At 46.1% G+C, this 62,246-nt stretch overlaps 3 protein-coding genes and 1 long non-coding RNA gene across 5 annotated transcripts; 2 read left to right on the forward strand and 2 right to left on the reverse strand.

Annotated features, from left to right (window-relative positions):
• Window positions 1-5,450: 5,450 nt before the first annotated feature.
• On the reverse strand, window positions 5,451-6,242 carry LOC114510641 (NADH dehydrogenase [ubiquinone] flavoprotein 2, mitochondrial-like). Its single transcript, XM_028529181.2, has one exon. The coding sequence runs from the start codon at window positions 6,240-6,242 to the stop codon at window positions 5,502-5,504; it is 741 nt and encodes a 246-aa protein (XP_028384982.1). The 3' UTR covers window positions 5,451-5,501.
• Window positions 6,243-6,637: 395 nt separating this feature from the next.
• On the forward strand, window positions 6,638-8,980 carry LOC114510642 (vomeronasal type-1 receptor 4-like). The gene has a single exon (XM_028529182.2). The coding sequence runs from the start codon at window positions 6,683-6,685 to the stop codon at window positions 7,622-7,624; it is 942 nt and encodes a 313-aa protein (XP_028384983.1). The 5' UTR covers window positions 6,638-6,682; the 3' UTR covers window positions 7,625-8,980.
• Window positions 8,981-18,891: 9,911 nt separating this feature from the next.
• Window positions 18,892-47,372, forward strand: PPP2R1A (protein phosphatase 2 scaffold subunit Aalpha). Of its 2 annotated transcripts, none has more exons than XM_028529777.2 (15): window positions 18,892-19,105; window positions 25,263-25,353; window positions 29,003-29,103; window positions 33,137-33,369; window positions 34,365-34,512; window positions 34,631-34,786; window positions 36,992-37,106; window positions 37,222-37,292; window positions 37,736-37,870; window positions 40,114-40,287; window positions 40,581-40,641; window positions 41,378-41,532; window positions 43,149-43,291; window positions 45,517-45,608; window positions 45,761-46,220. In XM_028529777.2, the coding sequence occupies exons 1-15, from the start codon at window positions 19,028-19,030 to the stop codon at window positions 45,775-45,777; spliced, it is 1,770 nt and encodes a 589-aa protein (XP_028385578.1). In that variant the 5' UTR covers window positions 18,892-19,027; the 3' UTR covers window positions 45,778-46,220. The 2 variants fall into 2 exon arrangements, with proteins under 2 accessions (XP_028385578.1, XP_028385577.1); XM_028529776.2 differs by lacking the exon at window positions 45,761-46,220 and adding an exon at window positions 46,981-47,372 and having other exon boundaries at window positions 18,938-19,105.
• LOC118497760 lies at window positions 46,186-46,706 on the reverse strand. Its single transcript, XR_004900295.1, has 2 exons — window positions 46,431-46,706; window positions 46,186-46,393 (listed from the first exon to the last, which is right to left on the reverse strand). It is a non-coding gene; the product is annotated as an uncharacterized LOC118497760 (long non-coding RNA).
• Window positions 47,373-62,246: the final 14,874 nt, after the last annotated feature.

Genomic DNA, 62,246 nt, shown 5'->3' on the forward strand with positions numbered 1-62,246 from the left:
ATATCCCATCTTCAAAGACAAATAACATGAAATTCCTGTCATGATACAGATCTATCCTCTTCTATAGTATCTAATTGTCTTTTTTCCCCTGCTCTTATAATATGTGGGATCCATCAAATCATTGAGGACAGTCTGCCCATTTGAAGTGAAGCTGATTAGTAACATTAATTTTAACTCCAAAAGTCCTATACCATGTCACATAACATGACCACTGAACTTAAGTCACACTCATGGTTGGAAATTGGCCTATAGTATTATGAGAACAGTAAATCTGTTGCAATGAAAAATGTTATTTTTATTCTATAAAACTATAACCACAGTTTAATTCTTGTGATGATTTTTATATAAAAAGACCAAGGGGCACTATGTGCTTAAAATTTTTAGTTGTTTTATTATGGTTTTTATGCTAAAGTTTACCAATCTAAGAACAGAAGAGCACACCGAGGTAAAAATTAAGTGTTATATTCTAGAAATTCCACAATAAAAGAAGATGTTTTCATCATGTCACCCTTGGGACATAAAAATCCTTGTGGTACTAAAGTGTTTCAGTACATAATCAAGCCTTTAAAAGGGATGGACTGATACCATTTTCCAACTCTGAACACTGGGTGGTAGTCAGCAGTCTCTCTTGTCAGACCCTCTGTGTTTGACCCTGTGCACAATACCCTAAAAAAAAAAGGAAAAATACTGTTGAGTGTTGTTCAACCCAAGTTTTATCTGCTGTTCTTTACTGTTGATTCAACTTTTTAAACAATTTGTTGATTTTTACAGAAAAAGAAGAAACAGGGGAGGAGAGAGGGAAGGAGAGTGATAGAGAGTAAAAAAGAATGATGCTTTGTTTTACTCATTTATGCATTCATTGGTTGACCAGGATGAAACATGCAACCTTGGTGGATCAAGATGGCACTCTAACCAACTGAGCTACCCACACAGTGCATACTGTCTATTCATTTCAAAAGGTATATACTGGCATGTTATCTGAGCATGATTTTTAAAACCATAGGAAATGAAACACATTATTAAACAGGTGTGTGTACCTCTTTGTTCACTGAAGCATTATTTATAAGAGTCAAATATGGTAACAACCTAAGTGTCTCAAAACATTAATAGGTAAAGAAGATGTGAGATACATAATGGATCATTTTTCACTCATGAAAAAGAAGGAAATTCTGCCATTTGTAACATCATAGATGGACCTTGATTGAGGTCATTGTGCTAATTGAGATAAGTTGGATAGAGAAGGACAGATCCTGTCTGATGTCACTTATATGTGGAATCTGAAATAGCCAGATCATAAAAATAGCAAGTAAAATGCTGGTTATCATAGGAATGGAGTTTGCAGAATAAAACATATTGTTTAACTTGCAACTTCTAGACAAATAGGTTCTGGAGTTTTAATGCACACTATACTGAATATCGACACCAATATTGTACTATCATCATCAAACTTGCTAAGGGTCTATATTCTAATTCCAACTACAAAAAATAATACTATGTGGTTTTATAGCGGGGTTATCACTGCAATAGTAATCATATTACAGTTTTTAAATGTGTCAAATCAACATTTTGTATACCTTAAATTTATGCAACAAATCAAATATATTTCAGTTAAAATTGACCATGCATGACTTGTGATTTCTTCATAAATGAGATAGATTAATGGGGGATTCTGTCAGTGGCCTCCAGTGTGCTCTCTGCCACCTCCATCACTCCAGTCCCGTCCACCTCAATTTTCTCTGATACATCCTCATCTGTTCACTCTCTGACCTTCAGACATCTACTAAAATTCTACCTGCTCTCTGATATTCAGCTAACCTTTAAAAATTTCAATATTGCACTCTACACCTTTGCCTTGTGACCTTTTTCACATTCAACCCTACATGACCACTATTCTAAGGACCTCAGTCTAACTCTACTCAACTTTTGTCACCTCTGCAAAGTCCATTGTCCATGACCTTCTTTCTCTTGCCTTCTACCTATGCCCCATTCCAATATCTCATCCCATGGCCTGTGTCTTCTATGCCCCATCCCTCAGCTTTCAGACATCATTAAGGCCCCCAGGAACACAAACCACACCCTGCACCCATTACATCCAGTTCTATAATCTCACACTCCTACTCCTGGGCTCACTCATGCCCACTGTGCCCTTCAGTTCCCTCATTGTATTGTGCCCATTTTGCCTTCTTGTCCGTGCCTGTTATCATTCCCAGTTCCACCTGTTTTCCAACACTCTATCTGACTTGGACTGTTATCTTCTACTAAGAACTACCTACCCCATCTGAACTCCCTCTTTACACAGTATGTTTTTTTTTTTAAGATTTACATATTTTTATTTTTTAAGATTTCTTTACTTATTCTCAGAGAGAGGGGAAGGAAGGGAGAAAAAGAGGGAAAGAAACATTGATCTATTGCTTCTCAAACTCCCCTAATTGGGACAACATGTGTCCTGAGTGGGAATCAAACCAGTGACCTTTTAGTTCGCAGCATGACACCCAACCCACTGAGACACACCAGTGAGGGCCATTCCATGGTCATTGCACAATTGACCTTTTCTCACTGTAGCCCATTAACTTCCCATTCCCATTAGAACTTTTATTTCCATGACTCTCTGCCCCATGATCTCCTCTGATCCCAGTATCTTTCCTACCTTAACTCCCTCCACACACTGTCCACTTGCAATTTTCTCCCCATCATTGCACTGTAATATTGAACCAACATTAAACACATTTGCTTTTTATCTTTCTTCTTTGCCTGCACTCTCTGTAACCGTATACCTCCTCCCTTGCTCTCTTTAACAGCATTTTTTTATCCCTGTTTTCTCCTTTCTTTATGGCCTAATCTTACTCTGACCTGTCACATATCCACACACTGAAACTGTCTTCCAAAGTCCCAGTTTCAGAACATTCATCTTGATATGTTTGCAATGTTCATAGCACATTTTAAGTGCTGTGCATTATAACAAATACTGTCCTTGTGATTATTGCAGGGTTAAAAAAAACTCTAAAGAGTAGGAAGAATGCCACCTCTACTTAGGCAGCTAGAAGTCTTGAGCTATAACAATTTTTCTGTATGAGATCATGTTATTGAGATAAACATGTGCACCATGACTGTGATTTTATGCAAGAGGGTAATTATGAGTGTAGGCAAGTATGTATTTTTGAATATTTATAGATATAGATGTACATTTTCATCTGTTTGGTGTGTGCATTAATAATTGCACATGTGCACTTGAAATTGTGTGGGTTCATGACTGTGTATATGTATAGGTATTTGAATGTGCAACTATATTTGAGTAAATATGCATTCATGTGAGTTTGTATCTGTGTGTAAGTGATTTGTGTGTGTGTGTGTGTGTGTGTGTGTGTAGAATGGGTTGTCCACCATAATGGCTCTAACAACTGACTCAATAATGAGGGCAACTGCATAATGAACTTGGATCAAAGAGTTCATTTGTATGTAGAAAAACCTAAAAAATTAATTCAACTCATAATTTATATTTACCATCTTGGTTCATGAGAAATATATTTAATGGAAAAAACAATCAAAATTTTCCTGAAAATTTTGTAAAAAAGTAAGTGCAAAGGACTGTGTTGACCATTTGATGGTTTTGAATTTAGTAAGTAGCACTGGCTTTTCAGATATTTACAAAAATGAAAGAATCTACCTGTGAAACTGTGTGACCCTAATGCTCTATTTGAAAGGGATATTTTTTAGAAGCTTCTGCCTTTTTTTCTATGATGTTGTTCTGCCTCTGCTTCAGATCACTATTGAAGGTCAATATGGATAGTGCATATTTTCCTACAAAATTCCTATATAAGTGGACATTGACTTGAGCAAGTGAGAACAATGATATCCAATGTTCCTTAGTGACACTATGTTTTCCTTGTTACTTGTTTCTCTTATTAAATCTTTCTCAGATAGTTTGACTCAGTTCATTTCTCTGTTCCAAATATCAACAATGCTGCTGTTCATTTATAAGAAGATTAGGCAAGAACTCACTTTGGGTAGAACTTCCCAATGGAGAAGAATGTTCAGTGAGACACGCATACTTGCCCTTACCCCTCAGGGGTCAGACCTCAACACCTCCTGCTCTCTGTCCCCCACAGAGATCCTGTCTGCTCCTGGGATTATGGAAAGAAAGAGCCTCTCACAAACACTCCAATAGTCTCCTAAGAGATGCTAGTGAAAACTTGGGGTCATTCTTGGTAATTAGCAACTAGAAAGAAACTTTTCATAAATATACTCAGCTCCCAAGCCTGTCAGTGCCAGGGCTGCTACAGGTGAAGTGATAATTGCAGTTCAGAGGGGAGGTGAGGTCACCGAATCACAACCCATATCTCAGGGTCTGGATGCCTTCCTGTTTGTACTGACAATGCTGACTTCACAATGAGCCAGTGTCCAGGCAGCAGGAAGAAGTCAGTGGGTTTTCTCTGTATCAATCTGAAATGTAGAGACTGTAAGGGAAGGTGTTGCATCAGAAGTCTGGGTAAGTAAACATACTGCACAAAAGGATCTTATGTGAGTGAACTTGGTCCAGCATCAAAGCCACAAAGACAAAGGAAAAAATACCTGAGGTTTTAGTTGAGCAGTTAAAAAGAGATGGGTCCTGGACCTGCTCTAATCCCTGATGGCTTCTGATGTGATATAGTGCGGTTCTCACTCACAGTCATGGTTGTGTTCAATATAACAATCATGATCCCTGATTTTTAATGTACTTAAGAGCTGGAGTTCAAAGTCATTTTCTATTCAGAGGAACTTCCAGAAAACACAGACATAATTATCAGATTTCTAAAGGGGCTCTCTAATACCTCCATGCTTTTCAATCTATAGGAATCATCTGACCATGTGCAGAAAGTGTGTCTCAGAGCATTTGCTGCAGTAGAAACTTTTCGCTAACTCTGGGTGTATATTGGGCTTAATAGATTTCATCCTTGTGTCTCTATTGATTATGAAGAGACTATTGTGACTTAAAGTTAAGGAAGCAGTATTTTTAAAATGTTTATAAATTTCAGTCATTATCTTCAGGCTCAGATGTATCTTGTGACATTTCTGCTTCTTTAAATATAATACCAATCCAGAAAAAGCATGTCATTAAAAATGAACGTCTTACCATTCATTTTTCATGTGTCTTGTATTTTTGTATTTTGAACACAAATGTAGAATTACTGTTATTTTAGTTAACTTAGATCTTAATAAATAGGTATATGATCTAAAAATACTAATATTTTGATTGTACCACACACTGTTTACCAAATATCAAAGCCTCCTGTCCCATAGTTTTTGAGATTCATATAATTGTACTTTTGTTCCTGGAATATAATCTAATGAGTTTTCTGAGGCCATCTAATATTTAGCTGGCCTTGTGAACTTGTAAGGGATAAAGAAGTTGTTTCATGTGTGGTTTTGATAGCAGTGACTCATATTTTGAAAGCATTCTTTTTTTTTTTTTTTAGAAGATTCATATTTTATTTTCAAGTGACATATTTACAATCCAATATAAATTAAAGGCCTCCTTGCACACCAAACCCAGGTCCTTTGGGTGGTTCAGTCAAAGAGGTGAGACCCCCAGCTGGCTCACAAGAAAACCGTCCACTCCTTGGCCCAGGTTTTGGAGTTTTGCCAGCCTTGAGCTCATCAATAATTTCTTCAATATCCTTAGGTGTCAGATCCTCATAGTAGTTGTCATTTATTTGAACCATTGGTGCATTTACACAAGCCCCTAAACATTCCACCTCTATAACAGTGAAAAGTTTGTCAGGTGTAGTCTCCCCAACCTTTATTCCAAGCTTTTTCTGAATGGCTTCCAGTATGCTGTCTGAGTTTCGAAGCATGCAAGGTGTAGTAGTGCAGACCTGAATGTGATACTTTCCAACTGGCTTTCGATTATACATTGTATAAAAAGTTGCCACTTCATAGACTCTCATTGGAGGTACTTGTAAAACTTCTGCAACCTTGTTCATAGCAGAGATGGGCAGCCATCCATTCTGCCTTTGGGCTAAATCCAGGACTGGAAGCACAGATGCTGCTTTATGCCCTTCCGGATAGTTTTTTACAATTGCTTCTATTCTCTTATAGTTTTCTGGTGTGAAATCAAATGGAGTATCTGGGTTATTCTCAGGAGTATCTCTGTGCACAAATAAGGCTCCTCCAGCTCCATTTCGCACAGCTGTCTTATGCAAATTCCTTGTATGTCTTCCCCACTGGGCGGTGAGGCCAGCCGCCCGGCCCGGAGTCGAAAGCATTCTTGAATGGCTACACATTCAACTCTTAGAAGCCAGCAAAACAAAGTGTAAAAAAAAAAAGTCACTAAATGGCAAAGAAATTTTGTCAATATTTCATTAAAAACTGTTGATAAGTGAGCCCTGGCTGGCATAGCTCAGTGGATTGAGTGCAGGCAGTGAACCAAAGGGTCACCAGTTCAATTCCCAGTCAGGGCACATGCCTGGGTTGCGGACCAAGTCCCCAGTGGGGGTCACATGAGAGGCAACCACACGTTGATGTTTCTATCTCTTCCCTCCTCTCTTCCTCTCTCTAAAAATAAATAAATAAAATCTTTAAAGAAACTGTTGATAAGTGGAGAATATTGGAGTTCAGCTGGCATGATACATGTGACTTATGCCTCATTCTCGTGCAGGATTCTCTTCATGTCAGAAGAAAATATTGGTCACTGAGAAGTGATGAGATGACCACCAGGGCCTTGGCAGCTGGAATGATGCTTTTACTACAGACTACAGTTGGAGTCTTGGGGAATTTAGCTCTGCTTTACCATTATCTCTTCCATTATTTCACTGGGTACAGGCTTAGGCCAACATATTTGATTGTCAACAACCTGATGGTGGCCAACACCTTGGTTCTGCTCTCTGGTGGAATCCAGTTTACAATATCATGTTTTGTGTGGACTCACCATCTCAGTGATTTTGGATGTAAAATTTTTCCCTATTCATATGCAGTGGGCAGAGGTGTCTCCATTGGTACCACCTGCCTCCTGAGCATCATCCAGGCCATCACCATCAGCCCCATGAAATTCAGGTGGGCAGGGCTTAAGGTGAAAATTTCAAAGCACATTGTTCCTACAATTTTTTTGTACTGGATCCTGCAAATGTCGGTAAATGCTGTTTTTCCTATGTTTATATTTAGCAATTTGAGCAACAAAAACATCACAAATACAAAACATTTTGGATTCTGTTCAGCTGTTCGTCATGATAAAACAAGGGACTCATTATATGCAGCATTGTTAACATTCCCTGATGTTGTATGTCTCCTGCTCATGCTCTGGGCCAGCAGTTCCATGGTCTTCATCCTGCACAGACATAAGCAGAGGGTCCAACACATTCACAGAACCCACATCACCTCCCAATTCTCCCCTGAGTCCAGAGCTACCAAGACCATCCTTCTCCTGGTGAGCACCTTTGTCTTTTTGAATACCCTTTCCTCCATCTTTCATATTATTTTAAGTATTTTTAATAATCTGAACTGGGTCATCTTGAACATCAGTTCATTACTCTCTCTGTGTTTCCCAACTGTCAGTCCCTTCCTGGTCATGAGTGGTGACTCCAATGTCTCCAGACTCAGCTTTGCTTGGATAAGGAATGCAAAGTTCTCTTATCTTAGGAGAAATACGTAAATTGTATGTACATGCACAGTGTTCATTTGGTAATTCACTCATCCTCTTCAGCATCCTAAGTACCATTAGGAATGCCTTACAAGGGACTAGTGCACAGGACATGGTGAGCATCTTCAAAGTCAACAATGTTATAATAGTAAATATAATGACATATTATAACTGTCTTGTAAATACTTCCTTGATTGAAGTTTCCCCATGTTTGCCATGGAGGATTTCAGAATGGATGCAATATAAGCATTAGGTCCTGAAACCCTCTAGATGTTATGGAGAAGTCTTCGAGTGTGTAATTTGAGTCTATCAAACTACATTTTCAAGAAAGAGCAAGGCAGGGAATTGTAAGAAAAGGTACATGAAGATGGAACAGCAGGTCGCAGGTGCCTGCTGAAGCTGAAGCCATTGGTACTCGAGCAAAATTCAGATCCCGAGGAGAGCTTATGGGAGCCTGACAGCACTGGAGAGGTGGTGGGCATTTGAAATATGATGTTATGAAGGAATGGCTTGCTCACACATATTCAGGTAGATATGGCCAGATTTAACTGGAGGGGTGAAAGGAGGGCAAAAGATTACTTACATTTTAGCTGATGTTGAAACTACATTAGATGAGTGCGACAATTTCAAAAGATGTGTATTGCATGGAGTGGGACTTGCAGAAGGCAGATGTTTTGTGTGTGTGAAGAGAATCTGGGCACTTGGTTGATCTGGAGGTGCACACTCCTGTCTCTAAAGTGATGACACTAATTCATGGTGGGGACTTCCATGAACTCGAGAGGAGTGTATGCAAAGCCACTAGTAAGGAAAGACAAGAATGTATTCCATGTATGTGGAATTTGTGGGCCTTTGATTTTCAAGAAATAAAGTGGTTATTTCCTCAATCTTAGAAGAGGTTTTTAGATAGTATTCTCTGTATGTGCATTTTGAAGCCGATATAAAGTTTTGGAATTCAAGATATTGAAAAAGAAATTATTTTGACATAATAGATACATTTATTGAAATTCGTACCACAATTTTAAAAAACCCAAATGTTTAGCTTATGTGAAACACTGCAATACATACCTCAAAGAAGAACAAGTTTTATAGAGATATACACATACTTATTGTGTGTATGTACATGTGTCTATGCCTGTGTGTGTGTATATATATGTATATATGCACATATAAAGTCATTCAACATATTGGAAATTTGTACATCAACAAAAATTTAAAATTGTTCTCATTACAATGACAATTCATAAAGCATTTGTAGCTCAATGTGTATATTGCCATTCTAGTCATTTAATTTTTGAAATTGCATAAACATTTAATTCTATTAGTCAGCCATATCCCTTGAAAATATATATATATGACCATAGTAAAAAATGTTTTTTAAAGGAGTAATTTGTCTATTTAATATGTTTTATATATTTTGGTATTAATAGATAATATTTTCTTAAAATATCTACATTAATTTCTTTTTTATTAGTTATAAAATATAATTACATATTTTAACTCTACATTATAATTCTAAATGATAACACCTTTTCTTTGAAAGTTGCATACTCATTATTTGTTAGTTTCTAACTAGTGGAGGGGCTGAGAAAAAAGGAGAAAGAATTGAGGGACATGGACAACAGTGTGGTGATTGCTGCAGGGAGGGGGAGTCTAAGGGGACTAAAGGGTAATAGAAAAATACAATAAAGATTGAATTAAAAAAATAAAAAGCTAATTACACAGTGTCATTTCCTTTAATCCTATTAAATGCCAACTTTACAATATGAGGACATTACAACACTAATATATTCACCAAATCCCATCCCTAATATTTGTGATACATATTTTAAAAATTTAAAGAATCACACACAAGTCATACGTGAGAGCTGAACAACATTTCACAGAATGAACTGGCCTGAGTACCTGGGCATCCTTTCCAGAGGAAAACGTAATGCCCAGGTTGCAATTTGGTCCCCAGTTGGGGTCACATGTGAGGGGAGAGACCAGGGATCAATTGATGTCTCTCTCTCTCAAATTGATGTTTCTCTCCCCACTGTTTTTCCCACCCTTCCCCTCTCTAAAAATAAATAAAATCTAAAAAATATATAGAATATTGTCAGACCCCCAAGCATCCTCTGTACCCTGTCACTCCTCCCCAGGATAAGCAATGTCATAGCATGTGTCATTTCCTGTTTTGCACTTCATACAAAGGCAATCGTAGAGCACTAACTCTTTTATATTTAGTGTCTGTCATAATTTATATTGTTGATGTATTGATTGCTGCATGTTGGTATTGATCATTCCATTGCATTGTTCTATAGGATTCTATTTTGTAAATATTAAAAAATAATTTTTCTATTCATTGGCTTACAGGTGGTTTTCAGTTTGGGACTATTAGGAATAATGCTGGTATATAAATTAGGGACATGTTTTGGTAACACAGTAACATTTCTGTAGGCAATATATGTGATCGATAATTGTTGGGTGACAGTTATATCTCTCAGCTCTATGAGGTAATGCCAGAGAGGTTTGGAAAGTGTTTGTATCAGCTTCTACATCAAACAGCAGTGTAAGATATTTTTGGTTATTTATATCCTGGTTAACACTTCTAATTTTACATCATTTTCATTTTAGACTTCTGTTTTGTTTGTGCAGATACCAAGTAGTGCTTTTAATTGCATTTTTTGATTATTATAAAATTTGAACTTACTTCACATACTTATCAGACACTCAGCAACATCATTCTGAAGTACTTGTTAGTTTACTTTGTCCATTAATTGTTTTGTCTTTCTCTTTTTGATTTATAGTTCTATATATCTACTGACATGATTTTTTTCCTGGTACTCTCATGCTTTTCCTTTCTCTGCACACATGTCTGTGTTTGTGTCTCTTTGTGTGTTGATGAAAAAAATTTTAACTTTAGCATAAGTTGATATATCCTTTTCAAGAAAATAATGATTCTGTTTAAGAATTATTTTCTGCTCTGACTGGTGTGGTTCAGTGAGTTAGGCATCGTCCCACAAACTGGTTACTGGCCAGGTCCCTGGATGGTGGCATGGGAGAGGCAACTGATAGATGTTTCCCTCATACATTGATGTTTTTCTCCCTCTCTTCCTCCCTTCCTTCCTCAATCTCTAAAAATAAAGAAATAAAATCTATTTTAAAAAAGAATGGTTTTCTTACTGTAAGACTACAGAAATATTCCCCCTTTGAAAAAAAAACTGTAGAGCCTTAAAATTGACATCAGCAATCCATCCGGAATTGATTTATTGTATCTGTGGATAGAGAATTCTTTTTTTCCTAATAAGCTATCAAATTTCAATGCATGAACAATATGCAGTATATTCTATCCCTTTTTGCGGGGGGGGGGGGGTTGTAGAAAACAAATACACAACTTGGAATGGATTTGACGCAAATTGTGCCATAAGCATATTTTCTTTTAGTGGCTCAACAAAGTTTAAAAAGCAAGTAACAATAAAAGAAAATATTTCTGATATGGGACCAGCAGTACAAAAAATAGTGTACAAGTATCTGAATAGTTTGCTCATTTTGCAACAGTGCAAATATTAAGTACATATTGTTGTCTATCCATAGTCCACACAGAGTCACAACTTCACACTTCAACAACAACATGCTAACACTTCCCTAAACAAAACTACTTCAGAAAATGCATAACCAAAGGGAACCCTAGAGCACTGTTGGTGGGAATGCAGACTGGTGCAGCCACTGTGGAAAACTGTATAGAATTTCTTCAAAAAAGTTAAAAATGGAACTGCCTTTTGACCCAGTGATGGTTGTTTTGAAACACCAATTCAAAAGAACATATGTACCCCATGTTCAAAGCAGTGCTATTTACAATAGCCAAGTGCTAGAAACAGCCTAGGTGTCCATCAGTAGATGAGTGGATCAAAAAATGGTGGTACATTTACACAATGGAATATTATGCAGCAGAAAGAAGGAACTCCTACATTTATTTTGTGACAGCATGGATGGAATTGGAGAATATTATGCTAAGTGAAATAAGCCAGCCAGTGAAAGACAAATACCATATGTATCTTACTTATTAGAGGAATCTAATTAACAAAATAAACTAATGAGCAAAATAGAACCACAGACATAGAAATATGGAACAGACTGACAGTGGCCAAAGGGGAGGGGAAAAAGGGGGAATGGAATCAAGAAGGTGAAGGGAATAGTCAAAGAACAAGTATGAATGAACCATGGACATGGACAACAGTGTGGGGACTGACTGTGGGAGTGGGGGATTGGTTGAGCAGAGGAGGGCAAAGGGACAAAAATTGGGACAACTATAATAGAATGACAATAAAAGAAGAAAAAAGAAAATGCATAACTGGCCCTGGCTGGTGTGGCTTAGATTGAGTGTTGGCTTGCAAACCAAACGGTCACTGGTTTGATTCCTAGTTAGGGCACATGCCTGAGTTGGGGCCAGGTCTCTGGTTGGGGGCATGTGAGAAACAGTTGATCAATGTTTCTCTCCTCTTTTTCTCCCTCTCTTCCACTCTCTCTAAAAATAAATAAATAAAATTTTAGAAAAAAACTTAAAAAAACGAAAGGCATAACTGAATGTTCCCTCAGTTTGACCAATTCCATCTCAGTTTACATGTGTATAAAAGGGTTTAGATATGCCCAGAGTAAGTCACATGCAACATGTTACTTGATCAATTTTGTGAAATAAGATTTCAGGACAATGACAGTAAGATAAGGAAGAAAACACTGAGAATGAAGTCCTAATTATTATATGTGCATATTTTTTGACAAAGGGGGAAACCTTTTACAGATAACTTACAAAGAAAAGGTAAATTATTTTTGTACAAAAATACTTAACACATTCTATACAGTGTCTTCACTTTGTTGTCATCATTTCTAAAACCTCTTCATAGTTTACTTGACCATCACCATCAATATCTGCTTCCTTGATAATTTCATCAGCCTCTTCTTAATCTGGAATGTTCTCTCTTATGCTCTCGCTTTCATTGCTTATTTAGGTTAGTATTCCCTCCCCTTGGATCTGTCTTTCCTGTGAAGTATACTGGTCAATCTGCACCCTTCTTGCTTCTTTCAGTCTCTAACAATCCCCCAGCACCACACAACCAATGGCAGTGTTGGCATCAAAAATCTTCAGTGGATCTTTCTACTCAATTATCTCAAATAGTAAAGGGAAAGGTGCACCCCATTGAAACACATTTCTTCGTGAGTCTCATTTTTTTTTTACCTCTTGTATCACCTTCTGTTGCAGACGATTGGGCAAGGATTTTTGTATGAATAGCCTTGGAATATGTAATAGTGTCTGACTTGGACAAGAGCAGATGAATTTCCTGATCACTATAATAAAGATAATGAGTGTCTGTGAAACAAAGGTTGGGCAGGTGTACTTGGAACCCACTGAAAGAATCGGGGTTTCTTAGGCTTTATGTTCTCTAGCTGTGACACAAGCCTATTGTGTGTGCAGCACCTACCTGGACCTCTTTACATGTACCCCTGGGGCTGGGGGAGCCATGGGAACAGATGTGAACACAAAGCTCTTGCTTCCTGTTGTGTTGTGAATAATAATAATGTCTTTGTCTTAGTCCCAGGAGTTTCATGTCTTATTCAGCATCCCTGAAACAGGCAGGCTACCTTGTTGGTTTGCAAATGAGGTAAATTATTGACCTCTTCCTTCTCTGACAGTCTTGTCACTGAGGATGGATGGGGACTGAGCCCTGTATGAATAGCCTTTGTGTGTCTCCTTATAACAGAGGGAATTGGACTCAGTGAGACAAATGGGGCCTATTGATATAGGCCCCTGTTCAGCCTGCTGTAATACAATTCCACAGATAAGAGTGCCTGATAGCATGGATGTAACTGGAGAGCATTATGCTAAGTAAAATAGGCCAGGCGGTGAAAGATAATACCATATGATCGCATCTTTAAGTGGAACCTAATCAGAACAAACAAGCAAAATATATCCAGAAAATATAACATCGAAATTAAGAACAATCTGCCCTGGCCTGTGTGGCTCAGTGGATAGAGCTCTGGCCTGCAAACCACAGGGTCGTTGATTCAATTCCTGGTCAGGGCACATACCTGGGTTGCGGGCCAGGTCCCCAGTTGTGAGGGCTTTCACAAGAGGCAACCACACATTAATGTTTCTCTCCCTCTCTTTCTCCCTCCCTTCCTCTCTAAAAGTAAATAAATAAAATCTTAAAAGAGCAATCTGACAGTAATCAGAGGGGATGTGGGAGGGGATAATGGGGGGAAAGGGGGAAACATTTTTCAGGAACTGTAAAGGACACATAGACAAAACCAAGCAGGGGTAGAATCAGGGGAGGGAGGTGGGGATGTCTGGGGTGGGGGCGGGGGCAGTGGGGAGTAAATGTAGACAACTGTACTTGAACAATAAAATATTTTTTTTTTAAAAAAGAGTGCCTGATAAACAATTTCTATCTCGAAATTCTGGAGGCTGTAAGTCTGAGTTCAGGATATAGCACAGTTGGGTGAGAAATCTCCCCAGGGTGAAAAATTTGACCTTGTGTAACGGGAAAAGACACCGGCGTTCGGGCTGGCTGTCACTACCAAATCCAATAAGCAATGACAGTGATTGAATCTTTTATAGGCACTTTATGCAGATGGCCGGCCATCCGAGAAGATGGCGGGTTCATACCCTAACAAACCATCTTGCTCTCTCTTTCCCAGCCAGATCTTTTATAAGGGGGTTGGGGGAGGGCAAACAAGGTGTCAGCAAAAGCCTTTGAAATTCAACAGTTGCGTCCAAGGGGGAAGGGTAATTGCTTGCTTCTTCCTGATACAGACGTCTCCAAGAGGCCATCTGCTTATTCTTAGGCGCCAAGATAGGCCTTATCTGTAGTTACTGAAACAAAAACTTGCTAGATTTATGACTATTTACCTTAAGCTAAATTTTCCCAAGTCTTAAACCCCTATCACTTGTATCTTTGCAAAAGAGAAGGGATTAAGGGTGCTCTCTTTTTTTTTCTTTTTAAAACCACCGAATTTTTTTTATCCTCAAAAACATTTTTTATTGCTTTTAGAGAATAAGGGAGTGAAACACTGATGTAAGAGAGAAGCATAGACTGGTTGCCTCCCATACACACCCGGACCGGGGATCATATGGGTCTGGATTGGGGATTAAACCTGAAACCTTTCAGCTACAGGATGACACTCCAACGGAGCCACAGGCCAGGGCTCTCAATTAGGCCTCTTACTGAATGATGTCAATCTCATCCATAACTGCCCTCATGACCTAATCACCTCCCAGAGTCTCCACCTCCTAATACCATGACCTTGGTGGTCAGATGTCAGTATGTGAATTTTGTGGGACTCACACAGATCATAGCAGGACCGCTTGGGAAAAGGTAACATTCTTTTGTTTCTACATCAGTATAGGGATTACATGTGACATGCCTGTGCTTCCCCAGCCCCCTTAGTGCCAGAGATTATCCTAGTCAGTGAGGTCAGGTAGTGGAGACAAACTACCATCAACTGTCACCAGAGTGTGGCTTGAGTTTTTAGATCAAGTGCCACTTCTGATATAGTTTGTATTGTATGAATGATATTCTCTCTGTTGGCAGGTTGGAGTCCTGTATACACAGCCCTAATGGGCTATCACCTCTCTGCCAGTGAGTGAGGCTGATGTACCCTGATCATATTCAGAGTCCCAGTGACATTACAGTTGATTGGGACCCTATGAGCAGATGTACTATGCTCAGTCCTCCCAGCAGGGAAGAAATGTCTGTTGTCGCTCTGGCTCCCCACCATCTACAGGAGGCCAAGCCTTACATGAGATGGAAGGTGGCACATGTCTGTGAGTGTTGATTTTGTCATTTGGAGCCTCTAGCAAAGGCAGCAGGTCTCCTTAGAGAAGAGGGCACATTTGGTGATACCCTGACACAGCTAATAGGTACGCTTTATTTATTTTTTGACAGAGGGGAAGGGAGGGAGAAAGAGAAGAGAAAACATCAATGTGTAGTTGCCTCTCACACGGACCCTACTGGGGACCTGGCCTGTAACTAAGGCATGTGCCCTGACTGGGAATCGAACCGGTGACCCTTTAGTTCACAGGCCAGCACTCAGTCCACTGAGCCATACCTGCCAAGGCTAATAGGTACACTTTTGAAGGCAGTAATTAGCTTACTAATTGGGCCGTTTCAAAACTGAAGTATGATTTTTAGGAACATGTGAAACTCCGGCTTGATAAATAAGAAAAATTCAAACAAGTAATTCTAAAGATCAAAGTGGCTTTATTCAATGATTCATTAATCTAGCAACATCCCATCTAGCAAATAGATAGGAGCTCCAAAGGAGTACAGAAAAGGAAATATTTTTAAAGGTGGAAAAAGAGGAATCAGAAGAAGGAAATTTTTAGCAAAATTGCAGTTTTCAGCAAGAGGGAGGGATTGCCTTGTAAGGGGAATGGAAGGTGACAAATTTTACCTCACTGGTGCTGCCCAGGTAATTCCAGGTGGAGTGACCAAAGGTCAAATTCCAAGAGCCCTTGAAACTGCCATTAGATTAGGTATTGTGTCTTGTTTTGCTGATGTGGGGTTTCCTGCAAGTGACTCCACTTTGGACATGCTGTCTCCTTTTTAACAGGTTTGATATTACAAGTTTGGAATGACTTGACTTGGACTCCACTACTCACAAAATAGGAGGGGTCCAAAAATTCCTGCATTTCCTGCCAAGTGCACATTCAAGAAGGAAGCTAGTCTGGCCCAGCAGCACCTTGGCTTTACAGGAACAAGTGGTACCTGTCCTTTACAGAGGAAATTTTAAGTATCACACTGCAGCCAAAGCCACTGGCACTAGGAACCCCCATCCTCTGAGATTCCCCTAATTGAAGGGCCCTGGGTTACTGGTGATTTTTTTTTTTAAAGAATGCTCCAACATCTTTTATTAGATATATTAGGCTGAGCAATTCATTCATGTTGTAAAACAGTTTAGGTCTTATTTTTTTTTTTAATCATTGTTCAAATACAGTTTTCTCCTTTTTACTCCCAATCCAGTCCCCTCTCCCACTTCCCTCCCATTACCACCCTCCCCTTAGTTCATGACCATGTGTCCTTTAAGTTTGTTCCTGTGAACCCTTCCCACTGTCCCCTTAAATTCCTTCTACTCTCCCCTGTGGTCACTGTCAGCCTGTCCTCTATTTCAGTGTCTTTGGTTACATTTTGTTTGTTTGTTTTGTTATTTAGGTTCCTGTTAAAGGTGAGATCATATGGTATTTGTCTTTCACTGCCCAGCTTGTTTCACTTAGCATAATGTTTTCCAGCTCCATCCACTCTGTTGCATAGGGTAGGAGCTCCTTCTTTCTTTCTGCTGCATAGAATTCCATTGTGTAAATGTACCATAGTTTTTTGATCCATTCATTTACTGATGGGCATCTTGGTTGCTTCCAGCATCTAGCTATTGTAAATTGTGCTGCTGTGAACATTGGGATGCATAGGTTCTTTTGAATTGGTGTTTTAGTATTCTTAGGATAGAATCCCAGCAGTGGAATTGCAGAGTCAAAAGGCAGATCCATTTTTAGTTTTCTAACTGGTGATTTAAGCTGAAACCTAATGGTGCCCCGTGGGCTCAGTAGCTATTTTGTCTCACTGCCAGCTGTGCAGAACTGAAATCAGATATGGAGGTTCCCTTCACTGGTCAGCTCCCGGGTAGCTGGACTGTTGCCAGTGGTCCAGACATTTAGTTTGCCAATTGGAAAACTACAGATTGGCAGGTTAAGGACACCCTACTTTTGGGTTGTGAACTGTGGAAACTAATTGCAATGCTAAAATAATTATCTGGATTACTCATTTAGATGGTGATGGTAAGGTCTGTTCTTGGAGAGTGACCAGAATCAAGCTGCTGATTACGCCTGTTTCTGATGCTTAGGCTACCTCTTTACCTTTTTTGTTTGTTTTATTGTGATATAGTTGACAAATATAATTTTAAGATATAAAGTGCACCCTTAGCTAAGAACCAGTCTTACTGAGCTGGTGGGGTGGGGGGAAATCCTAAGAATATAGAGGTCAAGGTGTGAATTATGCAAGCACCCCACCCCCATCCCATTAATGGGTTTCCTAAGTAGATTGGGTAGGGGTTCTTTGGAAAAGATGGTTGGGCTATTCAGACCTATCCAGGAATCCTACTCAGGTTTACCCTTCAAGTGAGAGAATAAAGGGGGAAGGAGCATTTCAGGCCTCCCCATCCCTCAACTCCCTCAGAGTGTTCTTAAGACTGCAGGTGCTGGGGGCTGTGCTGGGTGAGGTAGGAACAGAGTACAGTCGGTCCGTCCCTGCTCCTGCCTCCAAGGCACAATCACAGCCCCAGCCACGGGCATTTTGAGACAATGACAGAGAGAAGGAAGAGGGATTATTTGGCTCTGGGGGCTTGAGGGCCAAGCCTGAAGTGAGGGAGGGAGAGGGTAGATAATTATGGTGTAAAGATCTGAAAATTGAGTAGGAAAAACTCTCCCAAGTAGGAGGTACGGTTTGGGCACGAAAAAGCGATGCGCCTGCTGCTCAGAGGGCCGTAATTTTCCGGCGCCCTCAAGTGGGAGGTAGAGGGTGTGTCTAGAGAGGATTCAGAAACTGGAGGCACAAGGGTATTGAAGACCAGCCCGTGTGGCTTGTCCTAGTTTTATATTTGTTTTTCAATTCTCACCCAAGGACATTTTTCATTCCCTTTTTTTAGAAAGGGGGAAAGGAAGGGAGAGACAGAGAAATACGCTGGGTCTGGGATCGAATACGCAAAATTTCCGTTACCAGAAAACGCTCCAACAAGTGGGCCACACTAGCCAGGGCCCACAAGGGGCTTGTCTTTTAATCCAAACATTAAAGCAAATCACCACCCTCCTCTTGGGTCTCAACGTAATACGGCGGACTAAATTAAAAACTCACTCTTCTCCTCGGGCACAGAGCGCGGAGAGTGCTCGCGCAACCAACCGAGCCTTGACCTCACAAGCCTCAACTAGCGTATGGTTTTGGCTCCCCCAACACAGCATTCCTAGGACGCATGCGCAGAAGCTTTCTGCAGGACTCGCGGGTGCACAGGCTTCGACTCCTCCCAAACATGCTCTTCATTGGCTAGAAACAGCTGCTCATCTTGGCCGTTGCTAGTAGCGACGTAGCCGGGTGTAATGCGGCTTTCTGAGCTACCACGTACTTCCATTTCCTACCCACCGCCCCGCCTTGGCCGCCGCAGGCTTCACCACTGTCCTCCGACCAATAGCAAATGGGCTGGTGGGCGGGACTTTATTAGTCCGGCCCAAACAAATGCGGGCTCGTCCCACGTAGGGCGGCCAATAACCGAGGGGCAGCCCCTGTAAAGTGGCTCGGGTGTCCCCACTATCGGCTTTTCCTCCTCCGGGCTGTGCCCCTCCCCAGCCCGAAATCAGCAGGGCGCGGGCCGCAGTCTGACAGAAACCGGGACGGAGCTAAGATGGCGGCGGCCGACGGCGACGACTCCCTCTACCCTATCGCGGTGCTCATAGACGAGCTCCGCAACGAGGATGTTCAGGTCCGGAGACCACTGGGGTCTTTGGGAAGGAGGGAAAGGGGACCAGGGAGCACTGGCGGCCCTCGCGGTAAAGGCTCGGTGTTCCCTGGGAGTGGCGGAAGGGGTGGCGGCCAATCAGCGTCCAGCTCTCTTCTCTCCGATCCCTGGACTCGAGGAGACGGCGCCCTGGATTGGGTGTCGGCCCAGCTGAGGGCGGGAGGGAGGGCGAACCTCGAGGGTCCCCGGGCCTGCCCAGTGCGCGCGGGCGGTTCGGGGCTTGGAAGGCCGAGGCGGGATGGAAAGTCGGCCGCCAGGGTTCGAGAGAGGGGAGGGCTCGGCGATTGGCAGCGGCCTCTGAATGGGCCCTTGGGGTTAGATGCGAGTGGGGGAGGGGCCGCCTGATTGGTCGAACCCGAGTGGGATTTTCTGTTTTTCTGGGTTTCGAATACTAAGCCTCAGCGCCGCGGGGTCAATTCCCGAAATGGGGACTGAGAGGTGAAAGCTGCCTTCCCAATACCTGCCCTCCCTTCCGGTTCGGGAGATCTTGCTAAATTTAGGAAAGAGTTGAGAGGTGGAGCCCGGCCCAGCTTCTGGGACCCTCCCATTGTCCCGGTTGCGGATGCTTGACTAAACCGGCTGACACATTCTGGTGAGTGGGATGGGCAAGGTTCATGTCCCTGAACCCGGCTGGCGTGGGATTGAGAAGAGTTAGGTTCCACCGTTTGCCCACCCAGTTTCACCTGCCACCCGCCGGGTGATCTTGGGCAGATTACTTCAATGCTCTGGACCTCTGCTTTCCACGAAATGTAGGCTAGTAGTAATAGTCGCGGCCTCTTTGGGTAGTGGTGAGGGACTGAACGAGTTAATAATACAAGTGTCATAGAACGGTGTGTGGCCTCTTTTTTTTTTTTTTTTTTTTAATTTTACTTATTTATTTTTAGAGAGGGAAGAGAGGGAGATAGAGAGAGAGAGAGAGAAACATCAATGTGCGGTTACTGGAGGCCATGGCCTGCAACCCAGGCATGCACCCCGACTGGGAATCGAACCCGTGACACTCTGGTTCGCAGCCCACGCTCAATCCACTGAGCCACGCCAGCCAGGGCGGTGTGTGGTCTCTTGTAAGAGCCCAATAAATGTTAGCTCTGATTATCGGGAGAGGTAGCTGAAGAGGTCCCATCCGCCCTTTGGGCCTCCATTTCCCTGTTTCTAAAAGACAGCCGGTCGCCCTGGGCCCAGCCACTGAGGTTCCGGCCGGGTACCTTGCTGGTTCTGGAGTGACACAGGCTGCGGCTGTATGGCCAGCTCTTATACTTGCTGATTTACACGGGCAGGTTAGTTCAGCTCACTGAGCCTTCAGTGGCTCAGGGAGCTTTCCTCTTCTCTCCAGTGGAGGTAATTATCTAGTTCATAGGGCTGCTGTATGAACTCATTTGTTCACTGAATACCTGCCACTTGTCAGGTACACTGTTGATATAGTGGTGACATCGGTTGTTATATGAGACAGATGTGAAACAGAGCTGAATACTTGAGTAGCTTGTGTGACATGCTGAGGGAAAGAAACGGCAGGATGTTGTGATAGTAACCCAGTAAATATTTGTCAGGGCCTGTACTCTGTGTGGGGCACAGATGCACAGCAGAGAACCAGACAGAAACCCCTGACGAGCTTATCTTGTAGTGAGGGGAAACAGACCATAAGCAAGACAGTCAATAAAATGTGTTGTCTGTTAGATGGGGATAGTGCTAAGAAGAAAAATGAAGAGGGGTGGGGGGTGAAGTTTTCAAGAGTGTTCAAGGAAAGCCTTGTCAAGAAGGTGATGTTGGAACAAAGACTTAAAGGAGCAGCAAGAGAAGGAGCCAGGAGGCTGTCTGGGCAGAGCACTCAGCAGGCATGAGGTGGGCCAGTCAGGGAAGGGATCTCTAAGGATGCAGAGTTTAAAATGGGACCAGAAGGACCTAGTCCCTGGAAGAAGCTGGGGAAGCGCTTTCCAGGAAGAGAGCAGGCAGGTAATGGCAGTTTTGCCCACTGGGGGACATTTATTTGATAATGTCTGGAGACATTGTGGGTTGTCAAAACTGAGGTGTTAACTGGTATCTAGTGCATAGAGGTCAGGAGAGCTGCAGAATTTACTGCAATTTGCAGGACAGGCCCCACATCAATGAATTATCTGCCCAAAATGTCCACAGTGATGAGATTGAGAGTCACAAGTTTCCCAGGGATCTCACTGGGCTAAAATCAAGGTGTTGGCAGAACTGCTTCCCTTGTGGAGTCTCCAGGGGAGAATCTGTCCCCTTGCCTTTTCCAGCTTCCAGAGGCTGCCTGTATTTCTTGGCTTTTGGCCCCCTGCTCCATCCCCAAAGGAAATTCTAGGACTGGAGGTGATGCATAGGAGGCAGTGCCACGCGAGAAGGTAGACCAGGGTCTGGCCACCCTACGAGTTACTCAACCCTTCTGGGCCTTGATTTTCTTGTGAAGAGGAAGAAAAGGTAGAAGACATACTTGGCCAGGGTACTGTTTAAGACTTTGTGGACCCCTGGCTGGCGTAACTCAGTGGATTGAGCGAGGGCTGGGAACCAAAGTGTCCCAGGTTTGATTCCCAGCCAGGGTACATTCCTGGGTTGCAGGCCATAACCCCCAGCAACCACACATTGATGTTCCTCTCTCTCTCTCTCTCTCTCCCTCTCTCTCTCTCCCTCCCTCCCTCCCTTCCCTCTCTAAAAATAAATAAATAAAATCTTTTTAAAAAAAAGACTTTGTGGAAACATACCTGTGTCCACATCTTAGAAATAGGATGTGACAGGCTCCGACCCCTTTTTGTACAGTGCCTGGGGATTTGGTGAAGCAGAACTTAGAAATAAGGTTGCCATCTGAGAGTATAAACCAAAAAAGAAGTTGGTTGGATAGTGCTAAGGAACATGGGTTCAAGTTCCAGGCCCCATCGCAAATTCACTGGGTAACCTGCATTTCCCTCTCAGTGCCTTAGTTTCCTTGTCTGTAAAATAAACACAAAGGTGGTATCTGCCTCATGGGTTTGTTACAAGATTTACAAGAGCCCTGGCTGCTGTGGCTCTGTGGGTTGCAGGCTGGGTCCCCAGTTGGGGGTGTGTAAGAGGCAACCAATCGATGTATCTTTCACATATCAATGAATCTCTCCCTCTTTTTCTCTTCCTCTTCCCCTCTCTAAAAATAAATAAAATATTTTTTTAAAAAGAATCACAAGAGAGAACATATGTAAAGTCTTGAGCTTTATACACAGTAAGCACTCTTGACATGGGACGATTTCTTAACTGATACTAATAGCTGTTGTATCAGAAATGTTACAGAGAACCCAACAAGTAGTTGTTTAAAGAAGTGAAGGGCTCATTTTCTCTTTATTACAAATAAGAATTATAGAATTTGGGTCAGATTGTGTCCTTTTCACCCGCTTCCTGCGGTCACAAGCTTGCTGCCTCATCGGCTCTCATTAAGTCTTTGCTAGAAGCAGGGGCTGTTCTAGGACAGAGGTTTTTCTTGTCCTTTTGCCAAGGAGGAACATCTTCCCTGGGAGCTCTTCAGCTGACTTGCTCTTGTGTCTGTCCAGAACTAGGTCATGTGCTGTTAGTTGGGATTAGGTTTAGCTGTAATAGGAAAACTCTAAATAAATGAGCTTGAAGTTTATTTCTGACTCAAGATCAGAAAATCTGGTGGTAGTAAAAGTTTATGTGGCACTGTGTGGTGTTAGGGTCCCCTGCTTGCCTGTTGCCCATCTGTCCTTATCCCCCAGGTTACCTCAAGGTCCCATGATGGCCGCTCAAGCCTCAGACATCATAGCCCCATTCCAGACAGGAGAGGAAAAAGCTATGACCTGACCTGACCCGCTCTCCCCATAAGGACACACTCCCTATAAGTCACACACAGCATTCCCACTTAGATTTCATTGACCACACATTAGACTCATGGTAAAATCCAGATGAAAAAGTGATTAGGAAATGTCTTTTCTTGGTGGGGTGGGGGTCATGTGCACAGCTGAAAACCAAGGGTTAAGGAGCAACAGTTAGCCGATGCAGCTCTTAACCTGAGGTCCATCTATATTTTAGGGCAGGTCCGTCAATTTGGATGAGAAGAATAACATCTTTATTTTCTCTAACCTTTAAATCAAATTTAACTTCCCCTTCTATTATGAACTCTAGTATCACAAGAGCATATTGTAAGTAGCCTTAGTAAAACCTGTGACTCTGTCACCAATGGAAATCATGACTGTTCCTTTCTCATTTCAGCCATTACAGATACTTATAGTGCTGTTGGTGCTCATCTCTGTTTCAAAATTGTGGTCGCTATTAGACCTGATAAAGAGGTCCATGGCTCCCCTTCCCCCCACCTCCCAATAAAAAAACAAATGCAGGTTGTTGGTGGTTACAGGTTAAGAGCTAGCTGGCTGGAGTTCAGATCCCGCTTCTGGCACCTACAAGTGCATGAGGTTTCTTCACCTCCCTTAGCCTTTCCTTTCTCTGCTGTGAGGTGATCCTGTATTTACCTTATGAGATTGGTATAAAGACCAAATAAGTTAAAACATGAACATAGCAAGAATAGTGCCTGGCATATAGTAAGTACCGTGGATATATTTGCTTTCTTTATTCTTTCACTGTGGGAGTGGGGAAAGAGACCTTGGTGGACAGCTAACCAGCTGCCTCATGCACTTTTTGGTACCCAGACAACACCAGGACCCTGTCAGCAGGGTGAGGTGGTCGTACTGCCATTATTGATCTACCTCTGATGCTAGGGTATTCCCAGTATTGTGTCACTTGGTACTCATAGCAACCTTCTGAGAGTAGATATTATAATCCCATTTCACAGATAAGAAAATTGAGGCTTGGAAAGGTGCAAAGTATGGCCCCAGATCCCACAGCTAATATGTAAAGCAGCTTCTTAGCCTTGAACACAGGCAGTGTGGCTCCAAAGCACTACCCCATGCTGCCTTTCATAAGCCTTTATGGTGCTGTCTACTGAAGAAACCAGCAGATACTTCTTTAACAAAAGATTTTATTTATTTATTTTTAGACTGAGGGGAGGGGAAGGAGAAAGAAAGGGAGAGAAACATTGATGTGTGGTTGCCTTTCGCATACCCCCTACTGGGGACCTGGCCCACAACCCAGGCATGTACCCTGACTGGGAATCGAACTGGTGACCCTTGGTTCACAGGCCCATGCTCAGTCTGCTGAGCCACACCAGCCAGGGCCCAGCAGATACTCTTAACAATACCCAACCCAGAATCTCCAAGGATGCCAGTGGAAGGGTAGGCTCTCCACCACAGCAGAGATGACCTGATTCTCATGGGTCCACCCCTTGGGCATCTTCCCTAAGTGACAGCATGATGTTCAGATTAAGGGTCAGGGCACCTAGCTTCTGGTCCTGGCTCTTCTTCTTTCCAGCAAGTGACCTTCTATGTGCCTTAGCATCCTTGCCTGTAAAGGGAGGATTCCAGTAACAATATCTACCTTAGAGCAGAGTTTAAGGATTGAATATGTTCATTATCCATGTTGAGCCCTTGAATGTTGCCAAGCACATGGTAAGCATCCTCTAAACATTAGCTGCTATTGTTCCTGGCATCATCACGATGATATTCTCTGCCGCATCTCACTGTCCTCAGGGCAGCTGCTTGCCTGTTATGGATCTGGCCCAGGTGTACATTTCCCCATAGCCCACATGTCAGAAGAACCCAGAGACCCAGTTTGAAGGTGACAAAAAGGGAAGAGATAGGCAACTAAGTCACTGCTTTCCCTGAAGTTTTATTATAGAAGACCTCAAACATACAGAACATTGAAAGACTAGTACCGGAGCCGGCACAGAGGAAATACTCTGTGACATGGCTGCCGCTGTTAGAGTGTGATGTGTAGTGTGTCCCACAATGCGGGGGCGGGGGCGGGGCGAGGGCATGTGTAGGAAGTTGGGGAGAGGTAGGTATGGTTTTCCACAGAATGATCTTGGAGAGCGCCACTGCACGAGTGTCAGCCCAGTAAGACCCAAAAGAGGCTTTGCTGAGGCTGTTGCCCCCATGGTAACTTAATGACTCAAGGTCATAGTGGCGTGGTTGGTGTTCACCAAGTTATTTGGTATCTTCACACATACTTAGTTCTGGGTGCTGTCAGACTCCTTGAGTCTGGGCTTGCTCATGTTTCCCCCTCCTTTTCTTGTTCTCATTAGCTTCGCCTCAACAGCATCAAGAAGCTGTCCACCATTGCCTTGGCCCTCGGTGTGGAAAGGACCCGCAGTGAGCTTCTGCCCTTCCTTACAGGTAATGAGGTACAGTCCTGGGGCCTGGGTGGAGTGGGGACTATTAGGGTGATACCTGCTGGATAAGGGACCTCACCGTGGATTTAACGATCATTTGTTAGTGTCTGTCCTGTGCTAGGCATCATGGGTGGGCAGGGACTCTGGAGAGAAGTGTAGTCCTCTGTGGAAATGATCTGGGAAGTTAGGAGCAGGGATTGGGGACAGGAGCCTGGAGGCAGGTGGAGGCAAGTGTGAGTTGCACTCCAGCCATTAGAAGCTGGTGACTTAGACTACTTCACTCTCTGTATAGTTTTATATGTAAAATGAGGTGAGCATGTATAATAATAATCACCAATACTTACTATGAGCCAGGCACTGTGCTAAACCCTTTCTTGTGAGGAGCGAGTTCATTGCCTGTTGCTCAGACTGGTGACTGTGTTCAGCAAGTAAGTCGCCATCATTATCCAAATTAATCCCACAGCAATTCCTAAGGTCAGTAAGGCTGCCGCCATTTTTTGGATGAGGAAACTGAGGCAAGAAAATATGAAGTAATTTATTTCCTCAAGTCATACTGTTAGGAAGTGACTCAGAGGGGATATTACCTAGTCATGCTGGCTCCAAACTCACAGCTTTGGTTAATGTCTTCAGGTCCCTACTACCTGGGTTCAAATCCAAGCTCTACTACTTCCTAGCTGTGTGATTTCAGACGAGGTATTTCATATCTGCCTGCTTCCAGTTCTTCATGTGTGAAGTGGACATAATTGTATAACTTGACAGGAAAACTAAGATGACATGTAAAGTGCTATAATGGTGCCCAGCATGTGGTAAGTGCTGCTTAACTGTAAACAAGTAGCCTGTTCTGAGCACTCCTGTCTGTGAAGATTGAGGTACAGCACTTAGGGCAATGTCTGATGCCAATTAGTAGTAAATTCTCTCTTCCTATTATTCTCATTACAACTTTATATGAATTAAAATTGCAGTGAAGGCCTCAGAGTCACACAGAGCCTTGTTGCTAATGAGCTTTCCTGCATCCAATCCTTTCTCTTGGACCTAGTGACAGTCCTGGGGAAGAAGGGGACGGAGCTTGTGTTCCTTCCTCATTTGACACATGAGAAAGTAAGGTCTGAAGAGGTACAGGGACTTGCCCACAGTGATTCAGCTATGACTCAGGAACAGAGGTGTATCTGCCTCTGAATGCCATGTGAGGAGTTGGCATCTGTACATGTGACATTGAACAGATGGCCCCAAAACAGCTGGCTTCCACTGCTGAGCTGTTGAAAAGACCTGAAAGCTTTCAAATGCTAAGTCAGGGATAACTTCTGAGGCAGTGAGGGACAAGGGGTGTGACTCAAAGTGTAAAAAAATAGTTAAAAAGTTGTAGAGAAAGAAAAAGTTGGAGGAACCTGGAATTGACACCCAGTGGTGCCACCAATCTCCAACCTGCTTGGCAAACCCGGGTGAGCCACTCCACCTGTCTGCCTTAGTTCCCTCATCTGTAAGAGTCAGACCTAACTCAAAGGGTCAGTGGAAGGATAAAGTGCTCCACTCAGAGCCTGGTCCAGAGAAAACACTCAGTGCCATGCTGGTGGCAAATTCTGTAGTGAGGTGGTAGGGAGGCAGCCCAGGCAGGAAAATCGGCGGGAAGAAACTGCAAATGGAGGCAGGCTGGAACCTGGTGATTCATCAGGAAGAGGCGCAGGGGCAGGGGGTTGATGGTGGGTTGGATTTTGCAGGCCTTGGGTTACCAGGTGACAGTTTGGGTTTAATTCAGTAGATGAAGGCAGGGCAGCCATTGTAGATAGATTGTAGAGGTTGGGAGCATGAGATGTAGAAAAGTAAACCTATGGGCAAGGCAAAATTGTATTGAGAGTGGGACGGGTGAAAGGAGGTCAGAGGCAAGATGTCACCTTGGGAGACAGCAGCTAACAGCAGAGACGTCAGGGCTAGACTGCTGGGTTCTGTCAGCCTCAATGGGCTTCATTGCCTCACCGGTAAAAGAGGAATGAATACTCATGTAATATAAATTAGGGCCATTGTGAAGATTCAGGGAGTGTAATGTATGTATTATCTTTATTATATTATAGAATCCCATATAATACTAATAATCCAAGTGAAGGGACTATAGGGGACAGAGTAGTATGGGAACCATAAGCTTGAAGAGGAGCCACTTCTTTAAGAGGAAGTTTTCTTTGGGCTGCTGTAGTCCCTGGTGATAACATATTTTCTTTACTTCAGGCTTTAAGAAATCAGAAAGTGTTCAAAATAGTAAATGGCAGATATACTAAGCTGATATTGTTTCAAACAGAACAAGCTAAAAGCCTTCTCTAAGCTTCCACCTACAGAAGGTTCAGAATTGGCATTATGAGGGGAAATTACCACATAATGTCCCCACTGTGTTAGAGAGACCAGTGCTGTGGTAATTTTTGGCCATAATTTGTGAGACATTGGGGAGCTCCAAGGTGAGTCAAGTCACCTGTGTGTCTGTCATCAGGCTGCTTAGTAACCTGCCATTTAAAGTCTTGTACTCAGGTAGACATTAATGAAAAATATGCTCAGAAATCCCAGGTTTGCCCTGAACACACCTTGTGGTTTTGTGGCAAAGACCTTTGAGTGTAGGTTCCCTGAGACAGAGGGAAGTAGCTTGGTATCTGCCTTTAGACCCTGACATTTCAACATCAGAAAAGAGGAGTAGCTGGTGGCTACGAGATTGGGGCAATGGTGATGACATCATGAGAGGGCTGTGGTAAGGAGGTGACCCGGAGCTCAAACCTGCCACTTCCACTCCCCAACCCATTGGCCAGAGCATAGTCATGTGGCCATGCTAGCTGTAGGGGAGGGAGCCTGGGAAATGTAGTCTGGCTGGATTGCCCTAGGTCTGACTTCAACTCAGGAAGTTTTGGTGCTAGGGGATGTTAGCATCTTCTGTCGTGGAGGTCAGCAGTTCTACCACCTCAGGGAAGACTGGATGGAGCTGGAGGGAAAGGTCTTCAGCATCAGGGTTCAGCATCAGGACAGAGCATTCTTTCCTCACGCTGTCATGTAGTTATTTCAGCAAACCCGATTGGGCTCCCACTGTGCTGGTCTCTGGTAGGAACTGGGACACAGAGAGGAGCCAGCTTGGACTCCTATGACAAGGGACTCTGATAAAGGTGGCATGAATGGGGGGAGCCCAGAGAAGGGACCTGTCTGATTTGGTCAGGAACTCTTGGCAAAAATCTGTAGCTGAACCAAGTCTCGAAGGATGGAGAAGAAATTCTCAGACCAGAGGGAAAGAGGTTCCTGCAGAGAGATTGTGCTGAGGATGAAAGCTGGACTGAGCCAAAAGCTCCCTTCACTGGCTCTGCTCTTACTCACATGGACCATTTGCTCCTCCCTAACCCTTGTCGAGAGGTGGAGGCGAGGAGTACCATTTTACAGGTGCAAAAAAGACTCAGAGGTGGTCTTACTCACTCTGTGTCCCATACCTTGTCAGGGGCAGAAGTAGTACTTGGGTGCTCTGTCATTCTACCCAGGCCTGTGCCTTGATCTCTTTGCCAGTTGTGGGCAGTGTGGGGGCTGTCAGTGCCCACAATTTGAGGAAGCAGAGTGAGGCTGCTTGTTCCAGCTTAGATCTCTGAGGCTGGGGTTAGACTTTGGGTGCAACTGGAACACAGTCTGTCTTGGTCCCACAGATACCATCTATGATGAGGATGAGGTCCTCTTGGCCCTGGCGGAGCAGCTGGGAACCTTCACCACCCTGGTGGGAGGCCCCGAGTACGTGCACTGCCTGCTGGTGAGTCTGAAAGGTGGGGAAGTACCTTTGCCCTCCTCTTGGGAGTCAAGGAGGGGACAATGTCTGAGGCACCGGGAGGTCATCTCCTCAGAACACATGGACTTTGGACATTCACTTTAATCCAATAAGTCAGAGCTTTGCATTAGAGTCAGGCTGGCTTCTCCCACTGGTTTACTATGTGACTTGTAAAAATTACTTAACCCCTCTGTTCTGTTCTTTGCTCATCTCTAAATGGAACTCATTAACATCTATCTTTATAATTGACTTAAGAAGCCCTTAATAAATAAAATCTTTTAGAAAAAGAAGCCCTTAGGCACAGAGTAACTCCTAACAAGTGTTAGCTGCTGTTGTCATGAATGCGTGTGTTATGTGGGCATGTCCACCGTTGGGGTAGGGAGGGTTCCCTTTTTATAGATGAATCACTGGAGCACCGAGAGGTTGAGCATTTTGTCCAAGGTTGAATGGCTAGTAAGTGGCAGAACTAGGATTCCGGGTGTGTCCGTTGGACTCTCCCTCAGGCCCCTGCCCACTGCCTGCCTGTCTGGCCCTGCACTTGTGATGACCAGGGACACAGACATGCATCAGATGCTAACAAGTAACTGCTGTCTGGGAGAGGAGGAGGGAGGTCTCCAGTTCTGTGATCTGGGAAGAAAGCACCTTAGAGCTGGCCCAGGCCGTGGTTTTCTCTGTTCCTCAGACCCCTGAACATTCACGTTTTCCCCAGTCATTCTGTATTTCATGGTTTCTAAAGACACATTTCAGACTTTGGCCTCTGCACTTGATGGTGTCCTGCAGTTATCATCAGCAGCCATTGTTCCTTTTAGTGGTATGAGAAGCATCTTGGATTTCAGCAAATGTGGTGATTTCTTTTGTCCCAAACAGCATTAAGTCTAAGGGAATTTGCTAATTGCCATTTATTGGCGGTATATGAGCTTTCACCTGTATGTATGTGTATAATACGTTTGTATGTACACAGGAAACTATATGTGAATGAGTTCGTTTACATTTCTCGTAGAATAGGGCTGTGAAACGAGGAACGGGAGGCCCAGGGACTGGCCTGAAAGGGGCCCTTGAACTCCATGGATTTCTCTGCAGCCACTGGCCTTTGTCATCTGAGAGAATTCACAGCTTTCAGTAGCTTCTCAGAGGACTTGAGCAGAAAATGCTGCTAAGAACTCCAGAGCTCACAGGTAGGGTAGGACTCAGGCTTGCTGGGAGCCAGCACTGGCACCCAGGGGTCCTTCCCCCGTCAGGACAGAGTCTGCCCACAGAGCATTCTCAGTGAGGTGAACCCCAGTTTTCCCACGCTTCTTTCTGGGGAGCAGTCATGTGTGACCTCTGGTACTGGCCAGCACAGACATCCTGAGGCCCTCTGGGCCCGGCAGTGCTGGGAATCTAGATAGGAGTTAGGTCAGAGTGGCTGACACTCACTCAGTGCTCGGTGTGGCATATGTGCCAAGCGCCTGAGGCATAGTAACCCATCACATCTCACAGTGACCCTGTGAGAAACGCCCCAGTTCACAGATGAGAAGCTGAGGCACTGCCGGTTTAAGTGAATTACCTGAGTTGGAAAGAGGCATTCAGGATTTGAACCCAGGTTACTGCCTCTTAATCATTACCTCTCCTCTGTACCATCCTCAGAGGGCTCCTGGGTGCTTCAAAGGCTGCTCAGAGCTGGGAAAGAGGGAAGCTGGGGCCTTTACTTAGAACCCAGAGGAAGCACCTAACCCAGTTTAGATGAGATGGGGAGGGTTATGGAAGGCCTCCTGGAGGAGGAGGCTGTTTACCTGGATTTTGACAAGTTATGAGAAATGGAAAACAGCTATTGTGCAGTTTGTTTATCCCATACACATGATCAAGGACTGTGAGCTGTGGGAACTCAGAAGGGCGCCTGATCCAACCCAGCCCTCCATCTTGGTGGTAGTAAAATGGAATTAATTTCCCAGGTACCCATGCAACCACAGCATCAGGATTGTTCCGATATGCACAGCTCCTAACCTTTTTGGAATGGTGGATCCCTTTGAGAGTCTGGACCCTCTCTTCTTGAGACAACAGATGATTTTAGGATCTTCTCCCCTCCCTCTCCCTCCTGGCTTGGTCTCAGTTTGGGAACCCCGCCCTCTATTATTCACACACAGGCCCCATCACAGTGGGTCTTCATTTGGCATTTCCTGAGTGTGTACCTTCCTGAGCCCCACCCTAGACTCTGATTCTTCAGGTGTGTGCTGGGGGTACCTCCTGGGTGACCCTGGTGTGTGCCATCCTGGCACCACACTGCAAGAGCCTGTCCCTGTGGTAATCTCTGGTGCACAGACCCATAGCTAACTACTGCCCAGCCTTGGTCCCCAGGCATCTCTGACCATAACAGGTTATATAAGTTCCAATTCCAGTCACTTAGTAAACGCTGACTGAGTGCCAGTCCCTGCAGTAGCCCAGAGACATCACCCTCCCACCGCAGCACCCCTGTGAGCTGTTCATGAACCCAAAACCCTGGGAGAGTTAGCAGGACCTATGACAAAGGCTCACCCTGGGGGGCCTCGGGCTGGCGCAGCATTACATTTTCCTCTTGAATCATTGCCAACCTTTTGTAAATGAGATTTTTAAAAACTTTATTATTTGATTTGTTTTAAAATGTTTTATTGTGGTAAAATATACATATATTTTTACCGTTTTATTCATTTTTAAGTGTACAGTGCTATGTACATTCACATGATGGAGCAGCCATCCCCACCATCCATCTCTGCATCTTACCTTCCCAGAGTGAAACTATAGTCATTGACCAGTAACGCCCCCTGCCCTCAGAAACCACCATTCTACCTTCTGCATCTATGGGAATCCTGACTGGCTGATTTCATTTAGCATGTCTTCAAGGTCCATCTGTGATGTAGCACAGGTTAAATAAGATTTGTTTTACACTTAAAACCTGGCCCTTTGACCACTCTTGGAAAACCAGATTGGCTTTTACCAGCTGTGTCATCCCCCCAGCCCCCTCAGGGATGGTTGATGGTGGGAAGCAGCTTTCCTCCCCAGCCAGCATGCCATAGCCCCTGCCTCTCTCTGTTGTCCCCACCTGTCACCTTTCCTTAGTGCTTCATTCTGGTACCTGTCTGGGCCCTGGCAGCATTTTCCTTTGTGATTTCTTCCTGCCTTCTTTTCTTGTATCTGTCAGGCCATATTGGACTTCAGACTTCCACACCTTTATTTGAACAGCATAGAGTGATAGAGTCTTCCTTCCTTAGATCAGTGCTTACTGAGTTCCTGCCCTGTGCTAGGATCTCTGCTATACTCTGGGGACACAGAGGTGAGCTAATCAAGTGTCCCTCCAGGCCTCACACCAACAAACCATTGAGCAGTCCCAAGCCCTGGGGTCCCCTGCTAATGCGAGCTCCTGATACAGTCGCCTGTCAGAAACCACAGCTGTGCTTTCAGCCCTTGGAGACCCTGGAGTCAGGTGACCTGGTTTAGAGCCTGGAGTGTGAAGCTAGTGACAGTTGTGGCCCTCTCCTCAGAAAGTGACATGAATCTCCCTGGCTGGTGTGGCTCAGTGGATTGAGTGCTGACCTGTGAACCAAAAGGTCACCAGTTCAATTCCTGGTTGGGGCATGTGCCTGGGTTGCGGACCAGGTCCCCTGTTGGGGATGTGTGAGAGGCAACCCATCATTGTATCTCTTGCACATTGATGTTTCTTTTTCTCTCCCTCTCTTTAACGCTCTTTTCCCCCTCTCGCTAAAAATAAATAAATAAAATCTAAAAAAGCAGGGGGGAGTTACCTTGATATTCCAAAGATTTTTTTTTAAGGAAAAAGAAAGTGAAATTACCATTTTGAGGTTCCTAGACCCACCTCGCTGAAGCTCCCTTAAGGACCTCTAAACGAGGCTTGTTGTGGTTCTTCAGAGAAGACACGCTGGTTGAAGGCAGGGATGGGGTGATCACAGAAGGTTTCTGGAGAAAATGAACCCATGGAGGGTCAGGGCTCCAGGGCCAGGGGTGGTGGGGAGGGAGCCATCCTGTGACATCATGCTCTGTGCCATAGCCACCCCTGGAGTCGCTGGCCACAGTGGAGGAGACAGTGGTGCGGGACAAAGCAGTGGAGTCCTTGCGGGCCATCTCACACGAGCATTCGCCATCTGACCTGGAGGCTCACTTCGTGCCACTGGTGAAGCGGCTGGCGGGTGGCGACTGGTTCACCTCCCGCACCTCGGCCTGTGGCCTCTTCTCTGTCTGCTACCCCCGTGTATCCAGTGCCGTGAAGGCAGAACTTCGACAGTGAGTCCTGGCCATGGCCCCTGAGAAGCTCAGCCTCCCCCTCAGCCTGGTCCTCTTCTCTCAAGCCCCAGCCTATTTAGGCCTCCCCAGGTCCCAAACACCCTTGAGCTCTCTCAGCCCCCAGCTCCCTTCCCACTCTTTGGAGAAGCTGTCACCAAAGGCCTGGCCTCCAATCCAGACACTGCCTCTTGCTTGTTTATGAATGGAAATGACACTTCTTCTGAACCATTGGTTCTTGTGAGGATTTAAAAGAATTACCACAGATGAAGTGCTTAGAACAGAATGTGGCACATAAAAGTACGTAACAGGTGATGTGTGGTGCTATCTTAGGCCTCCCCCAGGTGCAGAGCCCTTGGTGGATGCACTGTTTCTTGGTTCAGCCTCCTCCACACTCCTCCCCCTGGGAATTCCTTGTACGCAAAACTTGCCTCCCTGAAGAATGAATGAAAATGGTTTTAATTGGATGGCAATTTCCATTAATGTGTTTTTTCTCCTCCCTCTGGAGGAGGAGTCTGTGGGCTTGTATGTACCCACCAAGCCCACAGACTTTTGAGCAGGAAGCCTAGGCCCTGAGCCCTTACTCACCCAAAGTACAACTGGACAGCTGCCCACATGTGCTTAGAGATCTGCTTTCAGCCTACTGTGTCTCCAACAGGATAGGTCACTGCTGAAAAGTAAAACCTTTGAGTTGCCCCAGACCAGCATCTCAGCTACACAATTTTATGTGATCATTATAACATAATCAGCACCTACGGTTCTCCACAGACTCATGTGCAGACAGGCTGCTGTGTGCTCACACACGTGAATTCGTTTAAGCCTCATGATGAGCCTGTGGGATAGGTACTGTCTCTATCTGCCCATTATATAGGGCAGGGAAGATTCAGAGGGCAAAGTCAGGACCTTTGTGACTACAGCCTGCTTGCTCCTCTCTGCCATGTTGCCTGCTGCCTTGAGATTCCAGGATTCCTCCTCCTAAGCCCCATCCTGACCCCCAGGTACTTCCGGAACCTGTGCTCAGATGATACCCCCATGGTGCGGCGGGCCGCAGCCTCCAAGCTGGGGGAGTTTGCCAAGGTGCTGGAGCTGGACAACGTCAAGAGTGAGATCATCCCCATGTTCTCCAACCTGGCCTCTGACGAGCAGGTGGGTTCTGCTGTCTGGACCTCCCCAACCCCTCCCTCTGGCAGGCCCTGCATCCAAAAAAGAATTCCAGTGCTAACGGGGCCTCTGCTGCCCTCTCTCTGCCCACATCCTCCCCTAGGACTCGGTGCGGCTGCTGGCGGTGGAGGCGTGTGTGAACATTGCCCAGCTCCTGCCCCAGGAGGATCTGGAGGCCCTGGTGATGCCCACCCTGCGCCAGGCTGCTGAGGACAAGTCCTGGCGCGTCCGATACATGGTGGCTGACAAGTTCACAGAGGTAAGTGAGGGACTATTAACAGTGTCTCACATATAGGCAAAATGAGGCCCTTAGATGCAAAGGAGTGACACGTGTAGCAGCAACTAAAGTTCATTGTGGTGACATCGTCAGGTGTGTGAGCAGTGTGATCTCTGATCATCCCGTTGGACCTCACTTCACACACCGACCTGGTTGCTTGGTAGTGGCACCTTGAAGCACCATTTTGAGAAGGGCTCTGATGGCCAAGTTCTATGGGAGAGGGGGTGACCAGGAGCAGAGAAGGGTAGTGTGTGTGCCTCCCTGACCTGATCAAACTTTCTGTCCTTGGACAAAAGGGACAACATAGCCTGTCCCTTTCGCTGGGGTTTGCTGGGGCTGCTGTTGCAAAGTACCACACACTGGGTATACTCCATTTCCTCACAGTTCTGGAGACTACAAGTCTGAAGTTAAGCTGTCAGCTGGGTGGTTTTGCTGAGATTTTTTTCCTGGCTTGTGGATGGCTGTCTTCTCCCTGTGTCTTCACATGGTTGTCCGTCTGTGCATGTGTTTGTCCTAATCTTCCCTTAAAATGACTGCAGTCATTTTGCTTTAGGGCCGCTCTAATGACCTCAGTGCACTTTAATGCTTTAGAGACCCTGTCTTCAAATATAGTCACCTTTGACATGCTGGGGGGTTGAGACTTCAACATACGAATCTTGGTGGGGGGGGAGCACAGGCAGCCCAAACGCTTGACTAGTCAGTGACACCACAGGCAGACAGAACAGGGACGAATCCCACATCTCTTGAATCCCGGGACAGTGCTCTTTCTACGGCACTCACGTGTGTTTTGATCCCACTAGTATGTGTGTCGAGCACCAGTTCTTTGGTAGGCACTGGAATGCTGTGAATTCAGCACGTTTCCATCTGTCGTGGAGCAGATGGCCTAAAGGGGAATATCCAGGGAGATAAATGTTGTAGTCAAGTATCCTGGGTGCTGGGGCGGACACATTAGTGGGCATGGATGAGCTAAGGAGAGGAGGTGGTGTGACAGCTGTTCTAGAACATGAGTGGGTGAGAGCTGGAGCAGGAACTGATGTAGAAAAAGGGCAGCACGTGCAAAGGACCTGTGGAGGGGAGAGCAAGCACAGGCAGGCACAGTCAGGGATGGCCCCTGGGGGCCCTTCAGAGAGGAAGCTGGAGTGGAGAGATAGGCAGGGCCCATCCAGAGAGGCCTCAGAGCCAGTGCACCCTGCAGCCCCTGGTCTCTATGAATATTTCCCCTGTGTTTGCTGGAAGGACTTGGAGTCTGAGGATGACATTTCCCAGGAACATCTGTTTTCCTCTGTGAAAATGTTAGCACAACGTGGTTGTGCTGCCGTGGCTCTGCTGAGAGCCTCAGCGCCACAGTGAAGGGGGCTCCTTCCCGTCCTTGGCCCCTGGGCAGCGTGACCTGGTTCACAGTGGGGTTAGATAAGAGCTCAGCCCTGTGAGAGCAGGGGTCTTACGTGGTTATACAGTGTATTTATTATATGAATACAAGGTGACATTTGCCCAGGATAGCATTAGGCCCTCCAAGGTCTTTACTTGTTTATTTCCTTCTAAGCCTCGAACCACCCTGCTGCCTACCAGGACTTCAAGACCCAGCTTTACAGTAGAACCCTGGTGTCAGGACAGGCAGAGCCTAGCATGCTTTCTTGCCCCTTAATTACCTAAGTGCTTCCGGTAACCAATCTTTAAAAAAGAAAAGAAAAAAACCAGAAGTACATAAATCAAACAGTGAGAGCCACTATATCAGAATGTTTTGGGATCAGGTAATGGAAAACTCAGCCCAAATAGCCTGAGCCATATGGAAGTCTCTTACTATTTTTCGGGTAGATACCACCACTATGTAGCAGGTACCCTTGTGGTCTATATTTTACTTTGGAGGAAATAGGATCAGAGATATTAAGGGACCCATTCAAGTTCACACAGTTGATAAGTAAATTTGAGCCAGGCAGTTGGACTGCAGGGCCATACTTGTAACCACTGCCCTGCTCTGCCCAACTCTCTCACATAGTGAGGAAACCTTAGCTCAGAGGTCCAGAAACTTGCCTGGGGTCACTCCCTGGGCTAGGATTAGATCTTGGCAATGCTTAGGGTCATACTTTTACCCCTAATTCTGGTACCTTTAATTTTGACTTTGGTCTCATTTGCCCAGAGAGCTTGCCAAACTCTCTCACTTTCCCTCACCTCCTGCCCTTTCTGCAGCTCCAAAAAGCTGTGGGGCCAGAGATCACCAAGACAGACCTGGTCCCTGCCTTCCAGAACCTGATGAAAGACTGTGAGGCCGAGGTGAGGGCCGCAGCCTCCCACAAGGTCAAAGGTTGGTGCTGGCGACCAGAACACCACAAGTGGGTGGGAGTTGGAGGTGCAAGTGGGTGGGGGTAGAACTAGGATATCAGGTCTCACTGCACCCTCCTCCCTTCCCCTGTCCACAGAATTCTGTGAAAATCTCTCAGCTGACTGTCGGGAGAATGTGATCATGACCCAGATCTTGCCCTGCATCAAGGTAAAGGGGATTTAGTGGGAGGAATAGAGCAGACTGGGGCCTGCCGAAAAGAAGGGTGGAGATTGGGCTTTAGGGACAGCCAGATGCAAACTGAGTTCCCAGCTTTCTAGGGCTGGGCCACCTTGGGTTTGAAGTAGTTGGGGACCCTGAGGGAAGGCAAAATCTGAGGCTAGGAGCTGAGCTTCAACATGAGATGCTTCCCCCTCAAAGGCCACTGAGTCCCCACATCCAGAATGCTTTGGGATCAGATGGGGACTGCCAGAGCAGGGGTCATTGAACTCAAAGCAGGTGGGACATACAGGAAATTATAATTCCCCTTGTAACCTAAGCTGTCCCTGCTTCATGAATGACAAGGGCAAAAGCAGACCCCGACTCAGGCTTCATAGGCACTGGAGTGTACTTGGCCACTAACCCTATGGCTGCCTCTTTCTTCTTTTTCCCAGGAGCTGGTGTCCGACGCCAACCAACATGTCAAATCGGCTTTGGCCTCAGTCATCATGGGCCTCTCTCCCATCCTGGGCAAAGACAACACCATTGAGCACCTCCTGCCCCTCTTCCTGGCTCAGCTAAAGGATGAGGTAAGGGCACTGGGCAGGCTCTGAACTCAGGTTTGCAGAAGCAACTGGTGGTCGGTCAGCTGTTTTCTCAGATTGGCCAGTTATTTCCTAGAATCTCAACAGACACCCAGATCTCTGATGAGTGAATGTGGGCTCGATGGACTGTGCAGCCACTTGTTCATTTATTGGGCAGTTGTTTTGCATGCCCTTACTCTGTGCTAGTCCTTTTTCTGGGCATTGAAAGTGCCAGAATAGAAAAGAAGGTCTTGATCCTCAGAGAGAGATTGGCACTGGAGAGAGACATGTGGGTGATCCCATGATTCCATGACAGTACAGGTTTATGTTTATTGTGGTACAAGCTAAGCCCCCAAAATACAGTGGCCTAAATAAGATGGAGAATTGTTTCTCTCACAATAGTCCAGAGGTGGGTGGGCTTATGTGGGCGTTTAGCTCTGCCTTCTTCAGTGCATTCCGTGTCTGAGTCGGCTGCTCTGATTTTTAGCACCTCCTGGCCAGCATGAAGGGAGAAGGCACTGGACAGCAGCAGGCCTAGGCCTGTAAGCCCAAAAGAGGGAACCCATCAGCCTACTCACACCCCTGTACCCCATTAACCAGAGCCAGTCATGTGAGCATCCCTAGCTTAGTTGGCCTGGGGTACAGAACATGAGGGAGAGCAGTGGCTGGGGGGCTCATGGGCCCCAGCCAGAGGAGTGTGGACTTAAATCTGGTGAATGGAGGAGCTGGAACAGATGCAGGTGTTAGGAAGGAATGCCAAGGCTATTGTTGAAGAAAGAGTGAAGTCCCACAGCCAGGGAGGTACAGGACCACTAGCTTCTAGTTGTCCTCTGCCGCTGGAGTCATATGGACAGCACTCACATTTCCCACTAATGCTTTGTGGCGTTATGTCAAGAAGTGCTGCTGCTAGGGAAGTTCACCTCGGCCTGGGATGGAGCCACCAGCCTGGTTACTGTGTCCCCACCCTCTCAGAGTTCATGGCCACAGGCCCCCAGCAGAAATTGGGTTGTTAGCACAATCTGTCTGGCTTGGCTCCAGGCACCCAGGTAAGCAAAGACTAACCAGGCAGAATAGTCCAGGGGCTTAGAGACCATCCATTGGAATGTGCCAGCCTGCTGAGTAACCCTGTACTGCACTGCATGCTTGCATACTTGCTTACTTTCATCATTGGTCCATTTCTTACTTGATGTGCATTAGAAAGGATTAGCCGGTGGGTCTACTGTCTAGAATATGTGATGTAGAACAAGGACCTGGTAGGGCTTCTGTTTCAATGAACAAGAATTAATTGTGTTTATGTACCTTGTCTTATAAGTTGCTTCACATACTTTATGGAAGGTAGATGGGGTCTATATATATGTATTGTAAATCAGTACTCATAATATTGGTAGTCAGCAGGCAGTTTAAGAATACTTCTTTATTTCATTGTTCATTCTTTCAGCAGCAATGTATTGAGCACCTGCTATTGACCACAGACTATGCTGGGTACTAGAGAGAGAGAAGGCTGAATGAGACATGCTCCTTGTGGAACTCAAGGACTAGCAGAGAGAATAAAAGTAATAGAAGTGATCATGATAAGCTCCCACAGTGTTAAGTCATTTGTGGATCAGATCAAGTGCGCACTTGAATAGGCTTACCCACCCTTTGGGGCTGGATGAATGTTTCCTTGTCACAGTTTGATATCCAGAAGTATTCCCAGCTAGCAGATAGCCTAATGGGATTATTACATGTTTATATTTTCCAGGGTTTCATGTTTCTATACTGCAAGTCCTGCAAGTCTTTCAAAATAGCTGAACATTTCTTGTACTATTTATGAGATTTGAAAAGCTGCTTCTCTTTTTTTTAAGATAATTTTTTAAAGATTTTATTTATTTATTTTTAGAGAGAGAAGGGAGGGAGAGAGAGAGAGAGAGAGAGAGAGAAACATCAATGTGCGGTTGCTGGGGGCCGTGGCCTGCAACCCATTCATGTGCCCTGACTGGGAATCGAACCTGTGATGCTTTGGTTCCCAGCCCGAGCTCAATCCACTGAGCTATGCCAGCCAGGGATGAAAAGCTGCTTCTCTTAATAATCCACGTTGCTTGCTTCTTAATATGCCTTTAATGTGTCCCCAGGGCCGGGAGCTGGCCTGGGCAGTAGTAGGTCCTCGGGAGATATTTGTTACACAGAGTTGATGTCGTTGGGCTGTTTTCATCCTGTTCTGGGTCACCATGTGCAGTGCACACTCTCAGAACCCTCTGTCCTCTCTTCAGTGCCCAGAGGTGCGGCTGAACATCATCTCCAACCTGGACTGTGTAAATGAGGTGATTGGTATCCGGCAGCTTTCCCAGTCCCTGCTCCCTGCCATTGTGGAGCTGGCTGAGGATGCCAAGTGGCGAGTGCGGCTGGCCATCATTGAGTATATGCCCCTGTTAGCTGGACAGCTGGTGAGTGAGGAGGCTGGGTGCCAGGCACACTGCCGGGGGAGGAACTGCCAGGGCCTAGTGTTGGTGCAGTGAGATGAGGGAGCTGTGACCAGCACTGCAGGCTGTGAGGACTGTCGGGGAAGTGGGAGGAAGGGGCACAGGAAATAGGGCCCTGGAAGATGAATAGAATTCAATTAGAAATAGAAGGGAAAGGAACCCCTCCAGAGAAGCAGAGACGTGATTATCTGTCTGTGTGGGGATTTGCTGGAAACCACCCAGACTCCCTCCATCCCTTAACTCATTTTCTCCTGCAGGGGGTAGAGTTTTTTGATGAGAAACTCAACTCCTTGTGCATGGCTTGGCTTGTGGATCATGGTGAGTTGCCTCCGGTGGGCTGGAGGAGGAGATGGGGCTCCAGGAAGATGGGTGGCAAGTTGGCTGGGGCCAGTGCGAAGAGTGGGCAGGCTGGAGTCATTCTCCTTGCATCAGGTGCTTGTCAGATGTGGACCAATTCCCTTGCTTTTTGGTATCCTGGAGAGGTGTTGGGTTGGAGGGGGACATAACAGATCACCTAGGGGCTGCCTAGTGTAGTGGAGAGTCCAAAGGCCACCGAGCAGACAGGCCTGGGTTTGAATCGCACCTCCTGGCTTTTGAAGCTTATTAAGCAAGTCACCTACCACACTTCTTTCATGAAACCTGGGAGTTCTCATCCCAGTATTTTAGGGCCATGGTGAGCATTGCTCACTGTTTTCACTAAGACTGGTAAAAAACCAGAAGTTAACATCTGTCTGTATTAGGCACCATTCCAAGTACTGAGCACTAAATTCTTTGCCTGGGCATATCACTTCTTAAAGCCCTTTGTCCCATCTGTAAAACAAGACCAGTAATGGAACCTTTGTCTTGGGGCTGTTGAGAGGATACTGCATGAAAAGAAAAGCTCACGTTTAGTGTGTAGTGAGCCCTTTTGTGAGGAGCTATTGGGTCACCTGTGGCCTGAGACCTAGGGGCTGCAGGCTGCTCAGGAGTCAGTAGAGAGCATGGCTGTTAGATCTCACACACATCATTCCTTCACTTCCTGAATCCCTGCTGTGTCTCCCTTGCTCTCCTGCAGTCTATGCCATCCGTGAGGCGGCCACCAGCAACCTGAAGAAGCTGGTGGAGAAGTTTGGGAAGGAGTGGGCCCATGCTACTATCATCCCCAAGGTCTTGGCCATGTCTGGGGATCCCAACTACCTGCACCGCATGACCACACTCTTCTGCATCAATGTGAGCACCCCCACCTACCCACCTGCCTGTCCCTAGGAACTAGGTGTGCCTGGGAGAGGGAGGGTGGGGGGTCCTCAGGGGAGACAGTTGGCTTAGAGTGGGAAAGTGGTGGGGACCTGGGGTGCCAGGAATGTAACCCTAGGAAACTGTAGGCCAGAGGTTGGGGCTCCCCCAGTCAGAATCTCAGGGCCTCTGGGGGTGGGTACCTGCCTGGTGAGAAACCCAGGACAAGGGAGGGGCACTTGGCCTATTGAAGCAGTGATAGCCAAACCTTTCTGAGCACCCTATCCTTTCCCACACGTTGGCATGCATATTTATTTATCATAGAATGGGAAACTGTGCAGGCTCTAGACAGTGTCAGACCTATTTTTTTTTTTATTGATTTTAGAGAGAGAAGTGAGTAAGAGGGAGAAACAGAGAAACATCAATTTTTTGTTCCACTTACTCATGCATTCATTGGTTGATTCTTGCATGTGCCCTGACTGGGGATCGAACCTGCAAACTTGGCGTACTGGGAGAAAATTCTAACCAACTGAGCTACCCAGCAGGACTTAGACCTAATTTTTATTTTTTATTTTTTTTTTATTTTCACCCAAGGACGTGCTTATTGATTTTAGAGGGGGGGTGGTGGGAGGGAGAGAGAGAAGGAGAGAAATGTTGCCTCTTATTCATGCCCCAACCGGAGATTGAACCCGCAGCCTTTCAGTTTATGTGTTGATGCTCCAACCAACTGAGCCACAGTAGCCAGGGCATAGACCTAGTTTATAATTCTAGCTCTTGAGTTTTTTAGCTACGGACCTTGGGAAGCAGATCTCACTTCTAAGTGCTTGAGTTTTCTCATCTGGAAAGGATTTGTGCTGGCAGTCACAGCACTTTCTTCACCAGGTTGTGACAATAACTGGGTTGTACATGCAAAGGGCTTAGAACAGTAAAGTAATAAGAGCAAGTGCTCCTTCCTGGTCTTTACAAATAAACCATACATGTGGCTAGAAATAAAAGGATAACATTTTTTTAATGTGTTCTTTTTTTAAAAGATTTTACTTATTTTGGAGGGGGGCAAGAAAAAGAGGGAGAGAAACATCGAAGCGTGAGGGAAACTTTAGTTGGTTGCCTCTCATACACCCCTAGCTGGGGACCTGGCCTGTGCCCTGACTGGGAATCAAACCCATGACCTTTTAGTTTGCAGGCTGGCACTTAGTCTAATGAGCCACATCAGCCAGGGCAAAAGGATAACATTTAAAAACAGTTATAACCAAGTGTTCAGATAATTTATGCCCATGCCTCATCTTGGAGACCACTGAACTAAGGAAGGGGTCTGGGGTTTAGGAATCAAGCCCATTCCCAGAGGATGAAGGGAAATAGGGAGATGGATCCAGGACCACCTAGGCTGGGAGTTACCTGGGCCAGGAGGTAGTAGTATTAGGAGGGTGTTAGGGGAGATGGAAACTTCAGGAAGATAAATTGTGCCCTGGGAGGGTAACTCTGGGCTCAGAGTCCTCATATTGCTCAGCTTTATCCTCAGGCCTGGTAATCATTGATATGGCCTGGTCAGAGGAAGAAGGAAGTGGGAGTTAGCCATGAACTTTGGATAATCACCCCTCTGCCACTCATCCCAGGTGCTGTCTGAGGTCTGTGGGCAGGACATCACCACAAAGCACATGCTGCCCACAGTCTTACGTATGGCTGGGGACCCTGTCGCCAACGTCCGCTTCAACGTGGCCAAGTCCCTGCAGAAGATAGGACCCATCCTGGACAACAGGTAAGGCCTGTACTGACCCTTAAACGCTGGCAGGGCAAGTCTGGTCATCTTAATTTTTGACCTTTGAAGACAGAGCCTAGAGTTTGAGATGCTGCACTGCTCTTCCCTTTTTGTGTCATTGTGGTGGGTCTCTTTTTCCCAAGGTGTTAATTTCCTCAGGTATAGAATGAGAATTCACATGGCCTAACTCACCGGGTGGGAAGGGGTAAGAGGGCGGCAGGTCTGTATACTAACAACAAATCATTAGAAAATAGAATTAACAAATACAAATATTTTTGTATGTGTGTAATTTATAAGGGCACCAAAGCCATGAAATACCCAGGAGTAAAGTTAATGAAAGACATGTACACCTCTAGTGAAAACTATAAAACCACTGCTTTGAGAACTCAAAAAAGACCTACATAATATTTTTGGATGGGATGGTTCCCTAAATTCTTGTAGAGGCTCAGTGTAATCTCAGGCAGTGTCAGCAGGTTCAGTGTAATCTCAGCAGTGATAGGTTGGTTCTGGAATTTACATGGAAACACAAAGATCTGAAAAGCCAAGGAGACCCTATAGAAGAACAGAGTTGGAATACTTGTGCTACCAGATACCAAGACTCACTATGATACTTCTGTAATTAAAAAGTGAGGTGTTGGCACAGCTTTCGAATGGCCAGTGGGACAGGATGAAGGGCACAGAAACAGACCTGTGTGTATTCAGCTTGTGCCCCTGTGGTTCGGGGAGGAAAGTGAGTATTTTCCATAGATGATTGGGTCAGTTTGATAGGCATGTGGGAGGAAAACCATTCACCTGAGTGCATAAAGTTGGAGATAACAATCAGAAAGATCAAGAGAAAAAAAGATCTTAGAAGAAAGCATCAGAAAATATCCTCAAGACTTACAGTAGGCACAGGTTTTTAAAAAGCTCACCAGAGGAAAAAAAATAAGTTGTCTCTCAGTAAAATGAAAGAACTTCATCTAGAGAACACTGTGAGAATCTATGGTAGCAAGCCACTGACCAGGAGGAGGTATTTGCAGTGCACATTTCTGACAGAACACCTTACTCAGAATTACTGTCTTGCAAGTTGCCACCACCAAAGAAAACCCAAGAAAGAGGTGGGGGGAAAAAAAGACTTGAGCAGGTGCTTACAAAAGAGATTCCCACATAGCCAATGAACATATGATCAGATGCTCAACACCACTAGTCATCAGGAAAATGCAAGTGAAAATACACCCCAGAATGGCTAAACTATAAAAAGCTTGGTCATTTGGTGTTGGTACGCTGTAGGCGGGGCTGTAGATGGGTGCAGTCTCTTTGAAAACTGGTGAAATCTAGTGAAGGTACACTCCATGAGCCGACACATCCACTGCTGGGTATACATCCTAGAGAAATGAGTGTTTATTTCTAACAGAAGAACGTTTGTGGTAGCTTTACTCACATTGTCCCTGAAATGGAAACAACCCAAGAGCCCAACAACAGGACCGCGGGTAAACTGTGGTTTATTCATACAGTGAAAAGGAACTGCTGTACTCGACAATGAAGCTGACTCTCATGACTCAAACCATTTTGTTGGGTGAGAAGCCAGACCCAGGAGAAATGTATCCTGTGATTCCATTTATATCAATTTCAAAAATTGAATGGATCCAGATGATAGAAGTGAGAATGAATATATGAATGGAGCTAGCTGTCTGTCACCATGGAAGGGGACCTGCGATGCCTGCCTCTCTGATGACTTTCTTTGCATCTGGTCCAGGACACCACCTTACACTTTTAGTTCCTCTCTGAAGTGTACCTTCATTTTCCAACACAATGGACTGTCTGTGCAGACAGATTTCCCTGGCCCCCTTCCAGGACAGCAGGTGCCTCCCCTGGGCTCCTGGAGGGTCAAGTACTTCCCTTTTAGCACTTGCCTCTCCTCTGTTTCTTACCATCAGTTGGTTTGTCTCACTCCTAGCCCAAGCTCCTCATGGACAAGAATGAAGAGTGTTGGGTTTACCTTTGTTCACATCCCATCCCCAGTAGGCCCCAGTAAACAGGTTAAACAAATGAAAGACATCCATCTGCTGACCTCAGAGACCTGTGGGTCATGTGATTTTCTGTCCCTGTTGCCCAGATTGTTTGACCTCCCTGTGCCTGTTCTGGGCCCAGAGATCTCTTAATTCCCATGTGAGCCTGTGTCTGCACCTTGTTCTCCCAGCCCTGCCCAGGTCACCCTTTCTTTTGCCTTCCCCTTCTCCTTCCAGCACGCTGCAGAGTGAAGTCAAGCCCATCCTAGAGAAGCTGACTCAGGACCAGGATGTGGACGTCAAGTACTTTGCCCAGGAGGCCCTGACTGGTAAGGCTTTGAGAACTTGGAGACCCATTGGGAGGGTGGTGTGCAAGGAGGGGCCAAGGCCTGGGAGCAGCAGCTCTTGGCAGGGGAGATACAGGAGCAGTTGTGGGTGGGCTAGCTGTGGCTCTGACTCCCGCCTGTTCCTGTTCCCCCAGTTCTGTCTCTCGCCTGATGCTGGAAGAGGAGCCAACGCCGGCCTCTGGTGTCCACCCCCAGGCCCCAAGTTCCCTCCTTTGGGAGACAGCGGGGGGCCTTTGACTGTCACTCCCTGTGCATGGTCTGACCCCAGGCCCCACCCCAGCACGGTTTCTCTTCTCCCCAGCCTGGGAATCTGACTTCTCACTGTCTACCCTCCAAGGGGCTGGGGGAGCACAAGGTGGAACAGGGCAGTGACCCTGAGAGAAAGGGGTGGCTACTTCCACCTGAGGGAGGAGAGAGGTGAACATCCCAGGTCACTGGTTCCTGCTGCTGTAATGGGGACCCCTCCCCAATCTACTTCTCCACCTCCCTCCCTCCCCCTCAGTGGTTTTTTTTTTGTGTGTCAACTGTACTGTTTTTATTTTATTCTCCCTCCCCTCCCCCGCCCCTTCACAGAGAAATAAAGGTCTAGAAGTAGCTGGTCCTCTGGTCTGTCACTAGCATGGAGGAGGGGGCTCCATATCAGGGCCATGGTCTCTGCCCTGTCTTTGGGGAAAGCCCTATTACTGGGCATGGGATTCCTATGGGGAGTGCAGCTGACCTGCAGAATAGAGGGTCCCTGAGGTGGTGCTGGCTGGCAGAGTCCTGTACTTATGGGATAGGGGCATGGCCACAATGAGCTTAAACCACAGGCTTCGCAGTTTAGCAGACGTTGGTGGTGGTGAAGAGCAGGTACCTTGGAGCCAGACTGCCTAGGTTCAAATCCCAGTTCTTTCCATTAAGCGCTGTGTAACCATGAGTAGGTTATCCAGTCTCTCTGAACTTGGTTTTGTACTCTGCAAAATGGGAGTAACTGTAGCATGTAAACTGTAGAGCCGGTTGTGAAGACTAAATGAGTTCATGCATGTCAGGTGGGTAGTGGTGCCTGGCACAGAGCAGCAGTCAGTGAGGTAGCTCTGACTTACCAGAGAACCTTTGGGTTGGTCCCTGCCCCTGAGGGTCTCAGGATCATCAGGGCTGTAATGGAACAGGAGAGATGACAGCCTGGATTTAAGGTAGTTTCGCAGGTCTCTTGAAATTTGGTGTGGCAGGTAACTAAATTCTGGCCAATCAGTGTGAACAGAACAGGATCAGAAGAGCATTGGTCCTGACGCTGTGACGACCCATATCGGTATCAGTTACCTAGCCGAGTTAGACTGTTTGAATGACTGTTCGTTTGGGATTTCATCACTTGCAGGTCACCTGAATTCTAACTGATGCAGGGGCCAGTGAGGCCTGGACAGAGGAGCAAGAGACTTAGTGGATGGCGGTGCATGTAAGGTTTCACAGTGGGCATGAGGGTGTGATACTTCAGTGAAATTTGGCTCAGCGGGGTGGAGGGGAAATTGGTATATTGGGTGGCAAGGTGATTTCACCAGCTCAGTCCTTACGTTAGTGAGTCCTTACTGTTTGTTAATTTAGGCCCAACTGGGCCCTGGAGGAATGAGGGTGAATGAAACCCTGTTTTTCCCATTATTAGCTTATTTTGTGTTAGTTTCATAAGGGCGAAGCCTGTGGTTTAAGCTCATTGTGGCCATGCCCCTAGCCCAAACAGATGTACCTTTCCTAGGATATAAATATTTGAAGGACTTGAGTGAGTGAAGAATTCATTAAGGTGGGAAGTAGGGGTTGGAGGGGCAATATAATCACTTTCAGCATGTTGTTGAATGTTCTAGCTTAGCAGGCAGCCTACCAGTAATTACTGAAGGAACATTCAAATGAATGAACCATGGTGTTTCAGTTGTTTTACTGCACAACAACCTACCCCCAAAGCTTAGTGACTTCAAACAATAAAGATGTATTCTTCCTCATAATTCTGTAGTCTGGGCTTTGCTCAGTTGGAAGGTCCTAGTGCTCCTTGTGGTATCTCCTGGGGCTGAAATGTTTGAGATGACTTTCTCACTCCTATGGCTGGCACCTGGGCTGAGGCCTGAGACAGCATGTGTCCCAGGTAGCCTGTCCACGGTGGCTGGACCTCTTTACCTGATCGCATATGTCTCCAAAGCAGTTTCCAAGAGAAAGAGAACAGATCCCAGTTGAAAAGTGCTTTTGCACCACAAACCAAAACCAGCCACATGGTCAAGCCCAGAGTCTGTGGAGGGTCCCTGCCAAGATGTGAAAACCTGCAGGTGTGTCAGTGTGACAGCGTGCCACACGCAGTACAGTGACAGACTTCGAGTTCCATCTTAGCTGTGCTATGCACATGGTCAGGGATCAACAGCACAAGGAATTGAGGCTGATTTCAGAGTACATAGAGCATTTTGGTGCAAGGTGAAGAATTAAACATCCTGCTGGAAGACAGAACAGCCACAGGATGTTTCCGCAAGGGAGTGACAGCATCAGAATTGGGGGGGGGGGGCACAAGGACAGGAGGTTCAGGAGGATTCTGGTTTAAGTGAGAGGAGTTTTGAGCTGGAGCAGGTAGCATGGAGTGAGGGAGGTGGTGGGTAAAAAGGGGAACAATAAAAAGATTCCCAAGGAGACAGATTAGAACTTGGTGACACCTAGTTTTGGAGACTGAAAGGAACAATGCAGTCACTTTGGCAACCAGGATTCAAGTCTTCCCAGCCTTATCACTCCCTTCCACCTGGAAAATGTCCATTGTTCCCATAAAATTGCATGTCTCTGCATCTTCAACCTTTTGGTCATAACATGAACATCTGCAAAGCTGCCTTCCCTCTACTCTTCAGGGAAACAAAGTAATTCAGTATGGGGAATGGAGTAAGTGAGAAATGGCATGGTACAGGTGAGCACGGAGAAGGATGTAGGGGCCAGATCCCAAAGAGCCTCCAGATACAAGGGTGAAGATCTTGAACTTGGCCCCAAGGAACAGGGTCCAGTGAGACTTGGGAAGATCCTTCTGGGGTCAGACAAGGCCAGGGGACCACAGAGGTAGTAGGGGTGATGGTCCTGGAAAGTGAGGTCAGGGCCTCAGGTAGGGTTGTGGCCAAGGAAAGAGGACAGGGATTAAGGTGGTGGACTTAACTCCTTTTCAGACCCTCAAGGAGTGTGAGGAAGGAAGGCCCTGTCCCTCCAGTCCTCCCATCTAAACAGATCTGTAGGCTTACGACATGCCCTGTTATCGCCCCTCTCCACTCCAAGCACTTCCTGTAGTGCAGCTGTGTTTTCCAGAAATGGGAACAGACCCAGTGTGTTGGGTGTGTGATGTGGGGGTCTTACAGACTGACCAGTTCACAACTCCACAAATCCAGACATAAAAATACTTTGGTAGCTTAAGATCCTCCTAGGGCCCAGCTAAGGAGGGAAGCTGGCCCTACAAGTTGGATAAGGAAAAGCACTGTAGGAAACATGGGTCCTGATCTCTTAGCCATGATGCAAGATGTGGAAATCCTTGTAGGCTTTTTAATGAGTCATTGGGGGCAAAACCAGAACTCACCTGACCTGCTATGACAAAACTTGACTTAGATTGCTGTTGAGGGTTTCACTCTCTTACATGGAATAGAAATCATAGCAGGGGACTTCCGGCAAGATGGAGGAATAGGTGGACACACCGTGCCTCCTCGCACAACCAAGATTAGAACAACAAAGATTTGCAGACAGAATATCACTCAGAACTGACAGAGGATTTATCTGAATGGAAGTCGGACAGCCAAGAAGTTGAAGTAGACCCGTACATTCAGGCTGGTAGGAGATGACGAGTCAGGCGGGTGCTGGGCTGGCGCAGGTCGGCAGCGCGCGGAGGTCGGGGAAAATTTGGCGCGAAATCAGCGCAACAGCCATCTGGGGCGCAAGAACGCAGCGGTGATCCCTGAGTACGCAAGCTGCGACTGGCGGACCCAGTTGGGGCAGCGATTGTGGACCAGGGCAGAGCTCGCAGCCCAGAATCCCAGAGAAGGGTCTGAGCCCAGGAGAACAGAGCTACCGCCATTGTTCCCTCCCGCCCCCACATATAACGTCACAATCTAGCGACTGGGGTGCCCACCCCCGGTGAACACCTAATGTTACAGGGTGCAGCCAAGAGGGGGACCCCAAATAGGCATTTGAAATGGGGTCCAGAACTCAAGGTGTCCAGGAGATTTTAAGGTGTCTTCACCTCTTCCCCCACAGGTGTGAGTTGGGGGAAGGGGCACACAGAGCAAGAACATGCAGGGCAGCTTTGCAGCTAATCCATGGCATGGTCATTTAGCATACCTATAGCCTTTGGCTGGTCACTTAGATATGCTAAATAGCTATGGCCATGCTCAAGGCCAGGGGGATGGAAAGGGACCTCCCCCCCCCCAAGATGGGACCTGGGAGGCAGGTCCCCTGAGTTACAGCGCCTGCGTGGGAGCTGGGAGAAGATGGACTCCATGACATGGGGTGACACCTGCCCAGACCCACAATGGCGACCAGAAAAGCTGGAGAAGACAGCAAATTGAGGGCAAGTGTGCCCAAGTGTAGGAGGAGTCGGAAATTGGGCTGCAGAAGAAGATTGGCGCGGGGGATTTAAACACGGACACAGCAGCCATTGGGGGAGAAACCACGCGGCCTTGACAGAGTGGAGACTCCTGCAGCCCTGAGAGAGGGAGAACCACGTGGCAGCCTTGGAGGAGAGAACCATGCAGTTTTGGCAGAGTGGGGACTCTCCCTTCCTGCAGCCCTGAGAGAGAGAGGACCACATGTCTGGCAGAGTGGGGACCCCCACAGCTTTAGAAGGGGGAACCACCACCTGGTTTTAGCAGAGATCCTGGTGACTCAGCCGAGGGTGCCGGGAATCCAGGGAGGTCTCCCAGTCGAGATGGAGTTCTAAGAACTCCATCTGGAAAGAACCAGAGGACTGCCTAAGTCATGGACTTCTATTTCCTTTCCTGAGATACGGTACTCTGGACTGGGCAAAGGGGGAAGGAAGGAAGGACTGTCTGTGGGTGTTTTTAAGGGACTTGGGGATTTTGGTGAAGACATTAGGTCACTACTTTAAGTTAGTATAGCATTAAATAAACATTTTCTTTCCTTTTCACGAATCTCTGGCATTGAGAGACGTCTTTCCTAGGGCGGCGGACATAACGGACCGGGGCCTTCTTTTAATAATAGTATATCGTCCCAGGCCCCCCCCTTGTGTGTTCTGCAACAGTTTTTGGCGACTCCGCTGGGACTGATCATTGTCCGTGGCAGACCGACCCCCTCAAGCGCGAGAGAGTGAGACTTCGGACTTTTCCCAGTCTCGAGAATTCCTCTGCACTCCTCCTGGGGGCATCGGCTGCCTATCATGCCTGGAAAGGTGAAAAGGAAACGAAACAGGGAGGGAGCAGAGACGTGAAAGTGTCTTGGTTGAAAACTTGGTTTCTGAGTGCTTTTTTTCTTAGAATAATGGAGCTAGACTTGTAAGCAATAGCTGGGAAAATACCCAGTCTTTACGCCGTCTGTGTTCTTCTAGCTTTGAATCTTTGCTTGCTTTGTTGGAACTGTAAGAGTAGTTCTGAGCGGGTCCCGAAGTGGAGCCTGTTGGGCAGGATCCTGAGGGATTGGGAGAGCTTCTGTGCTAAGTCGACATACAAGAACCCCTTGACTAAGCAGTTAATGGTTTATTATTGTAACACGGTGTGGCCTACTTATGTTTTGGGTGATGAGCTGAGATGGCCAGCGAATGGTTCTTTGAGTTACTGCATTATTGCTAGATTAAAACAGTATTGCAAGCGATATGAGCTATCGGAAGAGTTACACTATCTTAATGCATTTATAATATTGCACAATAGCTTTGTGCCAGAGACAGAGAAGCGTGTGATGGTCCAGAAGGGAAAAGTGGTCTCAGAACCCCTCCCTGATAGTCGCACGCAGGAAGAGAGAGAGAATGAGGAGATAAACCTCATTAATGCTCTGAACCCAGGGAATGGGGGCTCGCAGGCAGGGGGGACTCCGGTGGTGCTGCGACCTCCCCAAGAGGCGGGGGCCGCCATGACTCCCCAGCCCTTGCAGGTGGGAGAGGTCTCCACCACAGATCCGCGAGTTGGCTCCTCTAGCCATCCCCACCAGCATGTGGGAGGGGACCCCTTGGCTCTGGAAACGGGAGCTGAGGGGCCGTCGCCATCTTCACAGGTGGGAGGGGCCTGCGCACAGCCCCCGGGTGTGGCACCGCAGCCCCAGTGGGCGGGGACGGGCTCTGGAGTCCCAGCGCCCCAGCCGGTGGGCGGGGCCTGCGCTTGGCCTGCTGGGGCTGCAGCCCACCCTCCGCGCTGCCCTCACAGATGGGCGGTGCCTTCCAGGCCTCTTTGAGTCCCCAAGCTGAAGCCACGCTGCCTCAGCAGGCACGTGTGGCCTGCGCTTGGTGGGCTCCGGCTGCGGCCCAGCCGCAGGGAGTGGGGGTCAGCCCGGGAGCCCCGCCGCCACCCTCACAGGTGGGCGGGGCCTGCGCATAGCTGGCTCTGCCGGCAGCCCAGCCCCAGTGGGTGGGGGTTGGCTCTGGAGTTCTGGTGCCTCCGCAGGTGGGAGGAGCCTGGCCCCCTCTGCAGGGTGAGGCCTTGGGGCACCACCCTCCACAGGTGGGAGGGGCCTCCGAGAGGGCACCACCTTCACAGCTGGTGGAGGTTTGTACACCTCCAGCCTCACACGGGATGAGAACTACCATTGCTGGGGTACCTCCCCCTGCACAGGCGGTGGGAGCCACCTCAGTACTGTCTCCTCCCGTAACTGGCCCTGAAGTGGAGATTGCAGAGCCAACTGCTTCACCTCCACCTGCTGAGGAATGTGTCTCACCCTCCAGAACTCGCCAGGGCACCTCCTATAACCGGGGATCCTCCAAAGGTGTAGCCAGCCAATACCCTTTGAGGCAATACCCAATAGGTAGAATAAATGAAGAAGGCCAGCCTGCTGGTTACTATTGGGCTCATACTCCGTTCTCCACTTCTGACTTGCTGAACTGGAGGAATGCCAATCCCTCATATAGGAGTGATCCTGAGAAGATGGCAGATCTTATTGCCTCTATTTTTGCCACTCACCACCCAAACTGGGCAGATATACAGGCCCTCCTGAACATTTTGCTAACAGCAGATGAAAGACGTTTGGTTCTAAGTAGGGCTGATCAGGAGGCCCAGCGTCTCCACGATGAGGACACCGAGGGAATTCTTAACCCAGTGGAGGCAATTCCTCGGATGGACCCTAAGTGGGACCCGAATAGCAGAGATAGCTTAACCTCTTTGAAACACTATAGAAGGTGTATATTGGAAGGACTTAGAAAAGGAGTGCCCAAGCAGAGGAGTCTGAATATGATACAGACTCTCCAGCAGAAGCTAGATGAGGATCCTTCTGAATTTTTAGAAAGGATCTATCAGGCATATAGGAAGTACACTGATATTGATCCAGAGGCACCAGAGAATGCGAGAATGGTAAACATGACTTTTATTGGGCAGAGCACTCCGGATATCAGGAACAAACTTCAGCGTGTAGACGGAGTACTGGGAATGAGCTCCTCCCAGCTGGTAGACATAGCATTTAAAGTCTACAATGCCCGAGAAGCAGAGAAGGCAAAACAGGCCACAGTGTTTTTAGAGTTAGCCCAGGGAAACCAAAAGAAGTGGAGCCCTGGGGCAGAAAAGAGAAACTCATCAGGTGCCCGCCACTGGGCCAGAGGCAAAAGGGGCCCTATGGAGAAGAAAGGTGCACTAGGCCGTAATCAATGTGCCTGTTGCAAGAAAGAGGGGCACTGGAAGAATGAGTGCCCACATCGCAAAAGAGAAAGTAAGAATCCAAGTCGAATAATGGTGAAGCAAGAAATAGAGGATGACAAGGAATGAGGAGGCCCAGGGGCTCCATTAGACATTTCCCAACCCATCACTATTTCCCCACAGGAGCCCCGGGTACAAGTGACTGTGGGGAATAAGCCAATTGACTTCCTTGTAAATACAAGAGCCACATACTCAGTGTTAAACACAAAGTTGACTAAAAAAAGTACAAATGAAGTGGCGGTTACTGGTGTGTCTGGCCAGGTGCAAAAACAGACATTCCTGCAACCTCTGGAATGTCAGCTTGGGGGGCAAAAGCTTACACACAGTTTTCTGTATATGCCTGATTGTCCCATTCCATTGTTGGGCCGAGATTTGCTGTGTAAACTGCATGCACAAATAACCTTTTCCTCCAAGCGACGGCAGCTGTGTGTAGAAGTCCCGCTAAAAAATGCCCTCCGGTTGCAGGCTTCCCTGACCTGTCCGGGAGGCTCTGGAGGTGAACCTTTCCCACCTGAGATCTGCGAGCAGGTTGATCAAACTGTCTGGGCTGATGGAACTCCAAGTAAAGCAGTTAATGTGCAACCCATAAAGATAAATTTAAAAGAAGGGGTGCGGGCCCCACGAAAGAAACAGTATCCCCTCAAAAAAGAGGCTTTGGAAGAGATCCAGCCAGTGTTGCAGAAGTTTTTGAAATCAGAGTTAATTCGGCCTTGCCGGTCACCATACAATACTCCCATTTTGCCAGTCAAAAAGCCACACTCAGATGAGTACCGGTTTGTACAGGATCTCTGGGTCATCAATGACATTGTCCAGGACATTCACCCTACTGTGCCTAACCCTTACACCCTGTTGACTATGGTGCCTGGGGATAGTAAATGGTTTTCAGTTCTGGACTTAAAGGATGCCTTTTTTTTGCATCCCGATAGATGAGCAGGCTCAGCAACTGTTTGCCTTTGAGTGGCAGAACCCAGAGACGAAAGCCACGCTCCAATACTGCTGGACTGTGCTGCCACAGGGATTTAAAAATTCCCCGACAATATTCGGGGAAGTGCTGGCAAAAGACTTAAGGGATGTTCAGTTGAAATCAGACGTTCTTTTGCAATATGTAGATGACCTGTTAATAGCCAGCAATAACTATGAGGACTGTTTGCACAACACCATCATGGTTCTAAATCATTTGGCAAAGAAAGGATATAAAGTGTCACGCCATAAGGCCCAAATTTGAAAACAGGAAGTGGCATATCTGGGATTTCAACTGAAACAAGGTACCAGGAGTCTGATGGCAGATAGAAAGCAAGCCATTGCTACACTAAAAATCCCAGAAAATCGAAGGCAGCTTCGTGGGTTCTTGGGAATTACAGGGTTTTGTCGGATTTGGATTCCAAACTTTAGACTCATAGCAAAACCACTGTATAATGCCCTAAAAGGACTGGACTCTGAACCCCTAGAATGGACAGGGGATTGTCAGGTAGCATTTGATACTTTGAAAGAGAAGCTGGCTTCAGCCCCTGCATTAGGATTGCCAGACTTACAAAAGCCTTTCAAATTGTATATTCATGAAAGGCAAGGGATAGGACTGGGGGTGCTAACCCAGACCCTGGGAAATATCCCCAGACCCATAGCCTATCTCTCAAAGAAACTGGACCACACAACGAAAGGATGGCCACCGTGCCTCCGAGCAGTAGCGGCCACCTGTGACATTTTACAAGAAGCTGAGAAGTTTACTTTGGGACAACCTACTACAGTGTTGGTGCCACATCAGGTTCTGACTCTGCTAGAACAGAGAAGAGGATATTGGCTAACAGCAGGGCGTATAAAGAAATACCAGGCCATTTTGCTAGACAATCCAAATGTTACTTTGCAGACCACTACAACCCTGAACCCAGCCACCCTACTTCCAGATATAGAAGAAGACTCCGCCCTTGAACATGAATGCTTAGAAATAATTGACCAAGTTTATTCTAGCAAGCCAGATCTGATAGACCAGCCGCTGGCGTCACCGGACTGAGAGCTGTGTACAGATAGAAACAGCTTCATGGACAACAGCCAGCGACAAGCAGAGTATACAGTAGCCACGGCAAACAAGGTAATAGAAGCCCAGACCCTTACGCCAAGAACCTCAACACAAAAGGCTAAACTAATAGCCCTCACAAAAGCCTTACTGCTGTCCCCCCAAAAAAAGTTAATATATACACAGATTCCAAGTATGCCTTCATAGTAGTCCATGCCCATAGAACAATATGGAAAGAAAGAAGACTTTTAACCTCAGGGAACAAGGATGTTAAACACTCAGAGGTGATTTTACAGTTGCTAGAGGCAGTGAACATACCGGACCAGGTTGCTATAATGCACTGCCCACAACACCAGAAAGATGGTTCCCAGATCAGCCAGGGAAACCACATTGCTGACAAAGCAGCAAGACAAGCAGCCAAGGAGTTGCCATGCCTAGCGGCCCTGGTTCCCCATCTGAACTTGTCAGAGTTTAAGCCTCATTACACAAAACAGGATGAAGAGCGGGCCCGTGAATGGGGATTCACTAACACTGATCCCAATTCTATGTGGAAGGTCAATGCCCATGGTATGATTTTACTCCCTGAGGCTCTAGTGTATCCCGTCCTCAAACACCTACATGAAGGGACCCACTATGGAAGGGATGCTCTAATGGATTTCATTAGGCCATACCTGAAGGGCCCTTATTTGCAAAGGACTGTCCACAGGATTAGCCAAGCTTGTCAGATATGTGCCAAAAACAATCCTAAGACAGAGCGTGTTCCCACAGAAAAGGGAGTACAATACAAAGGAATGTGCCCCTTTGAGGACTGGCAAGTGGACTTCACACAAATGCCTAAAGCGAAGGGAAATTTCAGATTCTTGTTGGTCTTTGTGGATACTTTTTCTGGGTGGGTAGAAGCGTACCCCACGAGGACTGAAAAGGCAACTGAGGTGGCAAAACTGTTGCTTAAAGAAATAATTCCCAGGTTTGGACTTCCCCAGAGCATTCAAAGCGACAATGGACCATCGTTCACTTCAGAAATCTCCCAGAAGGTCGGACAGGCATTGCAGATACAATGGAAGTTGCACGCATCTTGGAGACCTCAGTCCACAGGAAAGACTGAGAAAATGAATCACACCATAAAGAAGACTTTGGCAAAAATATGCCAAGAAACACATTTAAAATGGGACCAGGCACTCCCCATTGCTTTGCTCCGAATCAGAGTGGCACCTAGAAGTGGGCTTAAACTGAGCCCGTTTGAAATAGTTTATGGGAAACCTCTCCGAGTTTCTGCTTTAGGTACACCCCCTCTGGACTTGGAGCACGAGGCACAAATTAAGCAATATGTACAGCATTTAGGGCAGACACTAACCATTTTGCACAAGTTTGCTCATTGCAGGTCTGTCTACCCCTCTGATGAGCCTTTGCACCCGTTCCAGCCAGGGGACCAGGTCCTACTGAAGACCTGGAAGAGCCAAGGCCCTGAACAGCAGCTGTCTGAACAATGGACTGGTCCCTAGGATGTCCTGTTGACAACTCATTCCTCCCTGAAGCTGATGAAGATTAAGCCCTGGATTCACCACACATGAATAAAACGAGCACCACCGAAGGGAGACGAAAACCCTACTGCTGCAGCTGAGGCAGAAAGAAAGAGCTGGACCTGCACTCCGGAGGAAGGTTTGAAATTCCTCTTCCGGAAAGAGACAACAAATCCCGGTACAGGGTGACAGTGTTTGTCATGTCATAAAAGTGTGTATAAAGCTAGAGACTTTTAGCTGCCATGTACTGAGTTTAAGTATAGTCCTTCCCAGTGTGGGAAAGGAACCAGGATTAAAAGAGAATGATAGTTAAATCTGAGTAAGTAAAATTATGTATAAAGGTTGTGAAAGTTTAAACCTGGAGTAGAGGAAACCTGAACTACTTGTTTTGTGGTTTCATGGGAAAAGAGCAAATTTTCTCACATTGGTTTTGTTTCTGATCAGAAACCTATATTTGAGGACCTGTTTAAGGTCACCTGAAGACCTAAGAAAGGTCACTTGTAACCAGTTAAAGAACATGCCTTTGCCACTTGGGACCCAGGAAGGGTCATTTAGGGCTGACGAGTGCCTCAGCCAGAGGCAAAGGGGGTATGTCTCTGCCAAAAGACTGGGGCTAAAGAAACATGTCTCTGTGCAAGAGAATGCCCCTACCTGTGTACTGTACTGGAAACTCTGTGTTTTAGATTTCACTCTGTATCTGCTCTAAAAAAGAAATTAAGAATTCCAGAGAAAGTTGAAACTTCACACTCTGTAAGAAAGTTTTAAAAAAGAATTATATAGTGTGTGTTAGTAATAGAAAGTATAAGACATAGAGATACAATCTTGGTAGATATCAGAAAGTGTATGAAAGAAAAAATAAAAAGTTTGTGAATGTTACAGAAAGTCTGTAGAAGTAAAAGTTTTAAGAAGCCTAGTAGATATCAAAAAAAAAAAAAAAGATTTTCCTTCACGCTTTGTATTTTTCTCCCTACCTGATCCCTCCAGAATTTGACATTCTGAAAAAATAAGTGATGATATAAAGTTTCTTTACATAAAACCAATAAAACTAATCATAAATAATAGTTTTGTTAACCAAGACTTTGACTAGAATGTCACGCCTGAAAGAAGCATGTATGGGTTCTGGTCATCATCAGAAAGCCCTGAAGAACTAAGATTGACTTGTAAAGCTAACGTAAGCCCACGAAAGAGCCTGGTACTTTGGTTAGTTGTATAGGTCATAGCAGTCTTTCCAGGGAAAGAACAAAAGTTGCTTTCCTGAAAGATGGCCAAAAGGAACCTGGGAACACAATGGAAGCCTCAAGGATTTGAGTGAAACAACTGGTACGGGCAAAGCCAGATGGCGAATGTGTGGCTCAGCTTCTGTTCCCCAAGAGGGGCGGACTGAGAAGTCAATCTAAAGGCTCCCTGTGTGAATTCCAGCAAAGTAGACTCAAGGATCATAAGTGATCCAGGCTGCTCTTGGTGGGTTTATGCAAACAGTCAAAATTAAAAATGGACTCAAAGTAGTCCCCGTAATAACAATGAGGGTGATCTTAAGGAGAAAAATTGTGGTTCAAAGAAAAATCACAATGCTTAGTATTGGACATCAGAATGGTGCAGCTAACTGTCTTGAAAGTTTGTGTTCATTTGAAAGTTAAAACTGAGTTTATAATATCACCGAGATGTACAATTTACAGGTATGGAGGACCTGTGAAATCGGTATTGCTAAATGTTATTGCAAGAAGGAACTTGCAATTGAATGTCCTCCCAAAAGACAGTCTCACAGGCACAGAGATTAGTTTGGGGATTGTTGTGTGAATTAACCTGTGTGTTCTTCTGTTTTCATAGGGCATATGCCTATGACTTCATTACCTGAGTAATTGGTTGAATGAGTGAATGAATATAAACCTCGCTTAAAGAGCCCATTTTCATCATCACCCCCGAGACTCAACGGTTTGGCTGAACTGAGTGGTTGGGTTAGTAAATGGTTTAGGACAGTCTGTGGACTTCACTTTAGAACTAATTTTGCCTTTTCTGTCTTGATGGCTTGGACAGAAAAGGCCCAGATATCTGAAAGGAGGGAAATCCTAACATATTCCCCTCAGCCCGAGTGAAGTGTAGTGGGCCACAAGAGTTTCGGATAGGTGTAGCATGCCTTGTACACCTTCCTCCTGATAAGCCATTCTTTACTTAAGCCCCTGCCTTTATCATTTAGTGGTTATGATTTAATTGTGCCTTCCAATTCTTTCCAAATCTGTCACCTCCAGAATATGACCAGGACGCCAATGGTCCAATAATGCCAGCATTTGGACACCGAGCCTGCGACTTCCTGGTGACAGCCAACTGACCAGGATTCTGTAAGGTCCTTCCCCTTGCAGGAAGGACTCCCTCCGTGCTGCACCCCCCCTTTCAGGGCACCCCTGACCCATGGGTGGGTAAAACAACGTCCATTTTCCAGCAGGAAGCAGTTACAAGAAGATGAGATCTTCGTCCATTGTCCTTTAAAAGAATTTAAAGTGGGTGTATATCTGAAAGGAGGGATTGTTACAGGGTGCAGCCAAGAGGGGGACCCCAAATAGGCATTTGAAATGGAGTCCAGAACTCAAGGTGTCCAGGAGATTTTAAGGTGTCTTCACCCCTTCCCCTACAGGTGTGAGTTGGGGGAAGGGGCACACAGAGCAAGAACATGCAGGGCAGCTTTGCAGCTAATCCATGGCATGGTCATTTAGCATACCTATAGCCTTTGGCTGGTCACTTAGATATGCTAAATAGCTATGGCCATGCTCAAGGCCAGGGGGATGGAAAGGGACCTTCCCCCCAAGATGGGACCTGGGAGGCAGGTCCCCTGAGTTACAGCGCCTGCGTGGGAGCTGGGAGAAGATTGGCTCCATGACATGGGGTGACACCTGCCCAGACCCACGATGGCGACCAGAAAAGCTGGAGAAGACAGCAAATTGAGGGCAAGTGTGCCCAAGTGTAGGAGGAGTCGGAAATGGGGCTGCAGAAGAAGATTGGCGCGGGGGATTTAAACACGGACACGGCAGCCATTAGGGGAGAAACCACGCGGCCTTGATGGAGTGGAGACTCCTGCAGCCCTGAGAGAGGGAGAACCACGTGGCAGCCTTGGAGGAGAGAACCATGCAGTTTTGGCAGAGTGGGGACTCTCCCTTCCTGCAGCCCTGAGAGAGAGAGGACCACATGCCTGGCAGAGTGGGGACCCCCACAGCTTTAGAAGGGGGAACCACCACCTGGTTTTAGCAGAGATCCTGGTGACTCAGCCGAGGGTGCCGGGAATCCAGGGAGGTCTCCCAGTCGAGATGGAGTTCTAACTGGAAAGAACCAGAGGACTGCCTAAGTCATGGACTTCTATTTCCTTTCCTGAGATACGGTACTCTGGACTGGGCAAAGGGGGAAGGAAAGAAGGACTGTCTGTTTGTGGGTGTTTTTAAGGGACTTGGGGATTTTGGTGAAGACATTAGGTCACTACTTTAAGTTAGTATAGCATTAAATAAACATTTTCTTTCCTTTTCACGAATCTCTGGCATTGAGAGACGTCTTTCCTAGGGCGGTGGACATAACGGACCGGGGCCTTCTTTTAATAATAATATATCGTCCCAGGCCCCCCCCTTGTGTGTTCTGCAACACTAAGGCTCCGCCCCCCACCATAACAACAGTGATCAGACTGGAAAAGAGAAAAAAAATAATAGGAGAGACAGGGAAAGACATAAGATATGTTTCCAGCAGAACAGATCAGTCCCCCAGGACTCATCCTTTTGAGCGACCAAGAATTAGCCAATCTATCAGATGCACAGTTCAAAACACTAGTGATCAGAAAGCTCACGGAACTGGTTGATTTTGGGCGCAATTTAGATAAAAGGATGCAGGTTACCATAAAAGAGATGCAGGAAGATACGCGGAGGAGAGCCAATAGTGAAAGGAAGGAATCTGAGTCTCAAAACAATACAGTGGACCAGAAGGAAGATAGAATCAACCAAGCAGGAAAGCATGATGAAATAAGAATTCAAAAAATCGAGGAAAAGCTTAAGAGCATCCAGGACACCTTTAAATGTTCCAACATCCGAATTATAGGGGTACCAGAAGGGGAAGGAGAAAAGCAACAGATTGAGCATGTATTTGAACAAATAATAAAGGAGAACTTCCCCAATCTGGCAAAGGGAACAGTCTTCCAAGAAATCCAAGAAGCTCAGAGAGCCCCAAAGAAGTTGGACCCAAGAAGAAACACACCAAGGCACATCATAATTACATTAGCCAAGGTAAAAATGAAGGAGAGAATCCTAGAAGCAGCAAGAGATAAGGGGACAGTCACCTACAAAGGAGTTCCCATCAGACTGTCAGCTGATTTCTCCAAAGAGACCTTACAGGCAAGAAGGGGCTGGAAAGAAATATTCCAAGTCATGAAAGACAAGGACCTACATCCCAGATTGCTCTATCCAGCAAAGCTCTCATTTAGAATGGAAGGGCAGATAAAGTGCTTCTCAGATAAGGTCAAGTTAAAGGAGTTCATCATCACCAAGCCCTTATTTTATGAAATGCTAAAGGGACTTATCTAAGAAAAGAAGATAAAGAAAAGACATGTATAGTAAAAGGACAGCAAACTCACAATTATTAACAACCACACCTAAAGCAAAACCAAAAGAAACTAAGTAAACAACTAGAACAGGAACAGAACCACAGAAATGGAGGGCACATGGAGGGCTAGCAGCAGAGGGGTGGGAGGAGGAGGGGGGAAAAGGTATAGAGAATAAGTAGCATAGAATGTAGGTTGAAAATAGATAGGGGGAGGTCAAGAATAGTACGGGAAATTTAGAAGCTAAAGAACAAATAAGTATGACACATGGACATGAACTAAAGGGGTGGAATGTGGGTGGGAGGGGGGATACAGGGTGGAGGGGAGAGAAGGGGGGAAATGGGACAACTGTAATAGCATAATCAATAAAATACATTAAAAAAATAAATTTGCCGGTTGGATTTAAAAAAAATCATAGCAGGAATATTCATGTGTTAGGAATATATTGAATTAATTAAAAAACTCCACAGAAAATCCCAGGCCCAGATGACTTCACTAAATTCTATCAAAACAGGAGTGTTCAACCTGCGGCCCATGGCTCACATGCAGCCCAGGATGGCTGTGAATGCAGCCCAACACAAAATCATACATTTACTTAAAACATTATGAGTTTTTTTTTGTGATTACATGTCACAATGTATTTAATGTGTAGCCCAAGACAACTTGTCTTTCATTGTGGTGTAGAGATGCCAAAAGGTCGGACACCCC

The sequence above is a fragment of the Phyllostomus discolor genome, chromosome 12 (assembly GCF_004126475.2).
Source record: "Phyllostomus discolor isolate MPI-MPIP mPhyDis1 chromosome 12, mPhyDis1.pri.v3, whole genome shotgun sequence".
Taxonomy (NCBI): Eukaryota; Metazoa; Chordata; class Mammalia; order Chiroptera; family Phyllostomidae; genus Phyllostomus; species Phyllostomus discolor.

Bases quoted from the DNA above. Each gene is read 5' to 3' on its own strand.
- LOC114510641 (XM_028529181.2), bottom strand. From the start codon at position 6,242: ATGCTTTCGACTCCGGGCCGGGCGGCTGGCCTCACCGCCCAGTGGGGA.
- PPP2R1A (XM_028529776.2), top strand. From the start codon at position 19,028: ATGGCGGCGGCCGACGGCGACGACTCCCTCTACCCTATCGCGGTGCTC. The intron at 19,106-25,262 runs GTCCGGAGACCA...TGTTCTCATTAG, and splicing joins TCCGCAACGAGGATGTTCAG to CTTCGCCTCAACAGCATCAA. The intron at 34,787-36,991 runs GTAAGTGAGGGA...CCCTTTCTGCAG, and splicing joins TGGCTGACAAGTTCACAGAG to CTCCAAAAAGCTGTGGGGCC.
- LOC114510642 (XM_028529182.2), top strand. From the start codon at position 6,683: ATGACCACCAGGGCCTTGGCAGCTGGAATGATGCTTTTACTACAGACT.